This window comes from Carassius carassius, chromosome 7 (assembly GCF_963082965.1).
Source record: "Carassius carassius chromosome 7, fCarCar2.1, whole genome shotgun sequence".
NCBI lineage: Eukaryota > Metazoa > Chordata > Actinopteri > Cypriniformes > Cyprinidae > Carassius > Carassius carassius.
Window position 1 is genome coordinate 33,357,225 of NC_081761.1, and position 69,596 is coordinate 33,426,820.

Genomic DNA, 69,596 nt, shown 5'->3' on the forward strand with positions numbered 1-69,596 from the left:
TCTGACTGAGAGACCCGTTACCCAGCATTCCCCAAAAGCCCAGGGCCCGTATTCATAAAGAATCTTAAAGCAAAAAGTAGCTCCTAGTGACAAAATTCTAAGAAAATTCTTAGAAATGTGGGCGTTTACTCTTAAAATTAAAGAAAAAATCCTAGTAAAGAAAAAGGTAATTCAGAAAGCATCTTAACCCTTAAAAGAGGTCTTAAGGTCAAACTTGTTAGGAGCACAGACGAGGACTTTTAAGAGGCTTAAGAGTTTCTTTAGCAGAGGAGAAAATGGCAGAAAGACGAAGAGGCAGAAGAAATGTGTTGCAGACAATGGATGACAGAGAGTTAATAAGACGCTATAGATTAGATCGTGCAGGGATCATGTTTGTGACTGATCTTATTAGAGACGTGCTAACATCTCCGACACAGCGAAGAAATGCTATAGCGCCAGAAATTAAAGTAATCACTACATTACGATATTTGCCAACTGGGAAAATGCAACAATGCAATAGTGATGATTTGGGTCTGTCACAACCTTCTGTAAGCAGAGTGATCACACAAACAATTACAGCACTTTCAGAACATCTTATTGTGTCACAGTTCATTTAGTTTCCACTGGACATTCCCACCTTGCAGGCTCAAAAAAACTGCATTTATGAATATAGCAGGCTTATAGGTGCGCACAAGAAGGGGGAATGAACCCTTAATAGTTTGTGCTATACGCTCCTATGTCTGCTGTGACACCCGGCCCGAATTTTCCTTTAAGAATGGCCTTGTGTTCATCCACTAACTGGGCTAACAGTAAACACTGTTCCTCTGTCCAGTTTGGCTTTCTCGCCCTTCTTGGTTTTGATTCCATGTTTGATACATTAAAACCAACATTCAAACCGCCACTTAAATAGAACAGCAATCACTGTAATTGGAAAGACTGGAACAATTTTTATCATTTATTCATATCAAATACCTTATAGGAAATTAAAAGCATGGTAAATAAAAAAAGGATTTATATACACACATATAATGTGTGTGTGTGTGTGTGAGAGAGAGAGAGAGAGAGAGAGAGAGAGAGAGAGAGAGAGAGAACGGTCAAATAGGAAAAATTACGCATGTAAATTCAAAGTGAGAATTAGATTTGACTTAAAATCACTCTTTTTTTCCTTCTTGGACAACCAACCAATCACAGTCTTCAAAAGATTGTGTCATACATAGCAACGGGGTCAACCCCGCCTCCTCACTAAGATGAACGTTTTTGTCTTTTCCTTACTCAGATTTGCTCTCAGATCGGTCCCGAATCGTTCTTAAGCTAAGACTCATAAAAGTTTTAAGCTAAATTAAGAGTTTTCTGAGAGGATTCTTAGAATCTTTATGAATACGGGCCCAGGCCTCTATAGTGTAATTAGTAAATCATTACGTGAAGCCTTTGCATGAGTGCAACAAGCCTTGAACAAGGGCAGCGTTGCATTCCTGTGACTCTTTTTGCTGTTAAGCTCCAGTCAAGCTGCTTTTCAGGGTCGATGTTCAGTCAGAGGTTTGCTGTCCGTGGGATTCCAGCGATGGGTCTGAATATTTGTTATTTTATCACTAATAAGAGAGATTCTTTGTAGTCTGTGAATTTCACACACTGGCCTCTATGTTTAAGGCTGAAGATGCTTAGGATGATAGTAGACGTCTAAAAATGTGTGAGGCTCAATAATCCAATATCTTTTTGCAATGCATGTTTTGTCAGTGGCAAGAGAGACTGTTATAAACAATGTACATTTGCAATTATTTGCAACTGTACTTCTTATAAAAGAATGTTTTGAGCTAAACATTCTTGCATTATAACTAACCAGTAATTCCATTGTTTAATATATATATATATATATATATATATATATATATATATATATATATGAATGTGTGTGTGTGCGTAAAACAAAAAGCATACGTCAATTTGGGGTCAAAAAAAAGACGTCAATAAAACGATTGTAAAAAGCTTATAAATTATTCTAAAACCTTGCATTTAGTGCCACCTGCTGGACATTAGTATAAAAAAATATGTATGAAATATGAAATATATGATTGGCTTTAAACAAATAAATTGGTAACGATTTGTCTTTCAGCTAATATTTGTGGTTTGTGAGAAACATCTAATCACATCATAATATAGCTGTATTATCTTCTACGGTTTCCCTTAACATCAGTTTTTTTTTCTAAATATTAACCAAACTCAAATAAAATATCTAAAGTACATAGTACCTACTGTTAACTCTCTTTTTCTCTCTCTCTCTTGCTCACAAATAATAATTAAAGAATTGATTTGTGAAGCGCTTCCACCGCGCATGCGCAGTCGATCAGGCGGATGTTGATGCGCAAACCAGCTGCAAACTTTCCTCACTCGATCACTAAACCTGCTGCATTAATCAGCCTCTGGTAATTACTGCTATTTAACTGTTATTAGTTAATGAGCGCAGGCATGTCGTGATGGTGTTTGAGTTTGACGTTTTGATGTTATTGTAGGTTTGTGAGCCCGATGGCTGCTTTTGTTTATTTCCTGTTGCTTGCATCTGAATTCAGATCATCATCTGTTATCATTGATGTTACAGTTATCAAACCATTTACTAAATGCAGTCTAGATTCTAGATCATTCAGACACTTATTTAACGGTGTTTTTGCTGTTGTGTGATATCGGGAGGATTATCGCAGCTTTAGCTGTGTTTGCTAACTGTTTATGCGAGGCTAGGAATGAATGTGAATTCACTTTTTATTATTATTATATCTATATATTTTTTTATGTGAATTGCTTCACTTAGCTCCAGTTTAATGTAGGTGATGTTTAAGATAACATGGATAAACATATATTAAAAAATATATAATGGTTGCTGCTAATGACAGTTTGGATTGATAATCTAATAAACTCTAAATGCATGTTATTAACGGTAAAAGCAACGTTAAATGCATACAAAGAGTAAATTCAAGCATTTGTATTAAATTAGTTTGTGTGCTTGTATTTATATAATAAATGATTATTGTGTCTTTCTGGATATCTGGAGTGTTTTGTCTCATCAGGTTGCCAGATCCTCTGTCATGAAATCCTCCTGATTAATTGACATGTTTTGGTAAAATGGCCGCTGAGCTGTTTCCTGCCAAAAAACTGGCCACTGTCGCACCCAGTGCTGTTCAACAGATCCAGCAGCAGAACGTCAGCAACAACAACACCATCCAGGGATGTAACTGGCAAGGCTTGTATCCCTCCATCAGAGAGAGGTGAATCACTCTTTCTCTTGTGCATTGCTCTGTTATGCTGCCTACATAGACAGCATGTGATGTTGCATTGATGGCACTGGATGTAAGGGTCTCGTTCGTTTGTCCTCTGCAGAAACGCGGTCATGTTCAACAACGAGCAGATGGCTGATATTCATTTTGTGGTGGGACCTCCCGGAGGAACCCAGCGAGTGCCGGGACACAAGGTACAGAGTAACCACGCTTTAGCTGTCGTACAAATACACTGACAGTGAATCCAGTTAATACAATAAAGGATCAAGTCAATGCAACAAATTAAAGAACTAAAATGCATGTATATAATGGAAAATCATACTTTTTTTTACTTTGTATGACTGGGACATGTTCTTGGATAATGCTTGTAATCTCTTTTTGAGTCTGTTGTCTTTCACTCTTTCAGTATGTCCTGGCTGTGGGTAGTTCTGTATTTCATGCCATGTTCTACGGAGAACTGGCTGAAGAAGAGGATGAGATCCGGATCCCCGATGTGGAGCCAGCGTCATTCCTGGCCATGTTGAAGTACGGCTTTCAAAGCTATTAATGAAACAAAACATTTTTACACATTTGTTTTGTGATGGGGTCATGAAGATAGCACTTGAGGTCCAAAAGTCTGAGAACACTAGTGATTTATTCTTTCTAATAATATAAATATTATATAATTAATATAAATATAATTATATATTTATTATAATTTTTTTCTTTTTTTACATTTTTATAGTTTAATATTTTCAAGTACTAAAATCATGTAGTGATGTGTTTAAAGATGAAAATCTAAGGTGAGGTCCAATAAAGTGAGGTTTAATTTTCTTTTAAGAATTTTTATTTATTATTAAAAGCATTTAAATTCTACTTTATTATATTATAACACCTCCAATTGTTATGTTACGGGGTCTTTAAGGATAAAAATATTATTTATTTGACAGGATTTTTTATTAATATAGGGAAATACATTTTCAATTAATTTATTTATGATTGTAATATATTTTTTTCATAACAAATGATCTGGTTATCAGTTTAACAGTTTGAGTGAATATTTAGTATTTGGTTTGTTTTTCTTGTTTAAATGACTGCAGCATTCAGTAGAATTTACAGAATTGTTTGCGTTCGGTTTTCAGGTATATCTACTGTGATGAGATCGACCTGTGTGCAGACACCGTTCTCGCCACGCTGTACGCTGCCAAAAAATACATCGTTCCCCACTTGGCCCGCGCTTGCGTCAACTTCCTGGAGACCAGCCTGAGTGCGCGAAACGCCTGCGTCCTGCTCTCTCAGAGCTGCCTGTTCGAGGAGCCCGACCTCACGCAGCGCTGCTGGGAGGTGATCGACGCACAGGCCGAGCTCGCGCTCCGTTCCGAGGGATTCTGCGACATCGACGCTCAGACTCTGGAGAGCATCCTGCGGCGCGAGACGCTCAACGCCAAAGAGATGGTGGTGCTGGAGGCGGCGTTGAGCTGGGCCGAGGCCGAGTGTCAACGACAGGATCTCCAGCCCACCATAGAGAACAAACGGCTTGTTTTGGGAAAGAACATCTACCTGATACGCATCCCGGCGATGGCGCTCGATGATTTCGCCAACGGTGTTGCGCAGTCCGGCGTGCTGACGCTCAATGAAACCAACGATATCTTCCTGTGGTACACAGCGGCCAAGAAACCGGAGCTCAAGTTCGTCTGCAAGCCACGTAAAGGGTTGGCTCCGCAGAGGTGCCACCGCTTTCAGTCCTGCGCCTACCGCAGCAATCAGTGGCGATACCGCGGCCGCTGCGACAGCATCCAGTTCGCCGTGGACAAGCGCGTCTTCATCGCCGGGTTCGGGCTGTACGGCTCCAGCTGCGGCTCGGCCGAGTACCAGGCCAAGATCGAGCTGAAGCGCCAAGGCAGCGTGACGCTCGGCGTCTCCATCATCAAGTACTTCTCCGACGGCTCCAGCAACACCTTCCCCGTCTTCTTCGAGCACCCGGTGCAGATCGAACCCGACACCTTCTACACAGCCAGCGTGGTTCTGGACGGGAACGAGTTGAGTTATTTTGGCCAGGAGGGGATGACGGAGGTCCAGTGTGGGAAGGTGACCTTCCAGTTCCAGTGTTCGTCAGACAGCACCAACGGGACGGGTGTGCAGGGGGGGCAGATCCCAGAACTCATATTTTATGCTTGAGAGCGTCCCGTTTCGATTAATTAGAACCCGATGTTTAGGGAAGTGCTGCTCTGAATTTGCACCGAGGCTGCAAAAAGATGATTAGAGATTACTGACAATCCATATAGACTATGTTAGAAGTGTTTGTGCACCTAAAAGAATGAAGTTTGGTTATCGTTTACTCACCCTCACTGTCGTATATCACGCTGCTGTTTTCAACCCAGGATCAGTGGAGACTGGGGCGGTCAGAGTTCAGAAATATCGAAGCGGTCTATATAACTGGTGAGCTGTAATTTACAACACAAAAGAGTCTGGGGTCAGTAGGCAACATTGGAAGTGGATCAAAACCTTTCATCAAAGCTGTCCTAAAACCATTAAGACAACTCTTATGAAATGTTTTGATCCACTTCAATTGTTGACGACTACTGTATTTAAAAAAGAAAATGTAATACTTTTAAGGATCTATTAAATGAATTAAAAGTTACAGCAATGACATAAAATGTTACGAAAGGTTTCAAATTCAAATAAATGCTTTTCTTTTGAATCTTCTAATCATCAAAGAATCCTGAAAAAAAAATCAGTTTAAGCAATACTTAATAATAAGCAGCAGCACAGCTGTTTAACATTCATAAGAATGTTATAATGATTAACATATTATAATGATTTCTGAAGGATCATGTGACACTGAAGACTAGAGTAATGATGCTGAAAATACAGCTGTGCATCACCGGAATAAATTACATCTTCAAATATATTTGAATCGAAAACTGATGCTTTAAATTGTAATAATATTTCACAGTAATTACAGTTTTTACTGTATTTGAGCAAATCAATTTACCAACCCCAAACTTTTTTTTTTTATTATTATTATTATTTGAGTCTCTCAAGTCTCATTTCCAATATAACGTGGTAATTATTTTGAATCAATAATGACCAGTTTCCTCACATAAAAGCTGTCATATGACGTAAAACTGCTTGTAAAATGGTGCATAAGTAAATGATCTCATTTTCATTTTTGTGACGTTCTTCATTAAGAGAAGAGATTATGATCCACTCGTTTAGCTGGATAAATCTTTCTCTCAAAGCATTATTGAAAGACACTAATAAGAACATTTCTGCTAAAGATAAAGTAAACCTTAAAACACAAATAACACGCATCACAGGTTTTTTTTTAATTTTTTTTAATAAAGTTAAAACGGTTTTACAGGTCACGTGACTGACATTTTAAGGTCACTGATTTTTACTCTTTACTAACAGCAGACATGTGTTTCTTGTGGGGAAGATTATTTAATATCTAAATCTAATTTGTGGAGTGTAAAAATCTAATTTCACTTGATTTATTCTCCAGAATCATATTTCTATCGCCTTGTGTGTCGTATCGTAATGAAACCGTATTTTACTGAGCTGTAAAGTATTTGAATATTTTTTTTACTCGACACGTGAAGCACAATTTGTCTTGAAGTTTTTCGCTGAAAACTTATTTTATATACTTAATATTCATGTAATCCTATATTTTATAACATTTTGGTGCAACACAACATTGTATGTAAGCGGCGTAAAGTTAAGTGGGGTTTTACAAACACTTTGAGAGAAAAGATGAGGAGAGGGAGAATTAGTGATGCTGGTTAAGATAATCGCACTATTACTATTATTACTCAAACTTTTTTTTTTTTAAAGGAGTAGTTCACCTAAAAAGAAAAAAATTGCTTGAAAATGTACACGTGCCCTCAGGTCTTCCTTCATGGGAACAGATTTGGAGAAATCACTTGTGTTATTATTCTGCAGTGAATGGGTGCCGTCAGAATGAGAGTCAAAACAGCTGATAAAACTATCACAGTAATCCACATGACCATCAGTTAACATCTTGCGATGCTGAATGAAACAAATCCATTAAGAAATTTTAACTTTGAACTGTCGCTTAAGTCCTAAAAGTCCTGAAAAAGTTGCCTAATCTGAATCAAGAGAGAAATATGCATAGATAAAGCACCGTTTACAAGCAGAAACAGTTCTAAGCAAATACTGAACTGGAGTAATGTGGATTACTGTGACGTTTTTATCAGCTGATTGGGTGCCGTCAGAATGAGAGTTCATTCACTGCAAAGCATCCATTGTTGAGCAAGTATAGTAATGATAAATTTCTCCATATCTGTTCTGATGAAGAAACAAACTCATCAACAATTCTCATTTTTGGTTGAACTATTCCCTCAAAGTTTAACTCAAGGTGTTCTAATCTGTCACTTTTCCAACAATCAAATTTGGGATTTTCGCCAAAACAAAATCGCAGACACAGAGGCATCCGAGCCCTATAGGGACCACAATATCATAGACAGAGGGACTGTTTATTAAGGCCAGTAAGAAATCGCCCAGCAATCACCATATCAACGCCCTGTCAATCATCTGTTACAGCATGGAGGCGAGGCCAAGCACCATTTGCATTTGTTTCAGGAACTGTACAAATGATACTGTGGTGATAAAATATATGTGGTATTCAACCTGAAACACTACACAACACTCCAGCTCTTTCATATCTGTGTCCATGTCAAACCTTAATTGCACTATTTCTCATAAAGTAGCAGTTATTTTGGTAACACTGTGGCACAATGCAGAGTCATTTCATTCCGTTGGTTTTACTTCTGAAATGCTTGTGATCTGGACTGGGGTTCGGCTTTATTCGGTCAAATCAAACTTTGTGTTATTGACATTACTCTGTAATTTGTGCCTTTTCTGGATTGGGTCTAATGATGTGAACTACCCAAGCGGTTCTTACATGTACACTAAATTCCTGGACCATGAGTTGAGATGTTTTTACATGCTCCGAGCACTGGTCGTATTCACTGGAATTGCAAGTGTAAGAGGTTTTCATTCATTCACAGCTGTGTTATGATATATGGCACGAGTGAGGAAGCCTGTTTCTTCTGTTGTGGAGAACATGAGGTGCCTGTGAAAGTGCCAACAGACTTTTTGAATGTGTGAACGGCGTTTGTGTCAACATGAATAAAGCTAACTCTAACTCCAGCTTCTCTGTGTACAGTTTTCATTAAAAGGGAATTGCGACATCTATTCGAAAAGATATCCTACAAACGTGACTATTTCAGTTTTGCATGGAGAAGTTGAGGCTATTTCTTCACATCGTGCAAAATTCTACATGTGTATGTTGTGTATTCTAAATAGAATCTTAAGAATGGAATCAAAATTAAATCAGTTGACCAATCTAAATTGAAAAAATCAAATAAAATATTTACAATTTAGACTAAGAATTTCTTCAAATTGCAGCATCGAATAATTGAAAAACCCTAGTTTTTATTTCTATATTTTTAGTTTTTGTCTACAACGAAATAACTTACTACTACTAGGTATTAATAATAGTGATGATGATGAAATAATAGAATGTTTATTCTGTTAATTTACAAAAATTTAATTAAATAAAAAAAGAACTATACTATTATAGTAATACTACTACTTTTGTTTTAAAATAAAGAAATAGTATTTAATAATTTTTTACAAAACAACACAAAAACTATAATAATAATTATTGATGAATTACTTAATTTCTTTGATTTTAAACATTAAAATGTTCTCTTTTTTTAATCTAGAAACACCCGTCTGGAGCAGTAGATCATGATGTGTAAACAAACCCTTGACGATTTCATCCAAAAATGGCCGGTCAACTACACAAGTCTGAAGCAATCATGATTCATCGAGGAGAAAGTATGGTTTATTATTGAAAGCTTTCATCTCCAAGCATAAATTCATCACTAAAGTAACACACACCGACTCCAGAAAACCAAGCATGAATCCTTCAGAATCATTTCGTCTTGTGTTTCTTGCGCGCTTGAAACTGTTCAGTTTTGTTCTTGATGGATTTGACCAGCAGTGATAAACTGGGATCCATGACTTTAGTTGAGGATGAGGGCGTCTCCTGCGAGGCTCTGCTCTTCAGCGCCTCCTCCTGGCTGTGCTGGCGCTCCGCTCGGCGTCTCTGTTTCTCCTCTAGGAGGCTCTGCGTTGCTTTGGTCTTCTTGTAGGCCGGGTCGGACGGGTCCAGGTTGTAGAGATGGGACGTGAACACGGCCTGGAAGCGCGAGTCGTGAACGTCCACCTGGAAGTCGTCCTCCTCCAGTGGCGTGTTGCTCTTCAGGAGCTTCTTCCTCTTCTTCTTGCTCAGGTTCTGCTGCTCTACGATCTTGTCGTAGTTGAAATGTTTGTGCTTGTCGTCTTCTCCGTCGTCCATCAGCAGCTCCATCTCGGCCTAGATGCCACGACACAGCTGTTACCCATGATGCATTACCCACAAACACACATTCATGACCATCAGAGAAACATACCCTCTGTCTCTCCAGCTCTTCCTGTTCTTCTGGTGACCTCTCTTCATTCTTCTTCTTCCTGTTCTTTTTGTTTTTCAGGGATGCTGCAGAGAGGATATATAGATTAGAGCACTAACAGTGTGATACTTCCTAAAGGAGTATGAGAAACTCTGATGTTAAATATTAGAAAGCATGAGGGGAATAAAGTGCAGACTCGTCACTAACCTCTCGAGCCGAGCTCCTCTTTGAAGAAGGGGTCACTGAGGTCAACATCAGCAGGAAGTTCATCATCACTGATCTCAGGCTCCGCCTCCACTTCTTCCTGCACGAGACAAAAGAATGAGTCATATGTGAGTCAGAAGGACAAACTACATGATTCTTTCCCCAGTGACACGTTTACCTTCTTTCCTTTCCTCTTCTCTTTCTTTTTCTCCTTTCTCTTCTGCAGGTACTGCTCCCACGGAGTCAGCTGATCTATGCCCTCCATTTTCTTCTTCACTAGCTTCTCAGTTGTTTCCTTCAGCCCTAAAAAACAACAAACATTAATAAAACATACATGTTAATATTAGATAACATGTACCTCATTTTATTTATTATAATATTTATTATATTATACAATATTATATAGTTTATATTTACTTATATATATATATATATATATACACACAAACTATTACCAATAAATAAAATAAAAATATATTCGTTAAATATATATTTTATAAATATATTTATATTAATAAATAAAATTAAAATATGTTTTTATATATACTGTTTATCAAAAAGTACTATATCAGTTACATAACTACGTTTGCAGTCATAAAACATTTTTGATAAATGTATATTTTGTCAATTTTTTTATTATATTTACTGAATGAATATTATATAAAATAAATATATCATATAAAAATTTGACATTTTATGAATAAATAAATACAATGGAATTTATTTAAATATATATATATATATATATATATATATATATATATATATATATACACACATATATATATACACACATATATATATACACACATATATATATATATATATATATACACACACATATATATATATATACACATATATACATATATATACACATATATATATATATATATATATATATATATATATATACACATTTATATTTATTTTTATTATACATTTAATATATTTACAGAAAAAAATTCATATTATTATTATTATCATATTCTTAACAGTGATATGCAATGTTACTTTTTTAAAATAGAATAAAACAGTAAACAATTTTTTTTAAGTATATTAATTAATAATATTAATATTTATGTTAAAATGTTCAGAATTAATAATCTGTGAAATATAAATGTATTACCTGGTACCCATGTGACCTCCATATCCATGCCGTCATCCTTCTCCTTGTCTTTGTCCTGAATGCTCTTCAGTAGTTCTCGGTATTTAGCGATCTGCTCGGTGCTCTTCTTCTCTTTCCTGCTCTTCGTCTCCTCAGGATCAGGCTCAGTGGGCTCCTCAGCTGAGAGAACATTCAATTCAACACAACAACATTTCTGACGGATGAAAAAAAGCACCATCACCAGTTCAGAATAATGTTGCTAGATGATTGAGTCATCACTAACCTTCTATCTTCTGTTGCTCTGCCTCTTCCTCATCCTCTTCTTCCTCACTGGAGGAGGCCAGGTAAGCCTTGAAGTCCATGTCCAACAGGTCGTCCTTATTGAATTTCCTGCAGAGCGCCGTGACCCGATCGTGATCCGTTTCATCCCACGTTAGCTCCACCTAATGACAGCACACACATTATTCTACTTTGAGTCAGCAGCTCAGATCTGATGTAGGACTCGGCGCGACAGACCTTGGCTGTGGTGGTTGCTGTCGATGTGAAGAGTTTAGGTTTGTAGGAACTGTAATCCACATCAGTGGCTCGGTCTTTCGGCTCGTCGTCAAACGTCACGTCATCAGGGATGAACCTGCGAAACCCCCAGAGCCGCAAACACGAGCCAACGTCACATTAAGACAAGTGCCAAGTTCTTAGAAATGTTAGAAACCAGATTTGTGTTCTTGACGGTTTGAGTTATAAAATCTCTGTGACTGTGAGGCTCTCACCGCAGGTCGATCATCGAGCAGCTGCTCTCGTACTCATAGCCGTCACACTCCTCGTAAATCTTTGCTGCTGTTTCGACCGAGTCGCACTCCACCACGGCGTAGAAATACCTCAGACGCTTAAACTGATAGTCTCGCACTTTCTCTCGGTAGATCCTGAAAACACACGGGAGACCCTAACTGGTTAAAACCATGCTTCCTCTGATCGAAACAAAATAGATCAAATGATCCTTGAAAACCATTCAGAGTGAACATAAAAATAGAAAACATTAAATATTGTCAAAAGGCTGAAAAATATCGATACAGGTAGCTAAGATTTTTTTTTTTGTTTCACCAAGGCGGCTGCATTTACAGTATTTGTTTCAAAACACAGAAAAAAAACAGCAATATTGTGAAATATTTTCTATTTGAATATATTTTAAAGATGTAATTTATTCCTGTGATGCAAAGTTGTATTTTTTTAGCATCATAACTCCAGTCTTCAAGTGTCGCGTGATCCTTAATATGCAGATCTGCTGCTCAAGAAACACTTCTGATTATTATCAATGTTGAAAACAGTTCTCCTGCTTCATATTTTTGTGAGACATGTTGAACTTTTTGATGATTCTTTGGTGAATAGTAAGAAGACCATTTATTTGAGACCGAAATCACTGTCACTTTTGAACAATTAACTGCATTCTTCCTGAATAAAAGCATGAATTTCTTACAAATTTTATTTAAACTTATTGAATGAATAATAATAATGTTTTAAATAAATATTGGCCATCTAGAACAGAATTTCTTCACTAAGCTTGTTTGCATTGCATTCTGGGATCCCCGTCGCTGGATCCTGGGCAACCAAACCCCAATAAGAATCTGAACCGCTCCAGTGAATGACTGTGTATGGCGGTACCTTTGCTCCTCTGTGTCTGCGTCAGGGTTCTCTGGGAGGCCGGTGAGCTCCAGCGGACCCTGAGTCTGTTCTGCAGTCATCCTCTCCTTCCCCAACTCAGACGGATAGATCTGACACACACACACACACACACGTCACCAGTCAGACTCACAGATGCTGGACTGAGATGAGATGAGATGTGCAGGAAACTGATGTGATAGATACCGTCACAGACAGCACCACGCCTCCTTTGGGCTTAAACGAACTGAAGAGAGCCAGAAGATCTTTAGCTTTCAGTCTGTCCCAGTTCATGTTACAAACCGCCAACCGTCGGGAAGTCTAAACACAGGAAATAACATGACAGCAACAAACAGTAACACTTCACTATGAGGAACAATTCTCACCATTAACTAGTTGCCCTATTACCATGCCTATTTTTAACATATTGGCTGTTTATGAGTACTTACAATGCACATATTCTACATCCTTAATCCTACCAATACCTTACTTAACAACTACCTTACTAACTAATAATAAACAGCAAATTAGGAGTTTATCGGGGCAGAAGTTATAGTTAATGCTATGGATGCACCGATATGAACATTTTCGCCCGATACCGATACTTCTTTAATTATGGAAGCCGATAACCGATATGTTGGCCGATAAATCTAAATCCACATTTTTACATATTTTTTTTACGTATTTTCATTTTCGAAGTGTTTCCAATGATATTTCAAGTAACTAATAACCATCATGGTGAACAGCAGCACATCTGAAGTGTCTCTGCAGGAAACAATGCATTATTTATCGGTTTTAAGATATCGGCCAAATTCTCTTATTGGTTCAATAACGTTAACAGAAAAAATAACATTTATCGGCCAATATCGATATGGTGGCCAATATATCGTGCATCCTTAGTTAATACAGCTTTGATGAGCAGAGGAGTCTTCTTTCAAACATTTAACTTCTGAACAGCAGTTTATGATTAGTAATTCTCACGTTGTCACTGCGTGGAGCATCTTTCCACATCTCTCCCCAGTCGTGCTCAATCTCCTCTTCCTCATGCTGCAGATATTCCTCCAGCTCATCGTCATCATCTTCATCATCTTCATCAGAGCTGGTCTCAATGTTACCCTTCCCTCGAGCCAGATCGGGTCCACTGTCGCTGTCATCACCTGACTCACTCTCTTCATCAGCCTCCTCCTCATCCTCACCCTCTTCCACGCCATCATCTTCCTCAACACCAGATTCCTCGTCCTCATCTGTTAAAAACAATACAAAAGGTATCAAAGTCAAAAGTCAAAGTCACCTTTATTTATATAGCGCTTTAAACAAAATACATTGCGTCAAAGCAACTGAACAACATTCATTAGGAAAACAGTGTCAATAATGAAAAAATGATAGTTAAAGGCAGTTCATCATTGAATTCAGTGATGTCATCTCTGTTCAGTTAAATAGTGTCTGTGCATTTATTTGCAATCAAGTCAACGATATCGCTGTAGATGAAGTGTCCCCAACTATCAAGTATCAAGCCATAAATAACATTCGTATTGTCTTCAAAAAAGGAAATAATGCATTATTTATCGGTTCTAAGGTATCTGCCAAATTCTCTTATCAGAGACAATCAGATGCATTACTGGGATTAATAATGAATATTAAAGCAATATGTGACCCTGAACCCCAAAACCAGGCATAAAGGTGCTTTTTTTAATTGAGATTTATACATCTGAAAGCTGAATTTATAAGTTTTCCACTGATGTATGTATGATCTATTTGGCCCAGAAAATGGGTGCAAAAAAATCTAAATATTGAGAAATATTTTAAATGGTCCAAATGAAGTTCTTAGCAATGCATATTACTAATCAAAAATCTAATTTTGATAGATTTACAGAAGGAAATTTACAAAATCTCATCATGGAACATGGTCTTTAATTTTTTGCATAAAAGAAAAAAATCTATAATTTTGACCCATGCAATGTATTTTTGACTATTGCTACATATATACCTGTGCTACTTAAGACTTAAGTGCTCCAGGGTCACATTTATAAAATAAAGTGAATGCAGTACCTTCTTCAAACACTCTCACTCCCTTCACCAGCGGCTCTTTGGTTTTCTTAGCCGCTTTTGTCTTCAGGATCTTCTCTGTGTCTGCCTCTTCTTCAGATTCATCGCTCTCTTCCTCATCCTCAACCTGAGATTTCTCATCAGCCTTTTTAACTTTCTTTTCCTTCTTCTCGTTCTCCTCTTCTTCGTCTGACTGCTCAGAGTCAGAGAGCTTGTAGAAGCGCTTGAGGTCCTCGGTGGATGTGTGGCTGACGGGTCGGCCGCGTTTATCGACTGTATACTTCAGTTTAAAACGTTCGTCGTGGAACATGGACTTGAAGCGCTTGTCGATTTTGACTTTGTGCTCTCTGCTGGGCATCTCCCAGAAACGAGGGTCCTTCTGGACCTTTGAGAAGCGGTCGTCGCCGCTTACAGTGTTTTTGGAGGCCATGGTAATTATTTGGAAGAGCCTGATGAAAGCATAAACCTGTGAAAAACACAGAAGTGGTTAATTTCAAGTACATGTGGAACCAAGTGTATATTCGTTAAAAGAAATGGCATGAAACATTTCTTACACAGATAACCCAAAATAATGTGATTCAAGTTCTGTATAGAAAACACTCAAGTGCAACTAAATCAGTTTTCATTTAATTCAATCAGATTTAAACAAGCAATCTTAAATCACATAAAGACACTAATAAAGTATGAAAAAGCTGGGGCTTGTTATCAAACTTTATATTGCAGTATTACCAAGGCAAGATTTAAGATAATTCAAAAACTAAGGCATTTTGTCAAATGTTTACTTGTCATTTGGCTGTATGCAAATGTTATGATAGTCTGTATTTGTATGTTTACAGTGTCTGTCTGTAATTCTGTAACGTTACCACTGTAGAGAATGTAATGACGACAAGTAACTAAAACACTGTGCTAGTCGTTAATTGACAAAACATTATAGCAATTTATGAAAACCCCAAGAATTCACAACATAACCGACTGCGCAGTAGATTAAAAAAAACATATTTAAAGTCCAATACTGACCTACTTGGTTATCGTGCGATTTTACAGCACAGTTCCACACACGTGTTTTCCCGTGGTGCTTTACTACTTCCGCTACATCTTGGGAGCCTTAGCCACGCCCTTTTTTGCGTACGGCGAGACGAAGAGCTCAAAACACACCATACGAGTGTTTCCTTTCACTTTGACATTCTATATATATATATATATATATATATATATATATATATATATATATATATATATATATATATATATATATATATACACAGAAAAGTAAATAAATAAATATAAATAATCGATTGTCTACATTGCTTAACGCTGCAAAAACACGCTGTAGAAAATAGAAACCTAAGATTAATTAATTAATTTATTTATTTATTTGCTGAATTGCTGTTGGTTGAACTATCTTTTTACATCTGTTTTAATATATAACTTGATCACTGTTAGTTATAATACAGGTTGTTATTGTTTTGGTGAATGTCTGACTCCAGTCTGTGTTCCAGTCTCCGGAGCTGATCCAGGCCAGAGTTTACCTCAGACACAGTCTCTGTTGTGCGGCACAGAGCTGAGCTCCGTGTAGAGGCACACACCAGAAGACTGTGTTTGAAGCAAAGAGTTACTGTACACATTATGTGTTAAAATGAGAACTAGCAGGGAAGCATGAGTGTCAGTGTGAAAAGCCTCCGGTCTCTGCGATGTCTGTGGAGGGGATGGAGGGGTCTCTCCTCTCAGGGAGGCGCTATGAACGTGTTTGACAGGAGCATGAAGCGAAGCCAGAAGCAATGGGCTTCATCTTTACTAGACAGCGACAAATACGATTACCTCCGAGACGAGGTGAGGTGGTGTATTACTGTTTCCCGGAGAACTGAAGCTGTGTCAATAAACTTCTGCTTTCGTTGTCTTTGCAGGTGGGGAGCAGATTAGCAGACAGGGTTTACGATGTCTCAAGGTCACTGCCCGCTTATTAAAATACCTTTTAATCATCCTGACACTAGTTCTTAAAGAAACAGTTCAGACAAAAAAAATCGCTTTACTCACTGTCTGTGTCTCTTAGTTTCAACTCTGTATGACTTTATTTTGTTTTGTGGAGTAGAAAAACAGAATATCCAGTCTGCTGTTTACTAGTGCGGTCAGTTTGTCAAACGATTAATCGCGATTAATCGCATTCAAGATAAAAGTTTTTGTTTACAATAATATATGTGTGTGTACTGTGTATATTTATTATGTATATATAAATGCAAACACATGCATGTATATATATTTAAGAAAAAAAATTATATATTAAATATCTAATAAAAATACAATAATATAAATATTTAAATGTGTAAATGTAAATATTTTCAAAATATATACTGTATGTGTGTGCATTTATATATACATAATAAATATACACAGTACACATACATATATTATGTAAACCAAAACCTTTATTTTGGATGCGATTAATCGTGATTAATCATTTCACAGCACTACTGTTTACCATACAATAGAAATGAATGGGGAGTGGGACTGTTGAGCTCCAAAAGAGCATCATAAAAAGTAGTCCGTAATACTTGCGTGCTATATTTCAAGTCTTCTGAAGTCATTTGATAGATATGTGTAATGAACAGACAAATTTAAATATTATTTTTTTATTTTGCATTTACATGTAGTCATTTTGCAGATGCTTTTATCCAAAGCGACTTACAAATGAGGACAATGGAAGCAATCAATATCAACAAAAGAGCAATGATATGCAAGTGCTATAACAAATCTCAGTTAGCCTAACGCTTTACAATTCTATAATAAATTAAAAAAACAGATAGAAAAAGAATAGAGCAAGCTAGTGTTAGAGTCCCCCCCCACACTTTCTTTTTTAGCTTTTTGTTTATTGTATAATAAATAAAAAGAAAACAAACAGAATATAAAAAAGAATAGAAAAGCCAGTTTGTTGTTTTTTTAAAGAAAACTCTGAAAGGAGCAGGTTTTTTTAAGAATAGAATTAGAATAGAGAGTGCTAGAGTTTTGAGAGCTCAACAACACCATCCCCATCTGCTTTCACTGTAACAGCAAATCTGACATATTGAATAATATATCCTGTTTGCTTTCAAAAGAATAAATACAGTCATGTGGTTTTGAATAACATGAGGGTGAGTAAATAATAACTGATCCCTGAATGTGATTGCAGGACGTTCCCTCTGGCTCTGGATGTAGGATGTGGGAAGAGTCACATCGCAGAGCATTTGAGTAAGGTACAGCCATTCATAACAATAGTGTGAATAGGACTCTTAGAAGAAAATTGGCCTTTAGGTGCTTACATTCATGTTGTGATACATAATGAGATATTTTTTTGATGAAATGTTCACATTAAGCGAAAATTGACTAATGCTGACTAGCTCTTTGTTTTCTATAATTGTATTTTTATTATTCAAACACTAGAAGCTTGAGAGGATGTACATTTACTATGAAAAAGAGCAGTGTGAACATTCTTTAAATCATCTGTTTTTGTGTTCTGCAGAAGAAAGTAAATAATTCCTATTCTCTCTCTTCTCAGGACATTGTTGAACGTCTCTTTTTAACAGACATTTCAGACTCTTCCCTGGTAAGAGACTTAACATGTCTTTATTTTACTAATGCACAGCTTTTGGGGTCAGTAAGACTTTTTTTTTTTTAAAGAAATTAATACTTTTTTTGCTTAAGAATGCATTAAATTGAGAAAAAGTGGCACTGAAGATATTTCTAATGTTGCAAAAGATTTTTATTTCAAATAAATTCTGTTCTTTTGAACTTGCTGTATGGTTTACACAAAAATATTGGCAACTGTTTTCAACATTGATAAATCAATAAAACAACAAAAAAATGTGTACATTGCTATGGAACAAGAAATATCTTTCGTGCAGCAAAACAACATATTAGAGTGATTTCTGATCATGATCATGTGACGCTAAAGACATTTACCATCACGTTTTACCATCACAGGAATAAATTACACTTTAAAATATAAGCAAATAGAAACCAGTTATTTAAAATTTTGTAATTTCTAATCAGACAAATGCAGCCTTGGTGAAACTTCTTTCTCTTCCTTGTTCTTCAGAGAAATAGGAAGAAATGTGAGATGCCTACTCAGTGTGTTTTGGCAGATGAGGAGTTCCTGCCATTTAAAGAAAACACGTTTGACCTAGTGCTCAGCAGCCTGAGGTACAGTACTGCCCCAGTGCATGATGGGGAATTTAAAGAATCGACTGTCATTTATAAAGCCGTATTTCTCTCCTCAGTTTGCACTGGATCAATGACCTTCCTGGAGCTTTTAGACAGGTATGTGGATCCAACCAAGTGTGCAGTGCTGTTGCACATTATAAATAACACAAAATAGCCTGTTTTTGTGGTTCAGATCCACCAGGTGTTGAAGCCGGACGGCGTGTTCATTGGAGCAATGGTCGGCGGCGAGACGCTGTATGAGCTGCGATGCTCTCTGCAGTTGGCCGAGCTGGAGAGGGAGGGCGGCTTTGCACCTCACATCTCGCCCTACACGGCCGTCAAAGATCTGGGCAACCTGCTGGGACAGGCCGGCTTCAACATGCTCACTGTGGTATGACTTTGTTAACGTTTGATTACACCGATTCAAGTTTTGAGTTGAATTATCTGTGACTACACAGAGGCATTTTTGTGTTGTCATTCAGGACATCGATGAAGTCCAGGTCCATTATCCTGGTATGCTGGAGGTCATGAGTGACTTACAAGGTAAGCTCTTTAAACTGGGTGTCTTAGGTTATGTTATGAGAAGGAGAATGGGTTTACAGTTCATTCATGTGCTTTAGGTATGGGTGAAAGCAACTGTGCGTGGAACAGGAAGTCACTTCTACACAGAGACACTATACTGGCGGCAGCTGCCATTTATAAAGGTGAGAACGCAAACTGCATCGAACGCTTGGAGGATTGAACATTTCAAGTCAATCTGACAATTTAAATTTCCATTGCATTTATTTTATCACATATTTAATATTTTCTACAACAAGAATTATATGTGGAACAGTGGTTATGGTAAAATTTAACTTATTTTAACGATGTACTTCAATGCAGTCCAGGACCTCTCATGTTATATTTGAATTAAAAACTTGTTTAAAATGAATGTTATGACAATATACATTTCAGTGGTATTGATTTTAATTATTTCTACAAGGATACTTTATTTTATTGTCTTTGCAACCTTGTTGTCAAAAAAGTTGAGAAGGACTCATGTAGAGACAATAAAATGTGTTTGGTTTACCTGATGATCCTAGAAATTGTGTTTTTCTGTTAATTTGATTTCTTCTAGAGATGTATGGCAATGAAGACGGTTCAGTTCCAGCTACATTTCAGATCCTCTACATGATTGGCTGGAAGCCTCATGAGTCTCAGGTCTGTTGCATTTTCATTGGTCAAGCATGGAACAAACCACAGCCAATCACATTCCTCCAAAAGTGGAATTGTAGGGAGATTCTGACTTTGCCATCTTGTGATGATTTTACAGGCGAAACCAGCTAAAAGAGGTTCGGCGAATGTCTCGTTTGCTGATCTGTCAAAAATAGGCAAACTTCGGACCGACCATCAGAAAACCAATGAAAAATCCTAGGACAGGAAGAATCCTCAATTCAACTCTGGATCATCTGCTTTACTTGCATGAACATGAACACACACGAATGTTGCATCAACAAACTCAACAAAGCGTCTTTGACAATGTACTCATAAATAAACAATGATTATAATACGGTGCGAAACAATTCATGTTACTCTCTAAAACCGAGTTACCAAATCATGTTACTCACAAATTATTACATTCAGTTCTCAGAAATCAAATGAAAATAGTGTTTTAAAAATGTATACATCTTCCTCTCAGTACTCTTTTAGAGAAAACAAGTGTTCTAGTGTTTAACGGCTAATATAGCAGTATATGCCTTTCCTCCCCTGTACAGATCAAGTCTACAGTACACATTTACATATACATATGGCTATAGTTACATATACATAGTGCTGAAAATGAATCATCAAGAGTTCAAGATCTGTCAGTGAACATGTTATTACAGCATATTCTGCTCAAACTGCAACCAGGACGTTGAGTACGACAGTCATTTTGAATCAAAAGCATTCTCTTTTTTTCTGGAAGACATTAGCTCTCACTTCATGTGCTCTTTAGTGGTTATAAAAAAAAAGTAATATCAACAAAACTTAATTTTAGCCTGAGTATCATGGATATTAGTACAGATTTGCTCTAATTTGATTAATCTGGCAGCCGTTCATATTACTTCATCTGAATCCAGTCTAAAGTAGTAGAGATACATTATACGCAGCAACTTAAACATGATTTAAAGTGAATCACAAACCCAAGTAGCAGCTACAGGACGTCCTGTCAGGCTTGGTGGTCCTCGATGTAAACACAATACGTTTGGAGCAGGTTTCAGTGACCATCTGTTGTCAGATGAAGTCCAGATTTCCTTTTCTTTGAAGCGTTTAAAGCTCAATTAATGCCAGCAAGGCACAACTAAATTATTTACATCTACTCTGGATCCTTCTCTTCCAATTTTCTTTTTCTCTATTTCAAGTCACTCTACCATTCCTGTTCAATTTCAAACTTTCCTGAGCGAGTTCATTAGTGTCAGAATAGAGGTCATATTTCACCTCAACGTATAAAGAAAAAAAGCTTTTTTTGTATTCATAGTATTTTTTCCATTATGATATTATTTTCATGGCAATAATGATATTTTATTTTAATTTGTAAGAATGTATCCATCATGGCAGTATTGTTGTTCTACAGTTTTTTTTTTTTAAATGTATGTTACTTTTCTTATAATAATAATAATATAGATTTTAAACTCTGTATTTCTATGAGAACCACATCTACGCAAAACCTCATAAATAAAAACTCAAAATGTATAATACTACGAGAATTTGATATGGAAAAATTGGCTTAATTGCCATGAAAATAATGTTGCAATGCAAAAATCTTTATGGTTACAAAATCGGGCTTGATTTTCTTTATGCATAATATAATTTTTCCTTTTGATATGAAGGTGAAATGTCTGTGTCTCAGTTTTTGTTTATGTAAATAAGTGTTTTTTTGTACTGGGGTGTGTGTGTGTGTGTGTGTGTGTGTGTGTGTGTATCAGCCCGTCCCGTGACTGCTGTAGTCAAACACTCCCTTCTTAAAGAAAGGAGAGATGCTGCACACGGCGTGTTTCGAGAGGTGGAGTCCAAACTCGTCTGTTCTCGAGTTTGGACGAGAAGAGGGCGAGGATGACATCATCACGCGGAAGAAGTTCCGCAGGTATTGCTGGGAAAACACCATGACATCATCAGCATCTTCAGAAGTTTCTCGTTTAAAAGTGATGGATTGGAAACACATCCGATTACCTCCAGCAGATTCCGGCGCTCCGCAACCATTCTCTCGTCTCGATTTCCAAAAATCTTTTTGGGAGGGAAGTCCAAAGCCGCGAGCTAAAATAAGATTTGAAATTTTAAACATCTAATATGCAATAGTTATGCAAAACATATCCAGGTCATATTTCACCACAAAATTTAAGTGGGACCAAAAAAACTAAATAAAATCATGACAATTTGCATGAAATTAATGCAAAACTTATTTGATGGTGTTTTTTGGGGTGAAATATTTATAAAAATAAAAAAATAAAAAAAAACATACTGAAAAATTAACAGGTTACATGAATGATTTTGATGAATTTTACATTTATGCATGAGTAACTTATGCATGTATGAATTTTAATTGTATGTAAATAAAGCAAAAAATATATTTTGGGGTGAAATTAATAATATAAAAAATATATATATTTCAAAACTTGTATGAATAAATATTATGTGGAATGTTAACATTTATGCATTTATCTAATGCAACTTACAATGCATTCTGATACATTTCACTAGTTTGTGCATTCTCTTGGAATCGAGCCCATAATCTTTGTGTAACTAGCGTCATGTTTAACTAGTTGCGTCGCAGTTGTTTCTGTGTGTACATGCAAGTCATACCTCTGGATATTTCAGCTTCAGAGATTTGTGCATCTCCCGAAAACGACTGTATCTTCTGAACACCGTCCACGTTTCATCCAAAACAGTGATCTGAACACAGGACAAAAGCCTAAATCTCAAAACATCAAAGATGAGCAATCAGACACATTTTTCTTTTTTTTTTCCTTCTTTTTTTTACTGGTGGTCACCACACGGTCAAGTTAAGTAGTTCTCACAGATAACGCATTGATTGTATAAAATGCAGACAAACCTTGACTTCGAACTCAAAGTGTTCATCTTTTCCCTGACCACACAGGACGTAACGGGGAATACTGATCTTCACCGAATCTTTAAGACTCTCTGGACTGGGATCCAGGGGAATCGACACCAGCCGCTGTGGAAAGATGGGAAATTCTGGTCAGAAAACATCCTCAACTGAAGTACTAATGAAAAAGCATTCCGTAAACACACAAAACAGTACCTCGTATTTCAGTTTGCGTTGATCGATGCATTTTTTATCGCTGTCCTGAGAGATTAACACAACTTTAACAGTCTCAATTACTAGCAGCTGATTTTAGGGGGTCAAGCAAGCACTTACTTGTCATTTCCCATTAGTGAAGTAGCAAAAAAAAGAGTTTGTTTGCTGCAAAAGGAGAAATGCATCTATGCAAGATATCGGTAGGGAGGCTGCATGCTTCCAAAGAAGAAAAACCGCAGAGGAAAGACCCAATTTACTGATATCAGAGATGGTGTGCAAGTTAAGGCCGGATCATGCAAATCACCGTGCGCTCAGCTGGTGCTGATTGGCTGAGGCCTGTGCTTACCTCATCTGTCAATCTCACAGAGCTACCCTCACTATCCTGCTCCTCCTCCTGCAGAGTTGAACAACTTTGTTGATGCCAAAAACAATTCTGTGGGTTTTAATGTGCCTCCTGTGCATGACTAGGGTAACATTAAACCGTTTTCTCCTATTAAGCAAGCCCACATTAGAATCTCTCAGAAAACCATTTGGCTTATTTAATTGCACTTTCAGCTAAAAGCAGCACAGAAAGTACAAATAAATAAATGAGCAGATTCAGTTAAACCAATAGTTTGCATTCAATCCAAAGAGGAAATGAATTTTACAATAACATGTATGTGTTTATAGTAGTATAATGATAGTAAGAACATGTTTAAAGAACAAGAAACAATATATTTCCCTTCTGTATGGTAAAGCATTCTTGAGTGAGACAGAATATTTAGTGGAAAATAATACAATTTTACTGGTTATATTAGTTTATTATTGGTTAATAATATTCTTCTGTTACTCTAGAAGAAATTACTAGATGTAACTCTTCTGAAGAAAATAACTAAGTAGAAGTAAAAAATATTCCAAGATGACATGAAACATTGTTATTTTAGTATTATTTATATAGTATAATATGTTCAAATTTTTAATTAGCTTTTATATTTTTTTACATTTTCAGATTTTATTTTAATTTGAATAATATCATTATAATATCATATAGCATTATGTGCGTTTGTTTTTAGCTTTAATTTATATTAATTTTATGGAGACATATATATATATTTAATATTCATATTTTATTTCAGCTTTAATTCAGTTAAAGATTTTGTTATTTTAATTAAGAATTCAATTAACGGTAGGGTCTGTAAGGGACATTTAACAACATGTTAATAGTTTTCATTAACAATGACAACACTGATATGTACCTATGTTTTAAAAAGCAAAACTCTTATTTACAATACACTATTTATATCAAATGCAAAGAATGTTTCTGTATATATGCATGTAAACGGGTTTGATATGATGTTGTCTGTGGGTGTAGTGTTATACCTGCAGTGAGTCTGAAGACAGTGAGAGTGTGTTGTTATTCTCTTGGTTCAGAAGGTTCAGGTTCTGCATCCTCCGCTGCACCTCTTCTTCAATAAACGCTTTAATCCTGAGTGTGAAATGACCAGTTCAGCCAATTTAATTATGCACTGACAAAATCTTCATTTCAAGCTGCAGCCACGTAGGCAGCTGTGGTGTGTGTACCTCTCGTCTCCTATAGACAGCACAGTCGGGAGGGTCTGTATGGGGCTGACGGGTGACTGGTTCACATTGTTTTTTTCTTCCCCGCTCACACTGAGACTCCGCACGCTTCCTTCACTCTCACTGATCCTCTGCTTCAGCTGCGCAATCTCTCGCTCCATCCTGAGAAACAAGAAAAGACAAGGCAAAGCGGCTCTAGATTTTATCACATTCAAATCCACAAGGGCCTTCTGGGCTCTGTATATGATTTGTATAGATCTGTATAGATTTTATATTCATTTATTTAATAACATTAGGGCTGTTGAAGTGAGCACTTAGTATATTAAATGACCACATAACCATACCTTAATTATTGTCTCAAACAGTCTTAACAATATGTATTTTTTCATAGAAATGTCCAGCTGCCTTTATATTTATCAAAAGGGTCCCTCACAAGAGGAGCCCCTGTGCTAGTGTCCTCCTAAAAAACGACTACACACCTGTCCAGGTCTTGTGTTCCTGTAAGCCTAGAAGTGCTCTGTCCTAGAGCGGACTGTGACCTCTTTCGGGGCCCTTCGGCATCCGGCTCCAGACTGAGGCTCCTGCGGTAAGCAGAGTGTCTCTTCTCTAAGCGTGCGACTGCCTGCTCCAGAGCCTCCCGCTGCTGTCGCTCCTTCCACTGCAGGATCTCCTTCTCCTTCCTGCGGACCTTCTCCTCCTGACGGGCCACGTTTGCTGTGAACTCGTACGACTGCTGGAGCTGCAGCAGCTGCTCTGCGCTCGCGCTGTACTGAGACAAACGCTCCTCCTTCTCCTCCAGCTCCTTCTCTACCTGCAGAGAAATACAGACAGATGAAGCATTTCATATCATCTTTGCATCATGCACCTTGAATTCATTCAGAAATGTTTGCCAATCACTAAAGAATCATTAAACAGCTGCCAAGACTTCTTGTATGATAAATTTAGTTTATTTATTATAATATTATTTCTGTTATAGAAAACTAAATAGTGGCAAAAGTCTGAAAATGCAAATGATTTTTCATACTCTTTTTCTTTTTTCCATACTTTTCCAGACCTGGAAATTCATAGTTTTCCATACTTTTACAAATTGCATAGGAACCTTGGATAAAAGCAGGATGCATAAGTATTTGTAATGCCGCGTTTCCACCGAAATTACCTGGAACATTTGTACCAGGAACTTTTTTCCCCCCAGACCTGTTGCTTTCTGTGTTTCCACCGCGGTGTAAAGTACCGGGACGATTAGGCAAACAGACTGGTGACGTAGGTCTGTGGGGGTTTCTCAATACAAAGTACGCTGATTTTGGACGTGCATCCTCGGTAGTTCAGACTTTGTGCATTCGACTCAGGAGTGTGATGTCCGTGACGACGCAAATCCAGTAAATCTGCAAACAGCAGCGTACTTGATAACTTCAGTCAGCTGACCATGGCTACTGCAATTTTCCTCACTGTATATTTACAATAAAATGAAATAGGATATCAAATACCACTGCCTCCTTTCGTTTTCATTTAAACATAATAAATGAGCTGCAGGAATGTACTTAGTTCAGGGATATGTGTATATACAGCCATTACACTGAAACAAAATATTATATAAATTTGCCTTTATTTTCATTTTAACATATAGATAAATTGAATACAGACCAAAGAAAACCTGTTAGATTTACCCCGCAGCTGAATTATATTTTATGTTTAACCACTAAAGAGACATCAGAGCACACACATCAGAAGGTTTAGCCGAGGAGAGGCTGCTCTCGGCGGATAGATGATCACTGAGCTCCCGCTGGTTGCGTGGAGCTCACGTCTCCGGGATCGGCCAAACACATTTTTAAATAGGTGCTGTCTTTATAAATAAACCACAGATTTGAGTTTTAAACAACTACATTCTCGCCTGAAATACTTTTAAAATTACATTTCATGGCACAATAACAGTAATATTTTGAAAATGATCCGAATAAATGGTGGTTGAACCCAAACAATGCTGCGTGAACTCAACCAATCAGGATGTTTAGCGCTCAAGTCCCGCCCCCGAAAGTTCAGGAACTTTGAAAAGTACCACCTCGCCAGCAGGGACTTTCTGAGGGGCACTTTTTTACCCGGAACTTTATTTAGTTCCTGGTTCCTGCGGTGAAAACACACCGAGTACCAGGCCAAAGTCCCTAGTTCCTGGGTAAAGTTCCTGCGGTGGAAACGCGGCATAAGATGCTACTACTAATCCAAGTTTCATCCACTTAGAGAGGAAGAGCGCATCTGACTGAACAGAGTGTTACCTGATATAGAGTCTCGTCCAGCTCTTTGTCCATATCTTCTGGACTTCCGTCCAAAGCAGGAGACCCTGTCCCTCCTCTAACTCTGTCCAGGAGCTCGATGGCTCTCTGTCGCTCCTCTGAGACAGCAGGGAGGTGTTTCTCACAGAGAGATTGGAGCTGTCTCTCTTTAAACTGCAGACTGTGCTCGGCCTGCTGGATCAGAACCTCCTCCTGACCCAGAGAGGACACGTCCTGAACACCACGCTCCATCAGATCACTGACCTGCGAGTGAATCACCAGAGACTTGATTCAATTTGATATTCCTTCTCATATCGATTCCATTACGTCACTTTCAGTTATAATGTCCATTTTTCTCACATTTGAAATAAATCCTCTCTTTGCTAACGCTTTAAGTTATTTAGTTTTTCTTATTTACTAATTTAAACCGAACTATTCATAACTTACTGAACAATACGACTCATATCGGTCATTTGTTAATAGGACTATAATGGTCTTGATGAATGTTATAGATTCATTAAAAAGGACGATTTAAAAGCTGTTTTATGGTTCAATTAACTAAATAGTATCAAAAGGGTCAATTGTTCATGAATTGGACTACACAGGTTGTGCTGCATCATTTTTTAAATTAACTTAAAAGAATAATCTAAAAAAAAAAGTAATTTGTTCATGAATCAGAAATACTCCAGTTCTGCTGTGTGTTTCAGATTGACTATAAAGAACCTGTTTAATAGAGTCTTTTGCTCGTGAATTGGCCAACACTGGTCGTTCTGCATCATATTTTGATTCACTAAAAAGAATCATATCAAAAGAATCGTGTTTCTGAATCAGACTACACCCGTCATTCTATGTTCTGAATGCACTAAAATTAATAATCTCAGAAGAGTCATTTGTTTGTTAATCAGAATAGGCTGTATGTTACAGATTCACTAAAAAGACTTGTTCATGAACTGGTCTACAAAGGATGCACTGCATCATGCTTTGATTCAATGAAAATAATCATCAAAAAATACTGTTTCTTCTAACTTGGTGCATTTTAAATGAAAATATGAATTTAAAAATGAACACCACAATATTATTTAAGTGCAGTGGATATACAAACAAGCTCAGTTTTCCTCAGTTTTAAGTGTGCTTCTGACACAAGGAGTCGTGTACCTGTCTCTGTTTGTCCTTGTACGTGTGCATCAGCAGGCCGAGTGACGTGCGCTCATGGGTCACCTCCCGTTCCAGTCGCTCCTTCTGCTGGATCAGTGACTCTTCCAGCAAACTCAGCTCCTCCACCTGCATCTGCTTGAAATGTTCATAGCGTGCCTGGGCGCTCCTCCGGGCCTCCTCCCCGTCCTCCTCCTCTCCATCGATCCGTGCCTCCTTGGCTCTGAGCAGCTCCTCCCTGAGCTCGGTGAGTGTACTCCTCTCCTCCTCCAGTCGCCGTGCCTCATCTGGTGCGAGCAGGGCGGCCGCCTCCTCGCTGCGCTCCCTCAGCTGCTCCTCCAGACGCCCAACCAGACTCAGCTGCTCCTTCTCTCGCTCCTCCAGACGCCTGGAAGTTCAAGACATTCATCTTGACACGGTTTCAAACGTACACATACAGCTCTATCTCCATACAGATATTGATATATAAGCATATCTAAATATATCTATAATAATTATATTATAATCTCAAATATATATATATTTGGTTTATGAGGACACTTCCTGTGTCTCCGTTAACCAAAATGGTAAAAAAAAAAAAAAAAAAAAAAAAAATTATATATATATATATATATATATATATATATATATATATATATATATATATATATATATATATATATATATATATATATATATATATATATATATATATAAATAAATAAATATATATAAATATAAATAAATAAATAAATATATATATATATATATAATTTAAATTTTTAGAGTGACAGAGTATTTATTTTAATTATTCAAATTTAATTAAAAAAATACAATTTTAGTTTAAAAAAAAAAAATTGTAATTCCAATTAAATAATTGTTTCTAATAATATAATTATTTGTTTTATTATTGTAAAGTAAAAAAAAATATTTAACAATAATTTTTACATTTAAATAAAAAAATAGTTGCAAGTTAGTCCAGAACTTGGATTGATTTCACACTAATATGTATTACTGAGACTCATCATATTTTTTATGTCAAGTGTTAAGAACAGATAAATGACATTTTCACCTGTGTTCCAGCTGGAGTTTGACGGCCTGCTCCTCACGTTCTCGTTTGAGCCGCTCCAGCTCACGAAAGAGCTCGTTATGTTCAGCTCGCTCTGGATGGGCCTGAGTCTTTTCATCCTCCTCCTCCTTCAGCATCTGCTCCGGCTGCAGTCTCCTCTGCTTCTGCTGTTCCTGTTCCTTCTGCTCTCGGTGTCTCTCCTCCTGCACACAACAGACAGTAGCATAGAAAGAGCCCAAAGAAGGTTTCTCAGAAAAACAAACCCTAGTATAAACTACTGTGCAGAAATAAATGTTATGAAGTGCCAAGTGGAGAAATAAATTTTATGATTTTACCAGCACAGAAAAAAAAAAAGAAAAACAGAACTATCACAGGATTAAGACAATGAAATACCATTGATTTTGATAGTGACTGACAACCGTTAAAAGGGACTACTTGCTGACCTGAAATCTCTCTTTCTCAGCGATCAAGTCTCGGAGGCGGCTCTCGATGTCCTGACTGCGTCTGTGCAGGCTCTCCTCCTGTCTGCGGATGCGCAGCTGCACCTGCTCAGACTCCTTCCTCTGAGACTCCACCTCCTGCTGCATGCGCTCAAGCTCCGCCTTCTCACACTTCTGCTTCTCCTCCATCTCCTTTATCAGCCGCCTGGACCAGCAACAAAACAAAGGAGAGAATTGTGAATTGTGGTTAGGTCCAATTCATTTTAAATTGATTTATTAATTGTTATTATATGCGACCCTGGAGCACAAAACCAGTCATAAGTAGCATGAGTATATTTCTAGCAATAGCCAACATTACATAGTATAGGTCAAAATTATACATTTTTATCTTATGCCAAAAATCATTAGGATATTAAGAAAAGATCATGTTCCATGAAGATATTTTGTAAATTTCCTACTTTAAATTTATCAAAACTTAATTTCTGATCAATAATATGCATTGCTAAGACTTCATTTGGACAACTTTAAAGGCAATTTTCTTAATATTTAGATTTTTCTGCACAAACAGATTTTCAATAGTTGTATCTCACCCAAATATTGTCCTATCAACACATCAATGGAAAGCTTATTTATTCAGCTTTCAGATGATGTATAAATCTCAATTAAAAAAAAACAGACCCTTATGACACATATTAGATTTAATATTATAGTTAAGTTCCAAACAAATTTAATATTATACCAAGCTTGCTTTGGATAATATTGTGTATTTGCATAAGCTGATTTAGATTAAATCCTAAATGTAAATTAGTGGACAAGACTGCTTTATCTCCATTGCATGTTTCACAAGTATTTGCATCTATATTAATATTTGATAAGTCATATGACACACCTTTTAATTTCCAGTTTTTCCAGTTCTTCTCTTTGCTGCCTTTCAAACTCCAGTCTGGAACATATAAGACAATTAGTTTCCACCTTTAAAACACACACACACAAACCACAGCAAACTCACACCAGTGCATGGGACGAGGGTCTGCATTATTACGAGCACTGAGCATGCGTTGCAACTATAAGCAAGTGCTGCAAAATACACAACTTTAAATAAGAGATGGAGACACACGTTCAACTAAAGTGTTATGATGATGATGATGAAGTGCTTCTCACAAGCATGATGAATGAGAAAAGGAGAGATTGAACTTACAAATACTGAAATGAGTATGTATATAAAAACACAACAGTTAACATGAGAACACTAGCTGTGCTTGGGTTCTACCTGAGAAAGATGGGACCCTTTTCAGTGAAGAGACTGCCATGAAGAAGTTCAGGAAAAGGAAATGTTACCAAATACTGCTGCACAAATGATCATTTTTAGGCATATTTAAAAGAATAAATAATGACAAATCTTGTGTGAATAACTCATTTAAAATAAAATAAAATAAAAAATCCACTAAGTTGAGTGTTTGGTGTTGACTCATGACATGTATTTGGTGTAGCAGGTCACTGCCCAGGATCACGATCAATCATGACAACACAACTGTCAAGGCTTTTACAGGCCAATCAGTTTCCACATGGGTGATCACAGATCTAAACCTTCCCAACAAACCTTTAGAAAACTCATTTTTTTACTGTGCATTCTTCTATTAATGTGACAATGGAAAAAGCCAACATGCATTTGGTTGTTTATAAGGGATGCATCGATATAATAAATGTTATATCTCATACTATAAATCTATTTGGTAAAGATTTTAGTTTTTTTTCTTTTTGTAAACCTAAAACCTACAAGTAAACATACTCAGATTTAAGAATTAATATGTTACAATGTACAGCAAAAATGATGGAAATCTGTTTAGCGCTCTTGAGACCTGTGACAGAAAATAAAACATCGTTTAAACTGTAAAAACTAATATTATTAAAACAAACCACGGGCTATAAATTAGATTAAAAAGTTTCTATAAATTAGGTTCAAACATTTGGGCCAGTAAGATTGTTTTAATGTTTTGAAATAAGTGACCGAAGCTGCTTTTATTCAATCAAAAATACACTAATATTGCAAAATATTATTACAATTTAAAATAACTGATTTTAATTCAAATAATTGCATATTTTAAAATGCAAGCTGAATTTTCAGCATCATTCCTCCAGTCTTCAGTGTCACATGATCCTTCAGAAATCATTCTAATATACTGATTTGCTGCTCAAGAAACATTTATTTTAATTAAATATAACTATTTTGTTACATTCTAAATATCTTTACTGTCACGTTTGATTAATTTAATGCATTTTTTCTGACAAAAAAAAACACTTAACCAAACTGAAACTTTTAATGGTGGTGTATATACCAAATTTAACTATGATCTGCCTTTCACAACTGAAATTATTAGTGTGGTCATTATAACTACAACTGCTTTATCGTACACTGGTCGATACCAATATGGTCACAGATAAAGGAGCATCCCTATTGTCTGTTTTTGGGAAGGATCTGTCTGTGTTTTAATGCATGAAGCGAGAGGAGGATGGCTCCTGGGAAGGAAGAGAGGGACGAGGGCTGAGGAAGAGGAGGCAGCGTGGGGAGGAAGAAACCACTCGCTCTGTCACACACACACACACACACACACACACACACACACCGAGGCTCACCCAGGGTTATACAGCATGACTGTAGAGAGGTTTTCACAGGAATTGGACAGATCAGACATGGATAAGCTCAGACTGGTGAGGAGGCCGCTCTGGAAAACAGGAAGAGCAGATAAATTAACAAAAATTGTCATGTGTTTGATACTGAAGCTTCAAGTATGAATTTCCTCTCACCTTTCTCTTTTCTCGAAGTTTAGCCGCCTCTTTGGGATGATTGAATCTGAACATATTGGTCCTGCCGAGGAGAATGACCGCACCTGAGAAACACAAAATGTACAAATAAATCTACGGGTTAATAAATGGGAAACATCAGCTTTGCATAAAACTGCATTCATATTGCTTATTCAGTAAAAAAAGAGATGAGATTTTTGTAGAAAGGTATATATATGTGACCTTGGTTGAGCGGACAGGGCTCAGTGATCTGAACTCCATTGACTGAACACTGAGCGTCATTCAGAGGAATCAGAGTGACCGTGCCATTCTGGTTCTCGATCAGACAGTGCTCACTCTCCAGACCCAGACCATGAAGAACTGCGAAGAGAAAGAGAGAAAACATCTTTATGACTGATAGTACTAGCAAAATCTGGGTTAGGGTCAGGCGAGGTTTTCAATGCAAATTCAGTTCTTGAGTTGGAATTGATTTGGAAATTTAAGTTGAAATTGAACTGAAAATGGCAATCCAAATTCATTTCCGGATTTGAATTAAGAAACAAACAGGAGGAAGCATTGTAATTTTATTATTAATTTAAAGAGAAAGATCAGACTAAATGTATTCTTCTTTTACTCATATCATTCTGTATGATTGTATGACTGACTTTCTTCTGTGGAACATAAAAGAAGATATTTTGAGAAATTAATCCGAAAGCCATATACTGTAGGTTTGGAACAACATTTTTTTGGTGGTAAACTATCATTTCAAGAACAGAATTCAAGGAAATGCATATAACTGACACACTGTTTTTGATTTCATGTTTAGCATCAATTACCCATAAATGCATCATCATACACATGAGGTTGCATGGAATTTAAATTGTACTGACAGGAAGGAGAATTTACCTTAAAAATGCAATTCAAATAGACACATGTTTTGTGAGAAAACATAATTACATGATTAATCCTGATTATTTATATCATTGTACTCAATTTATCTACCAGTAACATAATAAAAATAATTAACACAAACATTAATATAATTAATTTTATCAAACAGCACAACTAAATGTCCAAAATATATTTACAATAATCGAAAAAAATGGGAATATTGTGGAAAGGTATTTAATACATGTCAACTCTTTTTAATTTTGATGATAAGAGCTTGCAGCTCATATAAGTAAAAAAATCCAGTATTCCAAAATATTGGAATATTTACATTTGAGTTTCATTAAATTCCAGTTTTCTCTTGTTCTTTGAAACCACAATACTGGGGAAGACTGCTGACTTGGCAATGGTCCAGAAGACAATCAGTGATACCCTCCACAAAGACAGTAAGTCACAGAAGGTCATTACTGAAAGGGCTGGCTGTTCACAGAGTGCTGTATCAAAGCATTTTAAATGCAAAGTTGACTGGAAGGAAGAAATTGGGAAAGAAAAGGTGCACCAGCAACAAGGATGACTTCAACCTTGAGAATACTGTCAAGCAAAGCAGATTCAAACACTTGGGAGAGTTTACAAGGAGTGGACTGACGCTGGAGTCAGTGCATCAAGAGTCACCACACTCAGAGGTCTTCAGGAAAAGAGCTACCAAGCCACTTCTGAAATGGAAACAACATCAGAAGCATCTTACCTGGGATAAGGAGAAAAAGAACTGGACTGTTGCTCAGTGGTCCAAAGTCCTCTTTTCAGATAAAAGTAAATTTTGCATTTCAATCGAAATCATGGTCTGAAGTCTGACATCACTGAAGCTGGAGTTTGTGCTTTTCTGTGTTTCAAAGGTTTTTTTTTTTTTTTGATCTTAGGAAATATTATAATATTTTAAGATACTGGATTTTTGACTTGCATGAGCTGTAAGCTCTAATCATCAAAATTAAAGCAAAAAAACTTTTGAATTTTTTTACCTCACATTTAATCAATCTAGAAATAAGTTGAAATAAGTTGGTGAATAAATGATGGCATTATAAATGCTTATTCTTATTACCGAGTTTGTGTATTGGGACTGAATCAAACAATAACTGAACAGATGGTGAGAGACAGTTCTGTCAATAAACTCACTGATGTCCTGTTCATTAGTAGCATCATCACGGCCAACGTAGGTCCTTCCCTCCTGCAAACACACACACAAACCAATCATGCGCTGCAGTATACGAATATAATACAATCACACCAAACAAAAAACGTGTACTGTGATGAACACTGCATATGTTCATTACCTTCAAATGATAGAGAATGATGCCGGTGCTGAGCAGATCATCATCAATCCCAATGAGATGAGGCAGTTGTGAGTCCAGGATCACTCCGATTCCCTCCTTCCTCAGAGCCAGAGTTTCCTCCTGTTCAACACACATGCCAAAACACACACACTCAAGGCCTGGCTCTGTGAATGAGGTGATAAAAATACAAATAAGACGCTGGTCTGACAGACGGCGACAAACCTTCAGGATGTTCTGTGTTTCGTTCCATTTGTTCGTCCATTCCTTGGTCAGCTCCAACACCTGCGACAGAAAAACATGCAGACGGCTGTGTACCATAACCAACATCAAAATTCATCTCTGGAATTTCACACAGCATTTATTAGCAAACATTTTGCAAACAAATCCCTATTGTTATGTGATAATGAAAGGGTGTATGTTACCCTGGCCTCATTATGGTGCAGTTCCTCCTCCATACTTAACGCAGTGGGGGAATCGAGCAGCGCTATCTGAAAATCACACAAAATAGAAGTCAAGTCACCTTTATTTATGTAGTGCTTTAGGCAATATAGATTGCTTCAAAAAGTAATAAACAGAAAATAACAGAATCAACGATGCAAACTTCCTCAAATATGAGTCTAATTCAAATTCTGCTGTAAAGCAGGTCTAAAAAATAATAGTGTTGATTCAGTTTAATTCAATAAATGTGTAAAGTTCAATTATGAAACAAGTTCAAACTGCAACTAGAAGCAGCTCAACAGAAGACAACAGTAAGTGTCCTTACTCAGCTTAAATCAGTTCAATATTGATTCAATTCAGTTCAATAACTGTCAATATTGCAGAATTAATTTCAGCTGTAAAGCAACTCTAGTGAAAAAATCTATTAAAACTAAAACTTAGAAAAGAAAATAAGTTTAAAAGATTATTATACTTAGGCTTAAAAGCCATATAATATTTTAAGATGAACAACAATTGTCAAATTAACGTTCAGACCTGATTTCCCTGCGCGAGCAGCGCTTTCAGCCGAGCGATCTCTGCCCGCAGTTCTCGTATGAGTCTAACGTTGGAATCTTCATTAATCGTGGGTTTGTTGATGATGTTTTTGGCACGGTTTGCATAGCGCAGCGTGCTCAGTGTCTCGCCGTAGTTGACGTCCGCAGGCGAAATAGCTGAACAGAGATATTTGAGATCTCACAACATGAGATTCCTTTAAAATACGCACTGCACAAAACATTTGTTCAACCAAAATCTTACAGCACAACTTCAATTCTAAAATGACAAAATAGTTTATTTTTAAATATTTCAAAAATCAACATCGCACCACTTTCTGGTTTCTAGAAATGTAATCTCTGTATTCATGTTATATTGCACTCCATATATTACATTTTGTATAATTTTCAATAAAAACTAATTTAATGACTCTAAAAGTATTACTCCATTATTAAACCATCAAGTAAAACTTTAATTTTCTTCCTTCAAGCCATTGTCTGTACGAATTACATAAGTGTTATGTGACTTCATAGATCCAGCCAAAACAGCACATGACTGTCACATGTTTCCTCACTCACTAGCGATCATGATGGTCTTTGAGTTTCCTCCCAGACTGTCCTTCAGGAGCCACGTGAGCACTGAGTCTCTGTAAGGAACAAACACCTGCTTCTTCTTCAAATGACTGCTCCCTCCTTCCTGTGACAGATCAGCTACAGAGACAGAAGGAGCTGTCAGAAAACTGAGAGCAATATACTCTCTACACAAAAGTTTTAAAGGAATTTAAGGAAATGCAACAAGACAATAAGAAGTGTGACAGAGCACAACAGCATCTCTCACCTAAAGCAGAGATGACATTTCCCAGAGTGACCAGTGATTTGTTGATATTGCCGCCCTCTTTGAGCCGGACACCAGTGGCCCCTGTGGCATCGGCCCTCTCACTTCCTGCCAGGTCCACCAGGTGAATCTTACTGACCGTCTCACTCGGCATCTCAGCATCAAACTTAGCCTGAGAACAAACAACAATAATAACAAACTGCATGATATTATCCTTTAAACATTACTTCCTAGTAGAAGTATTTTTCCATCATGGATTCCTCAGCTGGTTCCGATCTTGCAAATCCACATTCAGTGGCATTAACACAGGAGTAGATACATCTGTAATGCTTTACAATCACCTGTGTGAAGTTGATGGTGAAGATGGCGTGTGAGCGGCTGCTTGCATCGTTCATGCCAGTGCTGGCAGTCGTGCGGTTGATGTTTCCCGCCTCCATCAGCTCCTCCACATCACTATAGTTCTGCACGAGGTGCTTCGACAGGTCTGAGATCAACGAGGCAGTGTTTAGAAGAACTTACACATGCATACACCTTTAAATGCAGCATCAAAGTGTTTTGTACACTACATTTATTTTTTTGTTTACATAATATTTATTTCATGTTTAAATAATACTGCAATATTTACTTAAAATAATATATATAATGTTTACATAATATTGCTAGATTTACTCAATATAGCAATATTTGCATAATATTTACATAATATTGCAAAATGTATTGAATTAATTAGTAAATACCGCAAGATTAAGTAAATAATAAGTAAATACTGTAAAATTAAGTAAATATTTAATTATTTACTCAATATTTACATAATACTGTAATATTCACTGATGCTTAATATTACAATGTTTACTTTATATTACAATATTTAAATAATGTTTACACAATATTGCAAGAGTAAGTAAATATAAATGTAATAAATATCGCAATATTTACTCAACATTTATGTAATATTGCAATATCCACTGGTTATATTTATTTAATATTACTATATTTACTTAATGTTTACATTATATTGCGATATAATGTACTTGACTAATTACTGCAAGATTAAGTTAATAATGAGTAAATATTGCGATATTAACTTAACGTTATTTACTGTACTTATTATTTTCTCAATATGTACATAATATTGCAATACTTACACAGTATTGCGATATTTACCAGTACTTAATATTATAATATTTATTCAATATTTACTTAAAATAACTATATCTACTCACTATGTACTTAGTATTGTAATATATACTTAATTTTTTACTTAAATAATTACTTGAAAAAATAAAGCAACACAAATGCTAGAAGGCTACGTGCTACTGTTTTCATTATTTTGTTAATATTTATACTAATGTTTTTTTTTTTTATTGGAGGGGTGTGATTTATAACATCTTTGTTTTTGCGGTGACTTGTATGAGAGCTACTGAAATTGGTTATGGTGACAATGTTTTTCTTATGTATTGATTTGCAGAGATGTTTGAATTCAGGCTCTTACCTTCTACATAGGGTCCCTCTTTAGGATGCTCTCTGACTCTGAGGTTATACGTCTTTGCCATCTTTCTCCTTAACAAGTCCCGCACACGTTCATTGTAAATCTCCAAATAGCTGTGCAAAATATGAAGGTTTTTGTTTTGTTTTTTCTCAGAGTATGCATACAACAACAAAAACTTTTACTTTGAAGATGCACATGTGAAGACAAATTATTTCTGTGCTGCTAGCAGCACCAAATGGAACTGGAATCAGACTCAACCAATAAATGTGCACGTTTGTGACAGGAGCTGATTAAAGACTTCTATGCAATTCTGTTTGCTATCCCTATTTGTTGCAGAAAGGTGATGCACTTTATCATTTAACTATCATTCTCTAGCTCTCGAATACTGCAAGATTTTCACTCACCTGACTTCTGTACGGAAAGAGGCTTCATCTCTCCGAATCATTCCTGAAATTTGGCTGAATAATCCTTCACAGATCCGTGGGATCAGCCCGACGTCACCCTGCGGAGCAGCAAATCTTGATTCAGAGCCAATATTTAGCTACAAGCAGTCGAGGGTTATAAACCAACCGTATCAGAGATTCACTAAAGTATGTTTGAAATTACAGAACAAGCCTCAACTGTGATTTTGGAAAAAGAAAACACCTGTATTAATAAAAAGGCTTACAGGGATGCCCATCATGGTGTGCGACTTCCCTGATCCAGTCTGGCCATAGGCAAAGATGCAGGCATTATATCCTTCAAATGCTGCCTTTAACACATCAGTGCCCAGATCCTTAAACACCTGAAATCACACAAACACCATGCATGTGACATCAGAGTATTTATATATGCACAAGAGCACAGCCAAACTGAAAAAGTTCCAAGTTAATCATCAAGTCAAGATATGAGCTCAATTGCACTGATTAAAAAAAGCTGTGCGATATTTTAGTTTTTACTATCTAACACAACACCCAAAATTGTTATTGCGTCTGAGCATTGAGTAACAAACCCTTCTGAACACAAACGCTAAGAGGATTAGCACCTAATGAGATCTGATCACTTTATTATACACAAATATCGCTGGAGTTTTTAAATAAAATAAATAATTCCTCTACAAACATGCTCTAGTTATTATCAAATGTTCACACTATATTTGAACGATATTGCATTGTGGAAAGCATGAAGATATTTATATAGCCATTAAGTCATGTAGTTAAACTTAATCTTGCGAGCAAGCGAACATTAAGACAATATTTATTTTATATTTATGCATTTGTTTATTCAAAGCGACTAACTTTAAAAGCTAAAAAGCTGTTCGAATTGATTGAAACGGTTCTTACTTTCTGCTTTAGTAAATTCACAACTCACAAGTCTCCGTTTAACTTTTTTTTTAATAATCGTTATATTAATAGTTATTATTCTTTTTTTAAATCAAGCAATTTAAGAGCAAATACATAGCTTACAGCTACTTAACAAATGACTGACTGCGAATGACAAAACGTATGCAGTCTTCATTAGAAAGTCATATTTCCACTGACCTTCTCTTGTGAGACAAAGCTGCCGTTTTTACAGTCCGAAGAGTCGTAAGAGAAATCATATGTGAAAGTCTTTGCTCTCTCCCTTACAGAGTCTCCGGTCACTCCATCTGGTATCTGATACAAAAATAGCACAAGAATTAGATCAGCAATGACATTTCATCTGTGGAACTCTTTCATTTAGAGACATTCAATGCAACATACTTTTAAGTTGGTGATGGTGGTTTTGTTGCCTTCCATTTCGATGATGCATTTGGCAGACAGATCTTTCTCCCTGTGCCAGAAATCAATAACACATGAATAAAATATATATTGATGCACTTCATTTATTAGTCACAAACACTGTAAATCCATAGTCCATGAGCATTTACTCTCGAGGGAGACGATTTAATTTAGACCAATCAACAGATCAAACTAAGCATCTATTTTCGACCTGATGCTTTTATGAGCTGTTTAAGGATGAAAGCAGATTGAGATCACAAGTGTTTTTCATTACAATTCATTTTGCATGAAAATCAAATGTTTTTCTTGAAAATCCCTGGGAACAGGAGATGTTTCGGAAAGCATAAGCTGCATATATCCCCAGAAACATATGGTATCATGTTTAAACAGTCACACAGAAGAATATATGCACAAAGGTTTGTGTGCAATGCATATAGTCCCACAGATTCTCAGCCTTCGTTTAAAGCATGTTTATAATTCTCACTACACTCATGGATGATTTCATGATGACATTCACATTACTGTTAAACATTCATTAAAACCATTATATGCTGCAAATTAAAAGCAAAAAAATAATTATAACATTTGTATATTGTTTTTCTATTCACATTACAGTGATTTTAAATGTATTCTCATTGCTATTATTACTACTGATGATATAAATATAACAAATTATAATGCCTAGTAATATAATAATAATTAAATTCAGATGTATAATATTATGATGATAATCACATATTATGATAATAAATATTTGGTCCAGGATCCAAAAAAACAACAGTGTCAGGACTAAAGGGACTAAAATGGACAAAAAAATAAATAAATAAAATATAAATAAAAATGTAGGTTTCATTAATTTAGGTTCACTTTCGGTTCTTTTAATTAGACTCCAGTAGTAAATCACACCTAGCTAACTAAACAGACAGCATTATGGACATGTGTCTATGATGCGGTCAGAGCCATGGCGCAGTGGGTAACTGTGAGCACAGAGACAGCCAGGTTCGTATCTGACCTGCGTCATGACAACTTTCCAAATACACAGGTTATATTAATACATGCTTAATGCTAATATTTTACGTGTATTTCACGTTTATGCATTTCACTACGCAGCTGTTGCGACATTATTCACGAGGACATGTTCAAGTATTTGTTTATTATGGGATTATTTGTGTGTTTAAGAGCCACTCACCGTCTGTTCATGGGCCGGACCCTCACTGCCACCCGAACCGATGCCATGACACATCCCTGAGGACCACACACACACACGAACACACACACGAACACACACACACACACACACACACACACACTCAGTCAGTCAGTCAGTCAGTCAATCAGTCAGTTCTCATAAGTGACTGACACATCTCTGAGCTGCTCCGGGGGATGTGACTGTGTCCGCAGAAAACAGCGCAGTGTGTCCGAGAGAGGAGGTGATGACGCTCATGTAGTGTTCACTCAACAGTCATCATGTAAGAAGATGAATTATTCCGGGAAGCCGGACTGATTCACAGCGTCTGCTCTTTGCTGGCAGTGGCGCGCGATACAGAACACACAGCACACGCGACACTGCCGCCTGCAGGCCTGGAGTCATCACGAGTTATCAGGGTTGCCAGGTTTTCGCAACAAAACCCGCCCAGTTGTAACTCAAAACTTGCCCAATAAATACACGTGTAAAATACACGTTTTCTTTCTTGCCATGATTCCATTAGTTAAATTAGCATTTTAGGGGATTTATTTCACGTTATTGGAGTCGCTTAAACCTGCGGGTGTAAAAAGCAACCCGCGACAACGGTGTTAAAACAGCCCATTCCGGTGGGAAAACTAATTTGGGAAAACGGATTTGGTAACACCGTGGATCATTCAGGAACCGTGTTATGAAAAAAGATGCTAAAGCAAATCAATTAATGTATATGTATATATCAAAAATACCTGGTATAATAATAATAATAATATAATAATAATACCTGGTATAATAATAATAATAATATAATAATAATACCTGGTATAATAATAATAATAATATTACATAACTGCGCATTACCATTGCAAAGTCATTAAAAAAATAAGATGGTCCCCTTTTCCCCCTTTTTTTATTGGTTGAATAGCATATTAGTAGGTTACAAAATATAGGCTATAAATACAATAAACAAATAGCCTAATTATTAATACAACAACAACATAATGACATTTCTCACTGAATTTATCGTCTTACTATCAGTCTGTTTTAAAAAAAAATATTTAAAATAGCTCTCTGTTCTTGTCTATTCTAATCAAGTGTAGGCTACTTTGGTCGTTACAGGTTTGTATATAATTCAATAATAACAGTGTGTTCTCTTGGTTAGGTCAGTTTATCCATGGACTTTACCTTTATGCCTTCAAGGCCCCCATGCTGATTTTTTTATTTTATGTTTTAATTATAACACCTCTGTTAAATAATATAAAACAGGTAGGTCTCTTAAAACAGGATGTCTGCCTTATCTAACTTTAGTTGATGTCACAATTTGGGGCATTAAATTATATAAGATATTATTATGAAAAATATATTTTACACATTTTGAATACACGATCAATAAAAAAAATATCAGTCCTGTTTTTGTTAACTTTTTATTCTATTTTTTTTTAAACAAATTAAATTCAAAAAGAAAAAAATATATAAACATTAAATTAAAAACATAAATGAAAACTGAAATTAACAAATTACTAAAACTGACGCTAAAAAGAAACATTAATAAAAAAAATAAATTACTATATTATAAATAATACAAAAAACAGTCATAATCTGTAAAATGCATCAATAAAGACAGACAAAAGTAATAACATTATTAAATGCTTTTATTATCTAACTTACAAATGAGATATTCAAATAACTTTAGAAACGACATGTTTGCTAATGGATCTCTCTAGATATTACATCAAATATACAACAAAAATAAAAGAAATAAATAAACGTTCACATTATTTAGTGACACATGTTTGTAGCTTCTCCACAGGAACGATGCTCCTCGGATGATGACCTGAATCCATTCATTCTGTCCTGTGGCTTTAACCTACATCTTTACAGTACAGATCATAATCATATCAGCTCTATTGGTTTTCATTTCTCTCCAGCAGCACTGACAGAGCCAGCAGACGCTGTTAACATCAGCTCATACACATAAACAGACTTTACAGAGTTATAAGGCAATTCCATTAAGAGCCATTAGAGCTAAAGTGCTCCTGAACAACTGTTCTTGTTCAGTTTTTCAAAGTGCCTATTCTCTGATCCTGGATTTTTTTCCCACAGTTCATAGCCATGGTCGCTACAGCGTAAGAGGAGAGGATGACGATGGTGGATCCCACAAAATGTGAGGAGGCCCCCCGAGCCGGGACCTTCAGGGCTCTCCGTGGTATGGATCCATCTGGACGAGGTAACATGTGAGACACGGGTTCCATGATCCGGTTCACCTGGACCTTTTTCAGGAGAGCTGGAGATGCAGAAGTAGCTTCACAGGCTGAAGATGAAGACGCTTCAGGCTCCACTGAGATGCATGTCCATTCATGAACACTGTGTCCCTTCCGTCCGTTCCTTCCTTTATAATTCTCACCCCATCCCGCCCTCATGACATGCATCAAATCCCTGAATTAGCCCAGCGTCTGTGTGCGTCAATGGGATGTGGCACAGATAGCACAACAGAGGTCAGCTAAAGCGGGATCTCACCGTCAGATGCGTCTGAGTTCAGAGGAGTCCAGCAGAGGCTCTGTAATGCAGAGAAGGGATCTGAGCAACGGGAAGTCTCACACTAACACTATTAGTCTAAAGAACGTGACAGGAGCCACTTACCAACATTATGTTGAACAAGTCAAAACTGCTTCATAGTTTCTTCAAAATAGCTCTCCGCACCATCATTTTCCACATAATTTCATGAGGTGCATTTTAAAAGGCATGCTTTCTTTCACTATTTGATCAAACTAATCCATTAAAAAAAATGATTAAAAGAAAAACAATTATATAGATAGATAAATAGACTCCATACTGGGATGCTTTTTAAACTGAAGGATCTCACATTTAAAATGTGCTAAAATGACCTATGCTAGATGCTTTCTTTTCATTATCCTGTACAAAAAAAAATTACATATACATATATATATATATATATATATATATATTACAAATTACATGGTTATGTGAATAAAACAGTAACTATATTAAAATACTATTAATATATAAAACAATTCACAATATAAAAATATATTATTAATATTAAAATGTAATAATAATGATATTTCTAAAATAATATATAATGGTATTTAAAATAAATGATGATAGATAGATAGATAGATAGATAGATAGATAGATAGATAGATAGATAGATAGATAGATAGATAGATAGATAGATAGATTAAGAGATCTAGATTAATAAATAAATTCAACTTTAAAGTTTATACAAATTAAACTTTGTAAATTTTGTACAAATTAATACAAAAATATTTATACATAGAAAAAAATATATTATTATATGATTTATTTTTGACAGAACTATTTGAATGCATTAGATTGAGCTTTGAAACGTCTGTCTTGTAGGATTGAGGATGTTGAATGTAGCCTAGATAAAGAGTCTGACTCATCTGCAGGTTCTTTAAACTGGTTATGTCTGAATGAGGACAGTAACTAACAGGTGATGTCAGTCGAGGCCACGCTGCTGTAAATAATCATGTGACCCAGGAAACACTAGAGTCACCATTAAACCCATAATCCTGTTTGCTGTGTGCTTGTGTGTGACACACTGAGACCCACTTTATACAATCAGTAGTGCTAAACGTTTTGAGATGAGAGCGCTCTGTTCCATTGTCTGTTTGTTTGTAGCACCGCCAGCTCATTTCTAGAACAATTAACCATGTGACAACAATTAGTGTCGGAAAGAGACTTCATACGGTCATTAGGATGACTTTGCAATCTGATAAACAGTCTGGCTATTCAGAAACAAGTATAGTTCAATTTATTTTTATTTACTCCAACAAGTCAAATTTCTTCAGTAAATGACTCTAAAAGTGCATTTGGCTTTGTTTGGAATTCATTACTGTGTGCATACTGCTCATTATTTGATTTGATTGTCAGAGTTTGTTTTGCTGCATTGCTTTGCTTTTTTGGTTTAGAAGAGCACCAGAAGAAGAGCACATACACGTTCGTGTGGACTGGGCCTCAGTCTCCACCTGAAATTTTTAGTTTTTACTTGTCATTTAGTGTTAAGGTTTTGTTTAGCTCTGTCTCATTTCCTTTTGTTTGGTTTCATTCAGCTTTGTTTGTTTTTGTTAGGTTTGTTTAGGTTTTTAAATAATTGTTTAGTGTCATTTAGTGTTTTTTAGTTCAGTTTTGTTTGTTTAGTTTTGTCTAGTATTTTACTTGTAGTATTTTAGTTTCTTTCTGTTTGGTTTCATAAATTTTTTTTTTTTTTTTTTTTGCTGTTTAGCTTTGACTTCTTGCTTTTAAGTCTTTTGTTTCCTTGCTGTTAAGTTTACGTAGTTTCTTTTTGATAATTTTTTTTTCCTTTTCATTTTGTTTTGTTGGTTTTTAGTTTATCAAAGCTTATGTGAGAGAAACAACTTTTCTAAGACATGTCATTTCCACTATCTACCAACAGATGTCAATGCTAATTATTTCACTGATGATAAGCCTGACTTGCATGCTTGTTAATTCCTGTGTGTGTGTGTGTGTGTGTGTGCATGCAGCCTCCCTAGTTTTTTTTTTTCTGCCAGATGTTACTGAACTTAACTTCATTATCTAAAGCTTTGTGTTTTGTAGCACTCATGTTCTTCTTCATAAGAGTTCTGTTTGTTTCAAGGGCCTTACTAAAAGCATGTGACTTTTCCATTAATTTGACAAATAATTTTGTACCAAAATACTGTTTTTTTTTCCTGTTTTATATATATATATATATATATATATATATTTTTTTTTTTTTTTTATTGTATTTAATTTTTATTAATTATACATTTTTGGGTGGCAACCTGTGAAAAACATGTGAGTTCAGTCTTCACCTGTTGCATACTTCACTTTCCAGCTTATTTTATATAAAGCAGTGGTTCTGATATAAAACCTGGTAAACAGCATTATAAATTGATTAGTGGTGTTCTCAGTGTATCTGGATGATTTGATGTAGTGTGCTGGTGTTTGTCTTTCTCTCATGTAATGGTTTCTACGGCAGCAAAGCTTTTGATTAGAGATTCCTCGTGGGTGCATCTTTTCTTGTATGGATGATTGCATTCTGCTTGCCTACAGCTTTTGAGTGTGTGTGTGTGTGTGTGTGTGTGTGTGTGTGTGTGTGTGTGTGTGTGTGAAAATAGAGAGAATGTGTGAGAGCCAGTGTGCCATTTAATGTTAACAGAAACACTAGCTAATTCACACAATGGATTGACTATTCAGATAATAACTGACTGTGTGTGCGTGCGGGCGCTCATAAAACAAAAGGCTTAAACCGACTAAATGGTGTTTTTGTAAATTCAAAGACTGTCAGTAAGTTTCTGTGAGGGTTAGGTTTAGGGTAAGGGAATAGTTTGTACAGCATAAAACCCATTACACCTATAGAGTATCGCATATCTAAGAGAGAGAAAGTGTGACTATGTATCGTTATTGAAGCATTCATTTCTTATTTTGTCTATATGCAAATGTGTACTTATTATAAATTCTAATTGTCACTTGTTTGGTTTACACTCACTCAAGCACTCATATACTGTATAACTACACACACATACACAGAATAAAGTCATCATAATCACCATTAAGATGTGTTTATTTACATTATAATAGTTTTCTTAACAAATGAACATTTATTTCCTCATGTTCTCATTACTGTGAATGCAATTGTAAAAACAACAATATCTCTATACTATATGTATTACACAAGTAAGAATTTTGTATATTTATAATTTTATGTTTTCTAAAAGTTAAAACTACAATGAAACCCATTTAATTTGACTTAATACATATCAATGTATGTGTATATAATTAATAAGAAAATGTATAATTATTTTAAATTATATTAAAATATTATATTTAAAATACATGTTAAATATAAATATTTATATATTTAAAATAGGCATTGTTTTTTAAGCATAATATATAAAAAATATCAGTGTGGTTGTTTAAATGTTGCACTATGATGTCATAATGGGCTTTACTCAGAGAGAATAGCATCTGTTTTTGCTCATTTCTGTGTCTCAGATGTTTCTAGGATACGGCACGTTCTACCATTTAGTTTGACTCTGTTGTCTTTGTCAGGTGGACAAACCCCCTAAACACTGTTCGGAGGAAAATTGTCTCTCAGTGAAATAGGTAACAGATTTCATCTAAACTAAACAAGGAACCCACGCCTTGGGGGAAGTCTAATATTTCCACTCACACACACCCACATGGACACACACAGTCTGTCATTCACATGGGATTACTGCTTACGCTCTTAACAAATCCTTTAAATGTATCCATCACTCTTTTTTTCTAGTTTGCATTATTCTGTACTTTTTTTATTCTGTTTATTTTCGTTTTTGTTGTTGTAGTACATAAAATGAAAAGGAGAATTTTGTTTATTTTGTTAATTAAATATGATCTAGACACAATATATTATAATATTTTAAGTAAACACATTACACAAAAATATATAAAAATAATATATATATATATAAATAAAAATATATATATATATAATCATATATTTAAGGACATTTAAAATTATATTAGATTTTACAATATTATATATTACAATTAAATAATTATATACTGTATGTAGTTATTTATTCAATAACACAATATATGAATATAATTTAAAAGCTTTATAATAAAAAATTGTGTACACACACTCACTCACACACATATATATGATAAAATACACTATGTGAAGATATTTTAAAAATGTTGCCCAAAAACCATTACAATAAAGAGAAAACCATTTTTATGAACTATGTTACAATTAAAAAAAACAATATAATAAAAATAAATGCATTTTTCTTTTTTACTATAATAAAAATGTATACTTACATATTAAACATATTTTATGCATAGTTCAACGGATTTCCTTTTGTTTTAAAGACGACCTAGACGTGTTCTCAATTCGTTTTAGTTTTTAACAAACTGTTCCCGAATCCCAGAATCCCATGCTCTGGTGACTATAGGTGCCACCTACATAGGTTTACTACACTTCAGAGCTCAAAGGGTTAACGTGCTCCTCCCTCGGAGTGAGAAGATACATTACACACACACCACGCGTGTGTATTCTCCAGGCTAGTACACAGTGTGTATCCCTCAGCAGCAGAGGCGGTAGTAGCTAGTGCAGATTTGACGCGCACTCATCAGTGAGGCACAGGAAGGGATGGTTACTGTACTTCATTCAGAAAGAAGCTCACGGCCACAATCAGAGGAGGATGCATTTCACATAAATGATGCCATTACTGCTCCAGCAGCCAGCGAATATGATATGATGGCGATGTCCTCTGGGGGACACACTGTGGTCCATTAGTCTCGTGAGTGCTCCAGATGTCCAAAAGGACCGCTCTCCGAAAGCGCGTGATCAAGATCACTCAAGAAGGATCTTTTAAAAACCGGGCACTTTGACCCTGCTCGTCGAAACCGGAGCGTTTTAATCATTCTAAAACGATATCCCGGTTTATTTTTAACAGTTATCTGGTGCACTTTCCGTCAGCCGGGTGTTTGTTTATGTGTCTCGCGCATCGCTTTGCAACGCCCATGATCTTCTCTAACGTTACCTGAGGGGGTAAGAGCAAAGGGGAGAAACTTTTGACCGTCAGCTGTAGGCGTCTGTCACCACGTGGACTCGGATCTGATCGGTGAAGGGTTATTTTAGACTGACAAGACGAGGTGAGCGACGCTATGGATGACTCCGGTATCATCCGCCGGCGGAGGATGCAGGTGAGATGACGTTTTGTATCATTTTAGTTTACGAACTTGATTACGTTACAGATTTGCATGCGATTGCATTTTAATATCCCATATAAAATGTCTTTCATCATTGATGTTGACTGAAATCGATATTGTGAAAAATCACAGCTGTCTAATCGAGGAACCAATCAGAAACGCCATCGGTCTATCAATCATTTGGCGCGGTCAGGTTTGCTGACATCGGATTGGCTGGCGCGTCTGCTGAGGGCGGGGTTCTGGAGAGGGCGTGTTATTTAAGTTGGCGGAAGTTAGCAAAACGGATTCAAATTCATTTTAAATCAATGCCTTTTCAATGAACAGGGAATGTAGATTTTTAAGCTTAAAAAGTGAAGTATAAAGTTATTCCTATAAGGAGTAAAATGGCAGTGTGGATGTAAAGTGCACTGAAAAGACCTGAATCTAATTTCAAGTCTAAACATAGTGTGAATGCAAATTGAACTAGGTTCTTTTTTACTTAGTATACTTTCTTAGTGCACTTAAAGTCTTCGTAAGTAAAACTCATGAATGAAAACTTTGATAAAAAAAAAAAACTATCTGGTATAGTTTAATTTATTAACACTTAAAAACTTTTCTTAACACTAGTTCTTTGCCCAACAGAATGAAAATGTGTCATATAAACCATGATAGGTATATTAGATTTGCTTTCATTGTCAGTTACTTACTAGTCCCAGCAAACACACAGGAGTTCATATTTGCTTTGTGGTTTGGGAGTTATTGTTTTCCTCTCCACTTCTAACCCAGAGCAACATAAAAAAATAAATAAAAAAAACAGAAAAGGTTTTGAGTTGTCGTATTATTGTTGGTACAGTACGGAAACCATCTGCTGTTATATGAAGTCAAAACAAAATGTGTGCGTATTGCTTTCACTTCCTCTCTTTCATTGCTGAAAATAAACAAGCTATGTTCAAGCTCCAGCTGATCTGGGTTTCTGAGCGCCGCTGCACTCCACCCCAGACAGCTAGACATTTTACAAAAAGGTCAGCACCTTGCAGGTCCTTTACTGGAAAATTAGAGAATTTAGTGTTTGTACTTTAGCCTGAAGTGCTGCTCAACACTATTAGCTGCTCACATTGACAGTCACTTTTTATAAACTGTAACTAAAATTCAGAGCGTAACATTATGTATTTCATTATAAACCAAGCATTTTAATGCATTTCAGCGAAAATAGCTCAGTTTTGTTATTTTTTCTAAAAAGAAATTAGTCATTTCAAAGAGGAATAAAGCATTACTTGATTCATTTTGTGATAATAGAGTTCATTATTGAAACTAAGCTGTTTCATTATATTCTCCTGCAGCTTTTGACATTTTAAAACAGTGAACAGTGTTCAGAACCTGGCCAGTGCAGTGTAGCACCTGACACTCTGCAGATCTTTAAATATGAGTGGCTTGATTTATTTATTTGTAACAAGGTTTATAATTATTTTTGATTATTTCATTTTAGTGCATTGATTTTATGAATGTCAGAGTTGAATTCAGGCTTCACAAAGAGGCTGCTATTGATAAACTACATTAAACTCAACAGAAAACCTGCATCTCATGCTTAAATGCAGCAAAGGAGGACATTTACATAGAAGTCTTAAATGCACAGCAATGTTTAATTCTAAAAGTAGTTTGGAAATGAAATGGAAATTGGAAAACAAAATTACTGTTTAGCAATGGCTTTTCCTGCAAAAAAAGAAAAAAAAAGAAAAACACTAAAATTATAATTGGCCCTCAGGGTAAAATATTTATTATACAACCCGAATTCCGGAAAAGTTGGGACGTTTTTTAAATTTTAATAAAATGAAAACTAAAAGACTTTCAAATCACATGAGCCAATATTTTATTCACAATAGAACATAGATAACATAGCAAATGTTTAAACTGAGAAAGTTTACAATTTTATGCACAAAATGAGCTCATTTCAATTTTGATTTCTGCTACAGGTCTCAAAATAGTTGGGACGGGGCATGTTTACCATGGTGTAGCATCTCCTTTTCTTTTCAAAACAGTTTGAAGACGTCTGGGCATTGAGGCTATGAGTTGCTGGAGTTTTGCTGTTGGAATTTGGTCCCATTCTTGCCTTATATAGATTTCCAGCTGCTGAAGAGTTCGTGGTCGTCTTTGACGTATTTTTCGTTTAATGATGCGCCAAATGTTCTCTATAGGTGAAAGATCTGGACTGCAGACAGGCCAGGTTAGCACCCGGACTCTTCTACGACGAAGCCATGCTGTTGTTATAGCTGCAGTATGTGGTTTTGCATTGTCCTGCTGAAATAAACAAGGCCTTCCCTGAAATAGACGTTGTTTGGAGGGAAGCATATGTTGCTCTAAAACCTTTATATATCTTTCAGCATTCACAGAGCCTTCCAAAACATGCAAGCTGCCCATACCGTATGCACTTATGCACCCCCATACCATCAGAGATGCTGGCTTTTGAACTGAACGCTGATAACATGCTGGAAGGTCTCCCTCCTCTTTAGCCCAGAGGACACGGTGTCCGTGATTTCCAACAAGAATGTCAAATTTGGACTCGTCTGACCATAAAACACTATTCCACTTTGAAATAGTCCATTTTAAATGAGCCTAGGCCCACAGGACACGACGGCGCTTCTGGACCATGTTCACATATGGCTTCCTTTTTGCATGATAGAGCTTTAGTTGGCATCTGCTGATGGCACGGCGGATTGTGTTTACCGACAGTGGTTTCTGAAAGTATTCCTGGGCCCATTTAGTAATGTCATTGACACAATCATGCCGATGAGTGATGCAGTGTCGTCTGAGAGCCCGAAGACCACGGGCATCCAATAAAGGTCTCCGGCCTTGTCCCTTACGCACAGAGATTTCTCCAGTTTCTCTGAATCTTTTGATGATGTTATGCACTGTAGATGATGAGATTTGCAAAGCCTTTGCAATTTGACGTTGAGGAACATTGTTTTTAAAGTTTTCCACAATTTTTCTGAAGTCTCTGAAGTCGATTAACGCGGATACGCGTTTTGAGTCATTTTCTCCTGATAACCCCGAAAAGAACTTAAATTACACTTTCAGTTTTAATCGTACAGATAAGAGCAATACATCAATCGAATCTGTAAAGGGTCTACTTTTTTTTGGATACAGACATAACAACAACAAAACTTTGTGCACTTATAAAATAAAGATAACAAACAAGGTGTGCTGTCTGCAGCCTTTGTCTGCGCTGATCTTTATTTACAAACACGTCATTAAAATGAACTGTAACTCCGTGAATACTCAACGAAAATACATGAGAGAGATATCGTACTCGGTTACTGGCGTAACCTCGGTTCCCTGAGATGAGGGAACGAGTACTGCGTAAGCTAGCTTACGCTATGGGAAAAGGTCCCCTTTTCTCGAGAATATGAAGCCAAAAATTATCCTTAATTTTTAAATAATGTAAAACGCAGTGCTGCAGCACAGCAGACCTAAGCGAAGCGGCTCGCGCGCTTATTGGCTGTGCTGTGGCAACTGCAGCAACCTATGGTGAGGCGGCGGAGAGGAACGAACCAATGGGGGCGCTTCGCGCCCATTGGACGTCAGAGCGCGCCAAAATAGGCGTGGCTGGAACTATATAAGCCACCGCTTCGCCATAGAGATCAGGTTTTAAATCGACTGAAGCGATCACCCGGTCCGAGCACATAGCACGGCAGGTTACGCAGTACTCGTTCCCTCATCTCAGGGAACCGAGGTTACGCCAGTAACCGAGTACGTTCCCTTTCGAGAGTACTCTCGTACTGCGTAAGCTAGCTTACGCTATGGGAACACAATGTAAAACGCTGTGCGTGCTCGGGAACTTCGACCTGTCACAGCCCGAGGCGAGAGCCCGGGGCTTTATAGCAGGAGAAATCCCAGTCCCAACAGCCAACCTTAGTGAGCTTTATATAGGGAACGAAAAAAGGGGGACGTGATAAGGCTTAGCACGTCTATATAGAAAGTACCCTGGCCTGCAGGGCAGGGACTTGCAGATTATAGAATCTAATAAATGTGGACGGAGAGGCCCAGCCTGCCGCCGCACAGATATCATCCAGTGGTATCCCGCAGGACCACGCCCATGACGAGGCCATACCTCGGGTGGAATGGGCTCTGATGCCGAACGGGCAGTGAAGGCCTTTAGATTTGTAAGCCAGCGAGATAGTGTCTACTATCCATCGCGATAGGCTTTGCTTCGTGGTGGCGAGACCTCGGGTGCGCCCACCAAAGCATATGAAGAGCTGGTCCGACCTCCTGAATGAGGCGGAGTGCGCAATATAGGTTTTTAGAGCCCTGACGGGGCAGATGAAGCTCGCGTTGCTTTCGTCGCTTTGCGAGGAAAGGGCTGACAGCGAGATGACCTGTGCTCTGAACGGTGTTGAGAGCACCTTGGGGACATAGCCGTGTCTTGGTCTGAGAATGACTCTGGAGTCATTAGGCCCAAACTCGAGACAGTCAGCGCTTACAGATAGCGCATGTAAATCCCCCACTCGCTTGACTGAGGCCAGAGCCAGTAGAAAAGCGGTTTTGAACGAAAGAAGCTTCATATCGACAGACTGAAGTGGTTCAAAAGGGGGGCCCTTTAAGGCCTCTAGGACCGTAGACAGGTCCCAGGAAGGGATTGAAGGGGGTCGGGGAGGGTTCATCCGACGAGCTCCCTTAAGGAAACGAATGACCAGTTCGTTTTTTCCCAGTGATAGGCCGGCCACCGGAGCATGAGAAGCTGCAATGGCTGCCACATACACTTTGAGCGTAGACGGGGATCTGCCCGCATCTAAACGCTCCTGTAGGAAGGAGAGTATCTCCGTCACGTCACATAAGTGAGGGTCTAGGTTCCGTGTCCCGCACCAGGTGGAGAACACTGACCATTTCTGCGCGTAAAGGCGCCTGGTTGAGGGCGCTCTGGCTTCCGTAATGGTCTTTAACACTCCCTCAGGGAGGTTCCCGGGTACCCGTTGAGGGGCCATACATGAAGGGCCCAAAGTTCGGGGTGGGGATGCCAGAGCGCGCCCTTCAGCTGCGTGAGGAGATCTTTCCGCAGCGGTATTGGCCATGGGGCTGTACTGGACAGCTGCATCAGCTCGGAGAACCAAGGTTGGGTCGTCCAGAGTGGGGCTACTAGCAGCATAGCACATCTGCTCTTCCTGACCCGATCGATGACCTGTGGTAGCATCGCGACCGGTGGGAAGGCATAAAGCGGGCGTCTGGGCCAATCGAGGGCCAGCGCGTCCCTACTCTTTGAAAAATATATTGGGCAATGAGCGTTGTCTTCTGAGGCGAAGAGGTCGACCTCTGCCCTGCCGAAGATGCTCCACATCAACTGAACCGTTTGTGGGTGAAGAGACCACTCCCCAGGGGGAACATTCGCCCTGGAAAGCATGTCCGGGCCCCGGTTCAGGATGCCAGGTACATGCGCTGCCTTTAGCGAGCGCAGATTGTAATGTGCCCATGTCAGAAGACGTTCGGTCAGGGTGTGCAAGCTTTTTGACCTGACACCACCCTGGCGATTTATGTAGGCCACCACTGACATGCTGTCTGATCTGACCAGAACGTGGTGGCCCTTTAAAAATGGGAGGAAAGCTTTCAGGGATAGTTCGACCGCTATCATCTCCAGACAGTTTATGTGTAACAGTCGCTCCGGGCTCGACCAGAGGCCGGAGGCAGACCTGCCCTCGTACAGGGCGCCCCAACCGAGGTTGGATGCATCTGTCGAGACTACTTTCCATTTCGAGACAGCGCCCGTGCTTACGCCTAACTGATACCAGTTGGCTATTTTCCAAGGGGCCAGAGCTGTGATGCAGCCGTGGGTCACCTTGATGCGCGCGCGGCCGGAAATCCAGGCGCGCGCTGGAACACGGTCTCTCAGCCAGCGTTGTAGTGGGCGCATGCGCAGCAGGCCCAGTTTGAGAACCGCAGAGGCTGATGCCATCAGACCTAGCATTTCTTGAAATCGTTTGAGCGGGTAAAGAGACCCGGCTTTGAACGACACGGCTAGATGCTGAATAGTGAGAGCGCGCTGTGACGTCAGACGCTTTGTACACGTCACAGAGTCTATGTCTATCCCCAAAAAGGAAATCCTCTGGCTGGGAGACAGAGCGCTCTTGACAGTGTTGATCGTGAGACCCAGGCATTCTAAATGGCTGAGGATCCAGGATCTGTGTGTCGTCAGTAGTTCCTCGGAATGGGCTAAAACTAGCCAGTCGTCGAGGTAGTTCAATACTCGCACTCCCGGCATTGTCAGGGGTGCGAGAGCGGCATCCATGCACCGTGTAAACGTACGGGGCGCTACGGAGAGGCCGAATGGAAGAACCATGTACTGATAAGTCTGCCCCTCGAAGGCGAATCTCAAGAATGGCCTGTGATGAGGTGCTATTTGAATGTGAAAGTAAGCGTCTTTCAGATCCACTGAGAAAAACCAATCCCTCGGGCGAATTTGCGCCAGTTGTTTGGTAGTTAACATTTTGAACGATCGCGCCATAAGCACTTTGTTCAAACGTCTGAGATCTAGGATGGGTCTGAGACCGCCATCCTTTTTTGGTACGAGGAAGTAGCGGCTGTAAAAGCCTGACTCGCGCTGCACAGGGGGGACAGTTTCTATCGCCCCTTTTGCAAGAAGGTTTATCAGTTCGGCGCGAAGGACGTGTGTCATTTCGCTTTTCACTTTCGTTTCGACCACGGCACGAAAGCGCGGCGGTCTGCGAGCGAACTGGAGCGAGTAACCTCGTTTTATTATATTCAAAACCCAATATGCCGGGGATGGCCTGCCATGCAGCGGCTCGTGCGGCTATGGGTTGAATGTGCTTCGGGCACTGGCCGCCTGTTATGAGGGGACCAGTAGCTTGAGTATGCTGTGCTTGGGACACTGTGGTGACAGCGCTTATTTGTAGGGTTGCGCACTGAGAAGTGGGCACGCGCGCTACATTTAGAGCACCTCCGGTGCGAGCGGGAAGGTGGGCATGAAAGGGGACCCGAGTGTGTTTTTGTGACACTTGGGGGAGTGTGTATACATGTAGGGGTGCGTACTGTGTAGTGGGCACACTGCCTACATAGAAAAAGCTCTTTTTGTGCTTTATTAAGGTCGCCGTGAAAACAGCGTTTGTGTGCAGGCGTGCGTGCATTGTAACAGGCTCGTTTACTGCAGTATAGACATCTCCAACCGCCTTTAGTGAGGGGATTGGAGGAAGTATGTGAGGTTTCTTGTGTGGTGGTCCGGCCGCAGCGGGACTTAACCACGGTCTTTTCAGCACGAAGGTCAGGAGGGCTTCGGAGGTTCGGGGTTCAGCACAATCCTGGGCCGAGGTCCCCGTCTCTCTGGCGGTTTGCGGCTCGTAGAGCGAGAGCGGTGCTGGGTTTTGGTCGCTGGGCGAGACTGTAAGTCTGGCTGCGATGGCTTCGAGGTCTGAGGGGGCGGCGCATTTCTACGGCGTCCCGCAGCAGAGCTAGAGCGTTTCGGCAGGAAGTGTCTCATTGCTTGTGACGTCTTCTGAGCCTCAGTGAAGCGTTCAGCGAAACCCTTAACCGACTGGCCAAAGAGGCCGGAAGGCGAGATAGGAGAGTCAAGAAAGGCGGATTTGTCGGCGTCTTTCATCTCCGTGAGCGTGAGCCAGAGGTGTCGCTCTAAAACAGCGAGGCTTGCCATGCTTCGGCCGATCGCTTGTGCTGTGGTCTTTGTCGCACGCAGGGCTAGATCAGTAGCGCTGCGGAGATCTTTAAAGTCATAGGTATCTGGGGCAGACTCGTCCAGGTTACGGAGAAGTCTGGCCTGAAAAACCTGCAGCACAGCCATGGTGTGTAGAGCCGAAGCAGCTTGACCAGCGGAGGTGTATGCTCGGCCAGCGAGAGCTGAGGTGGTGCGGCACGGTTTGGATGGATGCACAGGCTTCGACCGCCATCCTGCGGCTGAGGGCGGGCAGAGGTGTGCAGCAATTGCCTCCTCGAGAGGGGGGAGGCTCTCGTAACCATGGTCTCGGGCGCCGTCGACAGAGGAGAGCGCTGACGAGACAGAAGTTTTCAAGCGTGCGGAGAATGGGGCTTACCACGACTTCGTGAGTTCATCGTGAACTTCCGGGAAGAAGGGGGCGTTTCTTTGCGGAGGGGCCGAAGGGCGCCCCTGCAAGAACCATTCGTCCAGCCTGCTTTTAGCGGGCTCTTCTGGAGGAGACCAGTCGAGCTGAAGGTCGCTGACAGCCCTTGTAAGCACGCGAGTAAGCTCCGCGTCGATATCAGCGCGTTGTCCGGTGCAGCTGGGGGCTGTAGAGGGGGGGGGTCCGCAATGGAGCCCGACCATTCCTCACTACTGGACGCGGCGAGAGAAAGGCTGTCGTGTCTGTCCTCTTCCGCCTCAGGCGCTCCGAAGGAGAAGGGGGCGCTGGTGAGCAGAGACTGGCGCTGCTCGTCCACGAAGAGGACAGGCGAAGGAGAGAGAGCGGGCGAGGCACGCGGGGAGTGTTCCGGCGTGAGCTCGCGTGTAGCAGTGTGCTCAGGCATTCTCTGATCGCGGTGTTTCTTACGCGGCACTTGAGAGAGAAGAGGCGGAGCGGGTGGAGCATCGTGGCTGGTTTGAGCTAACCGAGCCCGCAGGGTCGATATAGCCATGTTGTCGCACTCAGGGCAGCCGCCCTTGGAGAGTGCGTTCTCAGCATGCTGGCGGCCCAGGCAGGAGACACAGATGATGTGGCGGTCCTCGCTGGGCAGAGGGCCTCGGCAGGAAGCGCAGGCCCGAGGCATTTGAAACAACGCCTCGAATTTTGGAGAAAAAAGTGTGATGCAGCAGCAAACACACTAGCTTTATAAAGGATATAGTCACGCCGGATGGCGCAGCAGGAAGCGAGTGCTGAAGGCGGCGTCGAGATGAAGCACGAGCCGACGTCCTCAGATCAGCGTTGCAGTGCTATCCCGCTGAGAGGCTTTTCGACGGCGTGTAGAGGCTTCTCCGGAGAAGACAGCGAAGTGTAGGTGAGATCGCTGAAGGAGATGAAATCTGATCCCTATGGCGAAGCGGTGGCTTATATAGTTCCAGCCACGCCTATTTTGGCGCGCTCTGACGTCCAATGGGCGCGAAGCGCCCCCATTGGTTCGTTCCTCTCCCCCGCCTCACCATAGGTTGCTGCAGTTGCCACAGCACAGCCAATAAGCGCGCGAGCCGCTTCGCTTAGGTCTGCTGTGCTGCAGCACTGCGTTTTACATTATTTAAAAATTAAGGATAATTTTTGGCTTCATATTCTCGAGAAAAGGGGACCTTTTCCCATAGCGTAAGCTAGCTTACGCAGTACGAGAGTACTCTCGAAAGGGAACTATAGAAAGCTTGACATGTCTACTTTTAAACTAAACAAGTGCCGCCGAAAACCGATATTCTGTGATAAAGTAATCCATATGAAAACCACGCGATGTCTGTTTTTCATGTCTCCCTTCATTATATCTAATGTGACCACGCCCCTGCGCTGAACGCGCTATTCAGATTCAAACTGAAGCGCGCGGCTTGAATACTCCCATAACAGAAGAAAAAGCAGCCAGACTATTCTTCAAGTTTTTATTTTACTGTTTGCTTCGCGATGAGAGGAATAAGACATAATTCACCCCAAAAAGATGTCATGTGGTTGAGGATTTGAGAAATGGATTTCCTCAGAAAAAAAATAATGAAGCACTTTATTCAGCAGAGATCATAAACATGAGTAAGTCTCTTTTTATTTATTTATATACTTTTACTAGTTTTCACATAACGTGTAAACATTTTACTAGTTAGACTTTTTCCAAACTATAATTCCTGACTAAATATATAATCAAGTGAAACATTATGAAGTTTCAATAACAATATACAATACTATACCATTCAAAAGCTTGATGTAAATAATATAAATGTAACAAATAAATAACTGTAGGCTAACAAATGTAAAAACAATGCTGTTCTTTCATTTTATTCCCCCTAAAAAAAACCTAAAAAAAAATTCTCAGCTCTTTTCAACAATAATAATAATAATAATAATAACAACAATAAATGTTTTTTGTAGAAAATAAGATTGTTAAAAGGATTTCTGAAGGATTGTGTGACTGGAGTATTGATGCCAAAAAATTAGTTTGAAAGTCAGCTTTGATTGTTCCTGATAAACTGTTTAACTGCTCCCCCAAGTGGATATTAAAGTATGTTGTGGGATAATTAAATATATTCTAAATAAACTACAAACATAAAATTATATAGATTTATTTTGTTCTCACATTGTTTCTTGTAACTCCTTCCTCTCAGTGGCACAGATGACTGAAAGGCTCATTATGCGGGCCTTTGTCTTCTCAGGTGTAAATCACAATGATATTCATGATAGTTGACGCCTACTCGCATATGACTTTTACCAACAAAAAGTGTCTTAGAAAATGTAAATCAATATATTGTTTTCTGTAAGTGAGTAAACAAGATGATTTTCACATAATTTAGAAAAAAAAAATTTTTGGCTACAAGCTCCAGTTCTCAAAAGTCCCGGGAACCAATGTTCTCTATGTGTTTTTTTTTGCCTTTTTCAAGTGTTTTAACATTTTTAGTTTTTCACTAACCACGCATAATATTTTTTTTCTCAAAAACACAATCATGTACATACATGCATTTTACATATTATTATAGCCCAGTTTGTGCTGTTTACAGTGAGATTAGACTTTACCCATTCAGATATTTATAAGAAACTGAAAAAAGCACAAATGTCAGGGTATGACAAAACTTCTCCAGGCCCCAAAAATACCCTTAGACTCCAGAGGGTTAAATGAGCCTTGGCCCACAGGACACGACGGCGCTTCTGGACTTGTCCTTGTAAGGGCCTTGTCCCTTACGCACAGAGATTTCTCCAGTTTCTCTGAATCTTTTGATGATGTTATGCAGTGTAGATGATGAGATTTGCAAAGCCTTTGCAATTTGACGTTGAGGAACATTGTTTTTAAAGTTTTCCACAATTTTTTTACGCAGTCTTTCACAGATTGGAGAGCCTCTGCCCATCTTTACTTCTGAGAGACTCTGCTTCTCTAAGACAAAGCTTTTATAGCTAATCATGTTACAGACCTGATATCAATTAACTTAATTAATCACTAGATGTTCTCCCAGCTGAATCTTTTCAAAACTGCTTGCTTTTTTAGCCATTTGTTGCCCCCGTGCCAACTTTTTTGAGACCTGTAGCAGGCATTAAATTTTAAATGAACTAATTAAGTGGATAAAAGTGTAAAATTTCTCAGTTTAAACATTTGCTACGTTATCTATGTTCTATTGTGAATAAAATATTGGCTCATGTGATTTGAAATTCCTTTAGTTTTCATTTTATTAAAATTTAAAAAACGTCCCAACTTTTCCGGAATTCGGGTTGTATAATAAAAATATGAACACTTAAAAAGTTCTCTTTAGGCCTAATGAAAACATTAACATAATTTCACTCTCATATTCAGGATCTATACCCCACGAGGCGCTTATCCAGGTTTGTAGCTCTGCTTTCTGCCAAACAGCCATCTGGATCCATCAGATGCGAAGTTGCAATGGATTTCAGCCTGTGAAGCATTATGAGAGATTAAATGTAGACCACAAATTAGTGGTTGCTTTCAGGGATGCCAAGGAGTTTTGAGCAACTTAAGGCTTGGTTTTAGGGAGCACTTCTGAGAAACCTGCCCACTTGGGAATTGACCCCTCGGGAATTCTGGGAAGGCAGTTTAACGATTGTATACAGCTCTATTGTGTAAAGGTGCATCAAAGCTATAAAACCCACAATCAGCTAGTAAACCCTTTTGTGTGTGTGTGTGTGTGTGTGTGTGTGTGTGTGTACATACAGGATGCATAGATTTCACTAGCAACCACTTTGATTCTTATTAATGCTTACCGAGGCATAGACTTACAGGAAATGCTTTCAGAAACAGATACACACATGTCTTCCACACACATTCAAGTCCATACCATCAAGCTATCAGAGCCTCCTTTGCTGGATATTGAGATTTAGCTTTAGGGAAGGGAAGGGCTGATATTCCTGGGACAAACACAGTTTGCACTACAAAGCCCATTAGGAAGTTAATGGGAGCCTTACAGTTTACAGCCTTGGGGAATGACTAGCATAGAGTGTACGTATGTGTATATAAAGTAGGGCTGGGCACTAAAAAATTATCATGATATTTTTCAGCCTTTTGATGATTTTCAATATATCTCTTAATATAATGTGATATTTATAAAAAAAAATTTAATCATGTTTTTTTTTATTGTGTTAGTTCAATTTTTAAGTTATTTTTTCAACCTGATCAAAATAACCCAACTGCAGTTTGATTGAGATTAATTGGAATGCACAATGAAAAATACATGATTTTTGAAAATGGTTAAAAACAGAGTTATGTTTTTTTTCCAAATGATCTCTTCAAATATAGTATATAGTAATATAGTAAAATCTAATTAAAAAGTAATAATTAGATGTTTTCCACAATGTTTTGTCACAAAATGAAAAGTATATTTTTATTAGTGCTGTCAAATGATTAATCGCGATTAATCGCATCCAAACTTAAACTTTTGTTTAAATAAGACATGTGTATACTGATAATATTATTATGTATTTATATAATAAATATATATGTATTTAAAATGTTTGTTTACATTGTGTACACACACACACACACACACACACACATATATATATATATATATATAAGAATATGAATATATGAATGTATAAACATAAATATTTTCTAAATATACTGTATGTGTGTGTATTTACATATACATAATAAATATACTCAGTACACGTACATATATAATGTAAACAAAAAAGTCTATTTTGGATACGATTAATCGCAATTATTTTATTAATTTCTTTAAATGCACTGATGTATAAAAAAAATTACAGGACTCTTCAAAAGTCTTATGCTCACAAATGCATCATAAATATAGAGAAAATTGTCATATGTGAAATATTATTACAATTTAAAACGTCAATTTTCTGTTTTAATTCATTTTAACATTTTCGGCATCATTACTCCAGTCTTCAATGTCACATGACATGATCCTTCAGAAATCATTCTGATATGCTGATTTGCTGATCAAGAAACATTTCTTATTATCAATATTGAAAACAGTTGTGCTGCTTAATATTTTTGTGTAAACAAACAATGATTGTAAGGAATGGTAATAAACAGTAGACTGACCAGTATTGTATTTTTACTAAAAGACAAAAGTCTTACAAGCATTTTTTTTTTAAATCATGACTCAAATGAATTGTTTAATTAGAGATTTGAATCAATTAATTGTGAACTTTGTCTGAACTGATTCACTCGAATGTAATTTTGTATCATAACATTTACATTTATCTTCCATTGCTAAAGACCAGCATTAAGTTGACTTGAGGGATGCCATTTATGTAGTTATTTGGATCTTATTTTAAAAACAAAGTATAAAAAAATTATCAGAAAGTGTCTCATCATTATTTGTAGGTATGTGTTGTAGCTTTTTGTATTATATTCTGGCTGCTAGAAGTTTGAAAAAGTGATTTAGTAAATACTCACTGGTGTATATTTATGGAGTAATTTCAGGTGGATCTCTCTCTAGCTGCCTTTTGATTGACAGCCTAGTCTGGCAGTATGGCGACTCTGTTATTACACTCATTCCTCTTTTTCCATCCCTCGTTTTATCTCCAGCTGGAACGATAGGGCTTTCTCTTCTCTGGGCGCGAAGCCCAGTCTGTTTCATTAGACTCAGCTGTAGGCTGGATGTTATTCATCACCGGTCTGGAAGTTCAGAGACTTAATGAGCCCGGGGTTTGTCAATATCGTCTTTTGCCATTATGTCAAGTGCATGCAATGGATATGTTGCTTTCTGCGACTTGTATTGATTCAGTTTGTAGCCACTCCATTGGGCATGAGAGAAACACAGCCTTGGGAAGGTGGTTGCATCCAATTTGCAATTTTGCGTTATTGCTAGCATCTGTTGCAGTTATGCTTGGTCATTTCAAATCACTGATCTATAGTTATTCAGTACTGCGGCGGATAACTGAAGTATTACTGGTTGAAAGCCACTAGGGGTTGGTGTAGTTTAAATATGGGTAGTTACCGAGATTGAGTTAAAATATCAAATGTCACTTCAGCCTTTGTATTTTGAAACAGTGGGGGAAGACAGCCTAAGCAAAGATCCCTTTTCAACCCTGACCTTTGACCTAAACATCCAAAAAAGGTGCAGAAAACTGTGTTCTAATGAATGAATAATTAAGGTATTGCAGGATCAGCAGCAGAGAATCTCTTTGCTTTTCTCTCTCACTGTTCCTAGAGTAGAGTTCAAAGAGAGAACGGAACTACATGCAAATGTAAATGAAGTGCGGCTGCAGAGAAAATAACAGCTTCTTTTCCTGTTCTCTCACTCCCTGCGGAGAGGAGCAGAAAGATGTGAAGAGATACTTTAAGAGATAAAGCTGCACACAGTCTTGAAATGGAAATCAGAGCCCAGTTTGGGGTGGTTTTCATTATTTTTAGGTCATGTGCACGCCCGGTCAGGGGTTTCAGAAAACTCTAACCCTGATTATTAACCCTCTGCCATTGCTCACTTGTGATCCTCAGCTCTAGTATTTTGAAGGTTTTTGACAGTGCTAGACAATATCTCTAAGTGCATCTCATGGTAATAGACAACCTCTGAATTATCCACTTTGCTCCTACAGTATATAAAATAATACAAATTGCAGAAATGAAATCTGCCTGTTTGTCTGTCTGTTTCTATCTTTCTTGTTTTTCATCTAATATTTATATTTTAATTACATTTCAACCTTATTTCACTTAATGAGGACTGTTTTAGTTTTAGTTAACAATAACAACACAAGAAATCTATACTAAATACATTCTGTCAGCTATTGTTTTTTATATTATGCTTGTTTGCTTTTTTATATGTTTACATGGGCTAGCTGTAATTCTTAGAGTCTTATAGGACTCAAAGGCTCATATCCTATTGGTCTTTTTTACCATTATGTTTATAAATTCAAAAATTAAAGTGTCCATGAAGTGACGAGTGAAGCAAACAGACATACACACACACACACACACACACACACACACACACACACACACACACACAGTGGCCACAGACTATTTGTCCACTTAATCCTCCATTAGTTGCTCATTGGCGCCAGTCATGCTGGCAGGGAAGTCCTTGTCACACACGATGTCATCAAAGTGAGTCACAGTGGGTGAAGTCATTTCCCTCCGACTGAAGCTCTTAGTGTATCATCACATGCTCCAGCATGGCCTCTTTCCCGCTAGCTAACATGCACGCTCGCTCTTGCTCGCTCTCTCCAGTGACCTTGTTTGTGTAATTGGCCAGTTTAATGTTTTGGGGATTGTTTTCCCCTAAGTGCTGTCCTCCCTCTTAGAGATCTGAAGAGTATTATGGTTCATAATGAATGACAGCTGGCATAAGATTATTCCAGTTTGGTTTCATCAAGATATTTATGTCCTGAAGCAAACTGGTATTGAGGAGTTATTGATGGTATCATTTTACACTCTGCAATATAATCACTCAGTCTATCATTTCTATCTCTCTTTTCCAGAAGGATCTTCCCTTGCCCAGGAAGAGCAGTGGGTGAGTGTAGCAAATCCACTTTACCTGATTTAATTCTGCATTTTTCTGTCCAAATGTTGTCTGTAGATGTTTTATTGTTTGTTGTTTGCAGGGACCTAGTTTAATGTGCTATTGAATAAAAGCACTTTTCCCAAACCCAGTCTGAAACGAACAACCCCAGACTTTGTGTCAATTTTTCACTATTCCTGTCAACATTGAAATTACTTGATGTGATGAAAGAAAGTGACAGGCTAAAGTTGGAAATCTGAAACTGGTCTTACATCACTGAAGGTGATATTATGTAAACTGAGAAAAAAATCACAAGCATCACAAGAGATGCAGGGTCACAGAGTAATACTTTGCTGCTATTGTGTAGTAGGGCAATATTGTAGATCAGGGCTATTCAAATCTTGCCCTGGAGAGCCAGTGCGGTTTGGCAGAGTTTGGCTCCAATCCTAGTCAAAGACACCTGAGCATGCTAATCAGTGTTTTTGGGATCATTAGAAAATCACAGGCAGGTGACTTTGATCAGGGTTGGAGCCAAACTCTGCACTGCATTGTCCCTCCAGGGCAAGATATGAATAGCCCTGTTGTAGATGTAAAGGAAGTTATACTGTAATGCTGGAATGCAGTAATACTTCAGTGCAACAGTATGTGGTGCAGTAATGTAGGAATACTTTAGTTCATCAGTGCAGGAACACAATGACACAACAGTGCAACAATGCAGGAATGCAGTGATACATTGCTGCAGTAATGCAGGATCTCAGTAATACTTGCTGTAGTGCAGTAATTCAAGGTTACAGTAATACCTTAGTGCAGCAATGCAGGACCACAATAATATTTTAGTGCAGGAAAGTAACAAAACACTAGTGCAGTAATGCAAGAATGCAGTATAACTTTAGTGCAGTAGTGCAGAAATTCAGTGATATATCTTTGAAGGATTCTAGCAATACAGTAGTTCAGCAATGAAGGGATACAACAATACACTAGTGAAGTGGTGCAGAGATACAGCAATACGCTAGTGCAGCAATGCAGCAATACACTAATGTAGTGATGCAAAGACGCAGCGATACACTAAAGCAGTGATGCAGGGACGCAGCGATACACTAATGCAGTGATGCAGGGATGCAGCCATACACTAAAGCAGCGATCCGGGGACGCATCCATACACTAATGCAGCGATGCGGGGAAGCAGCCATACACTAAAGCAGCGATCCGGGGACGCAGCCATACACTAAAGCAGCGATCCGGGGACGCAGCCATACACTAAAGCAGCGATCCGGGGACGCAGCCATACACTAATGCAGCGATGCGGGGACAAAGCCATACACTAAAGCAGCGATCCGGGGACGCAGCCATACACTAAAGCAGCGATGCGGGGACGCAGCCATACACTAAAGCAGCGATCCGGGGACGCAGCGATACACTAAAGCAGCGATGCGGGGACGCAGCCATACACTAAAGCAGCGATCCGGGGACGCAGCCATACACTAAAGCAGCGATCCGGGGACGCAGCCATACACTAAAGCAGCGATCCGGGGACGCAGCCATACACTAAAGCAGCGATCCGGGGACGCAGCCATACACTAAAGCAGCGATCCGGGGACGCAGCCATACACTAATGCAGCGATCCGGGGACGCAGCCATACACTAATGCAGCGATGCGGGGATGCAGCGATAAACTAATGCAGCGATGCGGGGACGCAGCGATACACTAAAGCAGCGATGCGGGGACGCAGCGATACACTAAAGCAGCGATGCGGGGACGCAGCCATACACTAAAGCAGCGATCCGGGGACGCAGCCATACACTAAAGCAGCGATCCGGGGACGCAGCCATACACTAAAGCAGCGATCCGGGGATGCAGCCATACACTAAAGCAGCGATCCGGGGACGCAGCCATACACTAAAGCAGCGATCCGGGGACGCAGCCATACACTAATGCAGCGATGCGGGGACGCAGCCATACACTAAAGCAGCGATCCGGGGACGCAGCCATACACTAAAGCAGCGATCCGGGGACGCAGCCATACACTAAAGCAGCGATCCGGGGACGCAGCCATACACTAATGCAGCGATGCGGGGACGCAGCGATACACTAATGCAGCGATGCGGGGACGCAGCGATACACTAATGCAGCGATGCGGGGACGCAGCGATACACTAAAGCAGCAATGCGGGGACGCAGCGATACACTAATGCAGCGATACACTAATGCAGCGATGCGGGGACGCAGCGATAAACTAAAGCAGCGATGCGGGGACACAGAGATACACTAAAGCAGCGATGCGGGGACGCAGCCATACACTAAAGCAGCGATCCGGGGACGCAGCGATACACTAAAGCAGCGATGCGGGGACGCATAGATACACTAAAGCAGCGATGCGGGGACGCAGCCATACACTAAAGCAGCGATCCGGGGACGCAGCGATACACTAAAGCAGCGATGCGGGGACGCAGCCATACACTAAAGCAGCGATCCGGGGACGCAGCGATACACTAAAGCAGCGATCCGGGGACGCAGCGATACACTAAAGCAGCGATCTGGGGACGCAGCGATACACTAAAGCAGCGATCCGGGGACGCAGCCATACACTAAAGCAGCGATCCGGGGACGCAGCGATACACTAAAGCAGCGATGCGGGGACGCAGCGATACACTAAAGCAGCGATCCGGGGACGCAGCCATACACACATACACAAATGCAGCGATGCGGGGGATGCAGCGATGCGGGGATGCAGCGATGCGGGGATGCAGCGATACACTAAAGCAGCGATGCGGGGACGCAGCGATACACTAAAGCAGTGATCCGGGGACGCAGCCATACACTAAAGCAGCGATGCAGGGAACGCAGCCATAAACTAAAGCAGCGATCCGGGGACCCATCGATACACTAAAGCAGCAATGCAGGGAACGCAGCAATGCGGGGACGCAGCGATACACTTAAGCAGCGATGCGGGGACGCAGCGATACACTAAAGCAGCGATGCGGGGACGCAGTGATACACTAATGCAGCGATGCGGGGACGCAGCGATACACAAAAGCAGCGATGCGGGGACGCAGTGATACACTAATGCAGCGATGCGGGATAGCAGCGATACACTAAAGCAGCGATCCGGGGATGCAGCGATACACTAAAGCAGCGATGCGGGATAGCAGCGATACACTAAAGCAGCGATGCGGGATAGCAGCGATACACTAAAGCAGCGATCCGGGGACGCAGCGATACACTAAAGCAGCGATGCAGGGAACGCAGCGATGCGGGGACGCAGTGATACACTAAAGCAGCGATGCAGGGACGCAGCGATACACTAATGCAGCGATGCAGGGAAATATGATAGATTAGATACTTGCACATGAGAATCCATGGTTTTTGGCATCCACAGTGTGTAAATTATTGGCTTCAAAAATCTTGAAACTTTAAAATTCAAGAATGAATCACTTCAATAGTTTATCTGAAGGACATTTTTTGATAACTTTTGAACAATATGCCATTTAAGTATTGTTTTTCTGTCCAATGTGAAATCCTGATCTGAAGCAAAATCAGTTGAGAGCCAGTACTGTAGAGTTTGAGCTGTACAGATAATTAATGAAGCGCTGGCCTTGGTGCTGAACCCTTCTCTGGCGTGAGAGACTCCCTGGATGTGTTTCCTCTGCATCTCTAACACTTGTCTGTGTGATCTTGTGCCTGTTTATTGCCTATGTATAGCACCACAACACTTCCATTTCACACCTTTAGTGTCAAATAGTGTGTGAGTGTGTGGGTTTTGTTAGCTCCTGTGAGAGTTTTGGCTTTTTGTATGCTGATCAGATCAGAATGACTGTTGTTTGTAATGGGCTCTGTTGTGGACATTGCCACCATCATTAGCATTCACATACCTGCTATAAAGAGCCTCTCCACCGACTGGACTAACACACAAAACAGGTGCTCAAATGTGTATAAATAGAGCTCTCTTGGGAGGTTTGTGAAGAGACAAGGAAAAGTGGAAGGGTTTTTGTAGGCAACTATTGGCAGCTAATAACAGATGGGTCTTTTATTCTCAGTACGGGCCATGCTGTTTGATTGGGCTGATACAGTAGATTAATCAGCAGACGATCAATATGACATTTCCAGGAGTGCTGAATCGTTCCAGCTATAATCGGGATACGGTCTATCTATCTAAACCTTATTTTAATATGATTTGTCACATTTCATCTTTATATATCCCACATGAAGCAAGAAAATAATCTTTAAAGTTATTGTATGTTGTCCAGGCCTAGTGTGTCTTTTCCATTGTGACCCTTCTATGAATTTGACCCGGTAACTCCTAAAAGCTCTTCTGCATCTCTCTCTCTCATCTATATTTCATCTCTCTTTCCACCATCCAGATCATTTATTATTGAAATGAGCAGCTTTTAATGTGTGTCTGGGCCTGTGTGCAGCTGAGTCTGTGTGCTTTGGGAGACGGCGGCCCTCCTAGTCCCAACAGACCCTCCCAACTGTGACATGACGCGATACGAAGGTTCAGACAAGGTTTATTGTGGTGAGCTATCTAGGGCACAGAGATGATGTCAGTTCTTATATAGCCTGGCATACAGAAAGAGATGGGTGGGGCTCTGTAGCCACATCACAATAAAATCGACCAATCAAATGCCAGCATTTAAGTATAAGCAACCCCAAAACCCTGTGGTGTGATCTCTGCATATGAAGCCAATAATATAATGATTTAAACTTAGGTGGTGAATATTATATTTGAACTGGAAAATTAATTTACTCTGTATGAATCAATTTACACTGATTAATTTTGCATGTTGTTTTAAAAAATGTCCACACATGTTATATACTATAATACAAATCTTTAAATAATGTCTTATATTATTTTAAAATTAATATGTTTACATATATTCACATTTTTATTATTAAAATAAGGAATCGACACACTATTATGCAGATAACTTCTTGTATTTAAATCACATGAACTGAATCAACATGGATGTGAATTTTTTTTTTTACTATATAAATTGGTGCAGGACTTTATTTTTGTATTTATTTTTATTGAAAGATTAATAGCAACATACAGTAAAATAAAAAAATAAACATTATTTCCTTTTTTGTTTATATATCTTTATTATAATAAATACATGCATAAATACATTTATTAGTATATATATAATAAATAAATATAAATATATAATATCCCAGGGAACACATGTTAGGAGAAAATTGTTAGCTTGAATGAAAAATGGATAAAAGCGTCTGCTAAATGCATAAATTTAATTTTTCAAAATGCTTTTTCTGAAGAAGAAAATCATCATTATTAATATTACTTTTTTATTAGACAATTATTAGACAATTAAGACATTTTAGACTGTCTCAGCAAGTTTAATTAAAACTCCTTTTTGCATTATTTTTCAAATATTTTCACAAATCTTTATCTTTTTGTGCATTTTGTCTTGTATCAAAAATATTAAAGAAGAATCTAAATAAAGATTTAATTTATACATTTTATACATTTATACATTTATTTATATGTTTTAATTTAT

The 69,596-nt window shown here is 38.4% G+C and overlaps 4 protein-coding genes and 1 long non-coding RNA gene across 5 annotated transcripts; 2 read left to right on the forward strand and 3 right to left on the reverse strand.

Moving 5' to 3' along the window:
- Positions 1–2,309: 2,309 nt before the first annotated feature.
- On the forward strand, positions 2,310–6,014 carry btbd3a (BTB (POZ) domain containing 3a). Its single transcript, XM_059554662.1, has 5 exons — positions 2,310–2,399; positions 3,036–3,233; positions 3,346–3,436; positions 3,649–3,767; positions 4,364–6,014. Exons 2-5 carry the CDS (start codon positions 3,091–3,093, stop codon positions 5,397–5,399), a joined length of 1,389 nt encoding a protein of 462 aa, XP_059410645.1. The 5' UTR covers positions 2,310–2,399; positions 3,036–3,090; the 3' UTR covers positions 5,400–6,014.
- Positions 6,015–9,075: 3,061 nt separating this feature from the next.
- On the reverse strand, positions 9,076–15,177 carry esf1 (ESF1, nucleolar pre-rRNA processing protein, homolog (S. cerevisiae)). Its single transcript, XM_059554656.1, has 12 exons — positions 14,715–15,177; positions 13,647–13,909; positions 12,873–12,986; positions 12,669–12,778; positions 11,780–11,932; positions 11,529–11,643; positions 11,296–11,455; positions 11,034–11,192; positions 10,083–10,207; positions 9,908–10,004; positions 9,704–9,786; positions 9,076–9,627 (listed from the first exon to the last, which is right to left on the reverse strand). Exons 1-12 carry the CDS (start codon positions 15,139–15,141, stop codon positions 9,184–9,186), a joined length of 2,250 nt encoding a protein of 749 aa, XP_059410639.1. The 5' UTR covers positions 15,142–15,177; the 3' UTR covers positions 9,076–9,183.
- An 883-nt stretch (positions 15,178–16,060) lies between these two features.
- On the forward strand, positions 16,061–20,433 carry ndufaf5 (NADH:ubiquinone oxidoreductase complex assembly factor 5). The gene is made up of 11 exons (XM_059554663.1): positions 16,061–16,541; positions 16,616–16,656; positions 17,875–17,938; positions 18,241–18,288; positions 18,781–18,884; positions 18,962–19,001; positions 19,078–19,275; positions 19,367–19,427; positions 19,505–19,588; positions 20,002–20,084; positions 20,197–20,433. The coding sequence occupies exons 1-11, from the start codon at positions 16,368–16,370 to the stop codon at positions 20,296–20,298; spliced, it is 999 nt and encodes a 332-aa protein (XP_059410646.1). The 5' UTR covers positions 16,061–16,367; the 3' UTR covers positions 20,299–20,433.
- LOC132143987 (kinesin-like protein KIF16B) lies at positions 20,323–40,942 on the reverse strand. Its single transcript, XM_059554664.1, has 32 exons — positions 40,839–40,942; positions 39,632–39,701; positions 39,431–39,544; positions 38,578–38,694; positions 38,315–38,412; positions 37,914–38,023; positions 36,763–36,905; positions 36,425–36,593; positions 36,166–36,297; positions 35,591–35,766; positions 35,041–35,106; positions 34,841–34,900; positions 34,619–34,738; positions 34,461–34,512; positions 32,646–32,783; positions 32,427–32,509; positions 32,256–32,344; positions 30,892–30,924; positions 30,511–30,564; positions 29,625–29,826; positions 29,185–29,384; positions 28,137–28,521; positions 26,985–27,245; positions 25,197–25,528; positions 24,721–24,879; positions 24,520–24,625; positions 23,507–23,554; positions 23,164–23,208; positions 22,954–23,076; positions 22,704–22,793; positions 22,074–22,157; positions 20,323–21,993 (listed from the first exon to the last, which is right to left on the reverse strand). Exons 1-32 carry the CDS (start codon positions 40,883–40,885, stop codon positions 21,826–21,828), a joined length of 4,074 nt encoding a protein of 1,357 aa, XP_059410647.1. The 5' UTR covers positions 40,886–40,942; the 3' UTR covers positions 20,323–21,825.
- A 1,521-nt stretch (positions 40,943–42,463) lies between these two features.
- Positions 42,464–48,672, reverse strand: LOC132143988 (uncharacterized). The gene is made up of 2 exons (XR_009434310.1): positions 48,383–48,672; positions 42,464–43,386 (listed from the first exon to the last, which is right to left on the reverse strand). It is a non-coding gene; the product is annotated as an uncharacterized LOC132143988 (long non-coding RNA).
- Positions 48,673–69,596: the final 20,924 nt, after the last annotated feature.

Coding starts and splice junctions, on each gene's coding strand:
- esf1 (XM_059554656.1), bottom strand. CDS start 15,141: ATGGCCTCCAAAAACACTGTAAGCGGCGACGACCGCTTCTCAAAGGTC. Junction 11,644..11,779: donor TGCTCGATGATCGACCTGCG/GTGAGAGCCTCA, acceptor GGGGTTTCGCAG/GTTCATCCCTGATGACGTGA. Junction 10,208..11,033: donor GGAGGTCACATGGGTACCAG/GTAATACATTTA, acceptor GTTGTTTTTTAG/GGCTGAAGGAAACAACTGAG.
- ndufaf5 (XM_059554663.1), top strand. CDS start 16,368: ATGAGTGTCAGTGTGAAAAGCCTCCGGTCTCTGCGATGTCTGTGGAGG. Junction 16,542..16,615: donor ACGATTACCTCCGAGACGAG/GTGAGGTGGTGT, acceptor TTGTCTTTGCAG/GTGGGGAGCAGATTAGCAGA. Junction 19,276..19,366: donor GCTTCAACATGCTCACTGTG/GTATGACTTTGT, acceptor GTTGTCATTCAG/GACATCGATGAAGTCCAGGT.
- btbd3a (XM_059554662.1), top strand. CDS start 3,091: ATGGCCGCTGAGCTGTTTCCTGCCAAAAAACTGGCCACTGTCGCACCC. Junction 3,234..3,345: donor TATCCCTCCATCAGAGAGAG/GTGAATCACTCT, acceptor TGTCCTCTGCAG/AAACGCGGTCATGTTCAACA. Junction 3,768..4,363: donor TCATTCCTGGCCATGTTGAA/GTACGGCTTTCA, acceptor TTCGGTTTTCAG/GTATATCTACTGTGATGAGA.
- LOC132143987 (XM_059554664.1), bottom strand. CDS start 40,885: ATGGCATCGGTTCGGGTGGCAGTGAGGGTCCGGCCCATGAACAGACG. Junction 35,107..35,590: donor TGCTCGCGCAGGGAAATCAG/GTCTGAACGTTA, acceptor TGTGATTTTCAG/ATAGCGCTGCTCGATTCCCC. Junction 30,925..32,255: donor GTCATGCTGTATAACCCTGG/GTGAGCCTCGGT, acceptor TCTTCATGGCAG/TCTCTTCACTGAAAAGGGTC.